We start from the raw sequence: 67,580 nt of genomic DNA on the forward strand, positions 1-67,580 counted from the left end.
CTCATCTCTAAAAGTCTTCATCTGTAAAACAGGGCAGTGATACCACTTACTCCAAAGGGTTGTTGGGAAGATTAACAGTAAATGTAAGTAAAACATGTAGCCCCATACCTGGCACACAGAAGGCAACAAATGGTAGCAATTATTGACTAAGGTGTTTTATAGTTTTCAGCCTTAGACAGGTTTCTTCTTGACTGTGAGCCTCTGACCTCCCTTTTCATAGAGCATTTTCTTTAGAAAAGTTGTAATTATGGAGCAGTGAGTAATGTATGTTGAATCATTATATTTCCACCTGAAACTAATATAACACTGTATATTAACACTTCAATTAAAAAATGATAAAAAATAAAGTTCATATTTGGAAAGCACAAAATAGGAAGAAGAGAAAGAAAGGAAAAGAAAGAAAGATTAAGAAAGAAAGCTTGCAATTCCAAATTCTTTCTCTGTCCCTTTGAGATGTACATCTTTTACAGCCCAAGAATATCTTTCTCGAGGATCTGTGACTCACCTCTTTGAAATGTAATCATCAAGAAAGTTCTTTCAGTTGATGGAGGATTTAGTCTCTTTCCATAACTTAATCTCTGTGGGAAGAGAGGAGCCTAACTTCAATAAGTACAAGCAGCAAACACAGATGACCTACCGATAGTAACCAACCTCTCCACTGATGCCCTCCAGTGCTTTTCCACTAGCTCACCTCAGTGTTTAAGAACTCTCCTGCCTTTTGTTTCAGCAGAGTTGAGTTCAATCTGTCTTACCTATTGCAATAGTCTTGAATAAAGTCCTCCTTGCCTGCTTAACCGGGCCAGTGCAATTTTTCTTACCTTATGATGGTTATTATAAGAAAGGAGCATGGGTTCTCCCTCTGATGGCTTCTGCTGTGGCACTGAAGTCAATACCCCTGAAGGGAGTCATAGTCACAGGAAACAATGTCTTCACAGGTTAAGAGGAAGCAGTCTAGTGGACAGGTGATAGAACGTTGATAGAAACGAAGAAGAATTGTGGCTCCATTATAGTGCTCTCATTCCTTTTGAGATCTTCCAGCTGCATATTGTAATTTAAGTGGAGACAACTTAGCTTTACCCCCTTAAAATATTGCTGTTGAAAGGCTATTTGTCCTCTCCCTGTTAAATGTTTTCCCAACAGCCCTCGATAGATTTAAAGGAATTACAAGGGCAAAGAAGGTGAAAGTCTGAGACAATATAATTGATGACCCCAAATAAAGTACCACATGCTCAACAGTGATTTAAATGCTATTTAACAGATAAAATTGTGCCACTGTAGTATGTTTGCCTGTGTGTGTCTCTCTTTGTGTATTTGTTTCTCTTCAATAATTAGTTAGGTTCTTTTCTTTTCTTTTCTTTTCTTTTCTTTTCTTTTCTTTTCTTTTCTTTTCCTTCTCTTTTCCTTTATTATTTTGAGAGAGAGAGAGAGCAGGGGAGGGGCAGAGAGAGGGAAAGAGAGAGAATCTTAAGCTGGCTCCGCACTCTCAGTGTAGATCCCAACAAGGGGCTGGAACCCACAAACCATGAGATCATGACCCGAGCAGAAATCAAGAATCGAGGCTTAACCAACTGAGCCACTCAGGTGCCCCCAGTTAGGACTATTCCAATAAGAAATAATAGTGTCTTCTAAGTAGTATTGTCATTTCGGAAAAGACAATAACACCATCAAATTGATATAATTTGGAAACAGTCAAGCAGAGAAATAAAAATTAAATAAAAATATTGAAAGAAAAGGTGAGGCAGTAAATATTAGGTAAGTATTGAAAGAGTTCTTATTTCCTTCAGTAAGGGTAATATTTACTTTTGCCTTAAGCTCTTGATATGACAAATATTTTCCAGTTAATGATTCACCCAAAAAAAAAAGGAGAGTCAATTTCTCTTTGCTCTGTTCCAGAGCTTAAGGAGGTTCTTAGATAAAAAAAAACAAAAACAAAAACAAAAACAAAAAAAAAAAACAAAACCAAACCAAAACAAAACAAAAAAAAAAACAAATGTCATATTGGAACCATTAAGTGGGAATGTTGGCTTTTTAATTTGCTCTTAATACAATGATTAAGACAAAGGGTTAAACCATCCTACTTTACAAATCATCAGTAGCTTTGGAAATTAGGAAAGAGTAGAACTTTAAGCATCCTTCATTATTCAGTCAAAAATGAATGGCTAGACTTTATAGGTGTCGGAGGCACATTACTACCCAGTCTTAGAAAAGCAAGTCAGAAAACGCCTGACCCATGAATCTCAGTGACCCATATACATGTAACTGTCTCTCCCAATCATGTTTAATACAAGCCAAACATTGTGTGCTACCAAGCTAAGATCTGCTTTGTTTTTCTGAAACCCACGTTACCTTGTCATTATGTAATATATAGTTGGGATTAAATGTTCCTTATTAGAACTATTCACGAAGAAAGTATGTCTGAAGGATCCATATCAAAGAATACCCTTTGCTGTGAATGACCAAATCCCTCTCTGATATAACATTCCTCCCTTCCATCTATATTTTAGAAACAACAGAAAGATTAATAGAGTTGTAATGTAATCAATGCTGAATTATTACCCAACAGGTTAAGGTAAGTGCTTAGGATACGAGCAAAGCAGACAGGTCAGAAATGTGTAAGAAAAGCCTAACTGTGATGAATTTATACAGCCCTTCAAAGTAAGAAAATCTAGGAGAAAATAACTTTAATTTCAGTATTTCTATGAGGTTTATGACCTTATGAAAAAATTAATTTTCTTTCCAATTACCTATGGGGTGGTCGTCACAAATTTTTCAGTGTTTGGACTTCTAAAATTCTCTATCCAGCTCTGGATACAAAAACTCTAAACACAGAGGGTTAAGGCATCAAAGATGAAAGCTAGCACACTTACAACTATTTATATTGCAAAAGCTTTGCCCTTCTTCAAGAACATGCAGTTTCCCAAACACTAACCTCTCTTTACAAGGTTATGCTTATTAGCTGGGATTTGTAGCTCAATGGCAACACTGTTCATCCTTGGTTCAATTCAGATTGTAATTTCTTTTTAAACTACCTGACCCTTATAATCATATGGTGAGTAGGTCTGATCATTCATCTTCCCGAGGCCAAGTTTTTGGTCTGAACACAGAGTCACTTGTGTTTCTGAAGCCTCGCAGCATTATGATGATTGGGGTAAAAACTGTCAATTGAGAAAAGTATGAAAGAAACCTTTCATACAATGTTTTCATTGTCTTGTTCTTTTTCTGGAACTAAAATTCCCGATCAAAAAAACAAAAGTCTTCCTAGATACAAGGATGAAGTTTTAAGAGATGATCTTTGTTTCTAATTAAGTGTGGAAGTTATCAACTATTTCATCATCCCCAGTGTTAGAATGTGCTGAATAAGATTTTGCTTTTTCTCAGGGCCCAGCATTTATTAAGCACTCAGCAAATTGTTATTGAATGAATGAATGTACCAAACGCATGTCTTTATCCTGACATCCTTCATAGTATTAAAGCTGAATCATCCCTCAAAGTATTAAAATATTGCATGAGTGTCTGGCTTCCCATCCAGAGTACCACATTCCTGGTGTTGCTTAAATTGGATTATAGGCTGAAGGAGATTTAGTCCTGAGCTAAGTGCTTAGACTGGGTTTTTGCCCATCCCTGAACCATTCACTGAAAACAAAAGGAATGGAATCAAGCTGACTGATTTATGTGAAGTAGAGCCCACCATCTCCTGAGTCAGGATGGAGTCAATTCCACCCAAAGCACATGGCTGTTACCCAACAGAGGAGGAGAGAATATTCCAGAGTATGGGGTCATTAAGAACTGACAAGGGAAGCATGGATGCTGGAATGGCGACCAAGAAATACTGAACATGTAATTTCTATTTTTAATGTGACTCAATGAAAAACTGATGAGAATAACTTATGTGTTAGAAATAATTGCTTATCTTTCAAGATTTAAAGAAAGTCTCCTTTAAATTGGTTTAAAAAATGAAAAGATTTTTAGTTACTCTGCACACCATGCTCTTGTTGTTAGGAAGAGACCGCTTAGATAGGATGCCACCTATTGTGCCGTGGAGTTTGAGTCTGACTAGACATTGATTAGCTGATTGGCTTTGAGTGTTTCTTAAGTAGTTAATAATGCTATTTCCAGAGAGGTTTTAAATTAAAAGTGCTTGACTTTATGTAGATTATGGCTAATACCTCTTGCATATTTTCCAAGAAATATTTCACTAGAGGTCATACAAACATTCTTTTAACATTTTTCCTCTAAATCTTGTATGCATGCTTGAGGAAAGTGTGCATTCTCTAGTTTTGGGGTGCATGATCTTTTATGTATTAATTAAATCAATTTTGTTTAATGTGTTGCTCTAAATATTTACTTTTTTGCTGCTCAAGCTAAAAAATTGAAAGAGGTATATTAAATGCAATAGGTTTCTCTATTTTTTCTCTACAGTTCCATTAATTTTGGATTTTCCTACTTTGTTTAGAACTACCCCATTAATTAAAGCTTTTATTATTTTTAGAGACTTTTTATCCCTATTAGGGCTTTTCACCTTAGTATTTATAAGGGCTGATATTGATACAGCTACTCTAATGTGGTATATTTGCTTGTTATGTAATTTTTCTTAATCCTACTTTTTGTCTTTATCTTGTGTTTTCTGTCTTTTGTAAACTGCATATATTGGGCAATGTAGCCTACTTTTATCTGACGGAGTAGGCCATTAATATTTATTGCGACTATTGAACTACTATGCTTTCCATTTCTTTGCTGTTTTGAATATTTATCCTTTTTTTAAAGTTTATTATTTATTTTGAGAGAGAGAGAAAGAGAGAAGGGGAGGCTCAGAGAGAGAGAGGGAGAGAGATAATCCCAAGTAGGGTCTGCACCATCCAAGCAGAGCCTGACACAGGCATCGAACCCACAAACCATGAGATTATGACCTAAGCTGAAATCAAGAGTCAGATGTTTAACGGGCTGAGTCACCCAGGTGCCCTGTATATGTCATCCTATTCTCTCCTGGCCTCAAAAGTTTCTGTGGAGAAATCCACCAACAGTCTTATGGGAGTTCCCTTGTATGTGACTTCTTTCTTTTCTCTTGGTGCCCTTAAAATTATTTTTCTTTGAACTTTGACAATTTACTTATAAGGTGTGTCAGTGTAGCCGTACTCAGGCTCAAGCTGTTGGGGTTCTTTGGGCCTTATGGATCTAGATGTCCATTACTTTCCATAGGTTTGGGAAGTTTTCAGCCATATTGCTTTAAATATGTTTTTTGTCCCTTTCTTTTTTTTTTCCTTCTGGAATTCCCATAATGAGAATATTTCTTTTTTTTTTTTAATATTTATTTATTTTTGAGAAAGAGAGAGACAGAGAGAGAGAGAGAGAGACCATGAGCAGGGGAGGGGCAGAGAGAGAGGGAGACACAGAGTCTGAAGCAGGCTCCAGGATCTGGGCTGTCAGCACAGAGCCCGACGCGGGGCCCAAACTCAGGAACCGTGAGATCATGACCTGAGCCAAAGTCAGCTGCTTAACCTGAGCCACCCAAGTACCCCGAGAATATTATTTCTATTCATTATATTCCCTAATTCCCATAGGCTTTCTTCATGCTTTTTCATTGTTATTCTTTTTGCTCCTCTGGGTAAGTTCCAATATCCTATCCTCCAGGTTGTTGATTCCTTCTCCCGCCTAGTCGAGTCCACTTTGGAAACTCTTTATTGAATTCCTCAGTTCAGTTATTGTATTCTCAACTCTAGGATTTGTTTGGGTTTTTTTGCTCTTTGAGACTCCAGTTAGACATATGTCAGATATCTCAGTCTTTCAGTTTTCATAATCTATTGTTTTTATTTTCTCTCTCCTCATCTGTCTTTGGTATGATATGTGTTATTTCCTCAGTTAATTAGTGATTCCTTTAGCTATAACTAATATGTTACTAAACTATTCATTGAGTTATGTATTTCAATAATGATATTTCATTATCTGTTTGGCTCTTTTCATTGTCTGCCTTTTCTTTTTACATATTTCTTATTACATATCACTTTAATTCACAGTTATTTAAGTATTTCATGGCATCCCATTCCTGCTAATTCTCATATCTAAATTGCTTTAGTATATAAATCTGTTTCTCAATCAAAATGGCTTATTTCCCTGTGTGCTTGATTAATTAATCCAGAAGCATTAATTAGAAAGGCTTTTCTTCAGAGATGATTTTCATTCACTTCTTAGAGTAACCATCAGAATTTACTGACCTGGAACTACTTTCATACATTAAAAGATTTCTGGTTTTATGTAGGAGTCTTCAGCTTCTTTACTTTATTTACCTGTAATCCATAACTTAGTCTCAGAATCATAGTCTTTTCCTGTTTCCCAACTACTCTGGGTTTAACTCACTTTCATTTGTATTATGATTACCTTCCTAATGAACCAAAAAATGAACTACCTAGTATGTGTTTTATTTTATCCAATAACCTATTTCAACAGAGGGATCATTGAGCGTATCTCACCAACCATACTGCCAGAAGCAGAAATCATCTACTTCTGTTAGAAGTAGTCAATTTTGGTAATTTGCATTTTTCATATAAATTATTCATTTTACCTTTTTTGTAGCGTATTGGTATAAAGTTGTTTATGGTTCCCTCTTATTTTTTAAATCTCTCCTGTGTTTATTTCTTCATCTCTATTTTCATTCCTAACACATATATAAAGTTTATTTATTTTGAGAGAGTGCATGAGCAGAAGGACAGAGAGAGCGAGGGAGAGAGAATCCCAAGCAGGCTCCACACTGTCAGTGCAGAGCCTGATGTGAGGCTCAAACTCAGGAACTGTGAGATCATAACTTGAGCTAGAGTCGGACGCTTAACCAAGTAAGCCACCCAAGTGGCCCTCATTCCTAATATTTTTATGTCTCTGTTTTTTCTTCATCAGTTTCACCAGTTAATATATGTGTGTGTGTATATATATATGCTGAAAACTACACAATACTGACTAAAGAAATCAAAGAAGATCTAAATAAATGAAGAGACATCTTGTGATCATGGATGGGCAGCCTCAGCATAGTAAAATGTCAAATTTCCCCAAATTGATATACAAATTTAACATAATTCTTATCAAAATCCCAGTAAGATATTGTGTGTGTATGTATTTTTAAGAAACTAACTTTTAGCTAAGTTTCACTGGACCCTCTCTATTATATCACAGTTTTATTTTCCAGAGATCAGCATGCGTTTTTTCTGGCAAAGGCCAAAAATTTTAGAACCATGACCAAGTGGGGTTTATTTCAGGGATGCAAGGTTAGTTCAACATTCAAAACTCAATGTATCTACCATATTTACAGGCTAAAGGGAAAAAATCACTTTATCATATTAACTGATGCAGAAAAAAAAATCTGACAAAATTTAACACTAATTCATGAAAAGAAAAACTCTCAGAAAAACAGGAATAAAAGGGCACTTCCTCAACTTGATTAAGAGCACCTACAAGAAACGTACAGCTAACGTTATATTTAATAGTGAAACATTAAATCCTTTCCTGAGATTGGGAATAGGGCAACGGTATCTCTCTTATTCAAAAATAGTGCTGGAAGTTCTAGGCACTGCATTAGGCAAAGAAAGGAAATAAAAGGCATACAGTTCAGAAAGAAGGAAATGAAACTATCGCTATTTGCAGATGGCATGACTGTCTATGTAAAATATCCCAAAGAATCTACAAAATCCTCCTCAAACTAATAAGCGAATTCAGCACGGTCTTGGGATACAAGATAAACATACAAAAATCAATTGTATATATACTTGCAATAAACATGTTAATATGGGGATCAAAAACACAGTATCACTTATAATCTCTCAAACAAATAAAATGCTTAGGTGTAAACCTAATAAAAGCATAGATAGAATTGAATATGCTGAAAACTACACAATACTGACTAAAGAAATCAAAGAAGATCTAAATAAATGGAGAGACATCTTGTGATCATGGACTGGAAAACACAGCATAGTGAAATGCCAAATTTCCTAAATTGATACACAGGTTTAACTTAGTTCTTATCAAAATCCCAGTAAGATATTGTGGAGACATAGATAAGGTTATCCTACATTTTTATGGAAAGACAATAAAGTTCTAGACCAATTTTGAAAAAGAAAACTAAAGTAGAAGCAAGCTGTCTATTTGGTTGCAAGCCTTTTTAAGTAGAATAATCAATCCTGTCTGGCATTGGAGGTATAGACACATAGATTGATAGAATATAATAGACAACCCACATATAGACCCACACAAAATATGCCCATCTGATTTCTGTCCAGTTTGGTTGTGATAGAGCAAAAGCCGTTCAGTGGAGGAAACACAGCCTTTACAACAAATATGGTGTTGGAATAACTGAATATCCAAAGGCAAAAAAAAAAAAAAAAAAAAGTCCTAAATGTTTCACATTTCATGCAAAATTAATTCTACATGGATCATGGACTTAAAAGTAAAATGTAAGACTACAGAACTTTTAGAGAAGAACACAAAAGAGAAAATCTTTGTGATCTAGGGCTAGAGTTTGTGATAACAAAAACATGATCCATAAAGAAAAAACTGATAAACTAGACTTCATCAAAATTAAAAACCTTTGCTCTGTGAAAGACCCCATTAAGAGGAAGACAAGCTACAGAGTGAGAGGAAATATTTGCAAACCAATTTAGGTATTGGACAAAGGACTAGTATCTAGAATATATCTAAAAAAATTGTTTTTAATGTTTCTTTATTTTTGAGACAGAGAGAGACAGAGCATGAACGGGGGAAGGTCAATGAGAGAGGGAGACACAGAATCTGAAACAGGCTCCAGGCTCTGAGCTGTCAGCACAGAGCCTGACGCGGGGCTCGAACTCACAGACCGCGCGATCATGACCTGAGCTGAAGTCGGACGTCCAACCGACTGAGCCACCCAGGCGCCCCTAGAATATATTTTTAAAGAAAAACAGGGGCCCAGGGTGGCTTAGCTGGTTGAGTGCCAAACTCTTGATTTCAGCTCAAGTCATGATCCCAGGGTTGTGGGATCCAGCCCTATGCCGGGCTCTGTGCTAAGCATGGAGCCTGCTTAAAATTCTCTCTCTCTCTCTCTCTCTCTCTCTCTCTCTCTCTCTCTCTCCCCCCGCCCCTCCTCGGTCACACTCTCTCAAAATAAATAAATAAACTTTAAAAAAAATTATTAAAAAAACACTCAAAACTCAACAGTAAAAACAAAAAAATAACCCAATTAGAAAAAGAGTGATGAAGAAACACATCACGGAAGAAGAATTACAGGCACCAAGAAGCACATGAAAAGATGTTCAATATGATCAGCCTTTGGTGAAGTATAAAATAAAACCACCAGATCACCACACACTTATCAGAATAGCTAAAATAAAAATCAATGACATCACCAAATGCCCATGAGGAAGTGAGGAAACTGGGTCATTCAAACATTGCTGGTGGGAATGTAAACTGGTTACAGCCACTCTGGCAAACAGTTTGATCATTTCTTAAATACTAAACATTCAATTACCATATATGACTCAGTGATTTCACTGCTGGGCATTTATCCTAGGAAAATGAAGACGATGTTTATACAAAAACCTGTATACAAATGAACATAGCAACTTTATTCGTAACAGCTCAAACTGACCAGAGATCCTTCAGCTGGTAAATGGCTAAACACACTGTGACACATCCATACCATGGAACACTACTCAATACCAAAATAGGAAGCAACTATCAGATGCACTTGACCCACAAAATAAGCAGTGTGAATCTCTAAGAGAATCATGCTGAGTGAAAAAAGCTAATCCCAAAGTGTTACCTACTGTAATATTCCAATTATATAATATTGAAATAACAGAATTATAAAGGTAGAGGACAGATTATGGTTGGAAGGAGCAGGTGGGGGCGGGAGCAAAGTAGGTGTGGCTTTAAAAGGGCAACAGGAGGCGTTTTTGTGTTTGAATGTTGTAAATGGAAATTTTCTACACATTGACTTTATGAATGCCATTATCCTGGATGTGATAGTATAGTTTTGCACAGTTACCACGGGGTAAACTGGGTGGAGGGTACATGAGAGGGATCTCTGTACTGTTTTTTTTTTCTTTTTTTTACAACTAGTTATCTCAAAACGAAAGCATGCTAATAAAATAGTAGCATTAAACATGTTTTACATTGTATAGAATGGCCTCTTCATTTTCAACGTCCATGCCATTCCAAAGCAACGTATTGGTCAGTTGCCGCCATTCCAGGCTTGAGGAGTTTAATGTAACATAGAAAATTTCTCAATTACTAAGAGCTATATTTGATCATAGATCAGGAAAAGACACAACTGGGAAGTCCAAATTTAGAATAAATGCTATCTTACTGCATCCAAGATAGAACGAATTTAAATGATATATGATGGTTACCTTATTGAATTGTGGCATCCTCCCCACCACAAAGTAGTAATTAAATCTTAAAAGGTTATGGTAACCTTTAGGGAGCTTATAACATTAAGTCTGGCACTGAAAATAGGTCAGATGTGGTCAGGTACACTGAGAACGCCTTTAAATGAATTTAAAATGACCACAGCACCTGGGTTTGGAGGAATGAAATAAAATACAATATTCTCCACTACATTATACTTTGGCTGTTTATTTCTAGTCTGCCTTGATTTGAAAGCTTTTCATGATCAGTGGTCTTCGGCTATGCAAGTTACTAAAAGCTTGTATCTTGGTCTTGGGTTAAATCTCTCATTTCTAGAGATGTAAACTTGGTTCTCTTTACCTGCTCTGGCTTCGGTGTATCAGACCTGCCATTACACAGTGGTATGCAACTTTCAGAAGGTGTCAGAAACTGAAACTCGTACCAGTAAATCCTCACTGAGGATAACCAGCTGCATTTCTAAGTTTTCCACTGATGCTAACAGGTTTTGGAGTTAGCAACTACTGTTTAGCAGTACTTACAGTAAACACTTAAAAATCTGTACTTTGGGTTTGCCAGAGTGGGAATTAGTGCCCTTTCAAGTTTATTTAAAGACTCAGTTCAGTTCTAGCAGACTCCCTCTCAAACAAGTAGGGGTGTTATGCACGTAACGACTGCACAGGAAATCTGGTTTTGCCTTCCACCACTTACATTTGAAGGAGAAATGCCATCGCTACACAAAACCTACAGGAATCCCACTCTGAGTAATTAAGTGACCAACCTCTTAAAAATCTGCCAGCAGCAGCGGTGTCTATAAAAATCTGTCTAGTGGGTCAGTTATTTAGTTCTATTTCTGCACTTAAAATGAGGATTATTTGGAGAAAAAGATATCATGTAATTTTCTGTTAACCAAGTAAGTGCCAAAACGTAGGATTAAAATGGCCATTTTGATGCATTTGAATTATGAGAAAATGGGTTAACAGGAGAAGATATCGTTGCATTCTGTCAAAGAAGTGGTATATAGTGTAGCTTTTTTCGGGCTCCTGCTGGTGAAAATTTTGCTAAGTGTTTGCTTGCTTGAGACATCAGGCTGTTCAAACCTTATGGTGGACGGAAGAGGTCTGGGATCCACAGGGCAGGGTTTCATTTTCTTAAGTGAATCATGAAAATACACAAACGATCTTTTTTTTTTTTTTTTTCTGGGAAAGGAGGCTGCCTGATGATGTTCTTTACCGGTAATGAGAATTTTTCATTATCTTTAAACGAACCAAAAATGTCACTTAACTCATAACTTGCCCAAACAACTAAATCCCATTTTAATTTATTTTTTATTTTTTTTGCAGCAACCTGGTAATGTATAAACAGGAGTCATTTCTGACTTAAAAAAAAAAAAAAGTAAATCCTGAATACATTGCCCTTGTAAATTGTTCTTTACTATTAAGGTGGACAAGGACTCTTTTCTTTATACAGGTTTTATCTTTTATTGTGTTCTTTTTTCTACATGAAGAAACAAAACATTACAGCAACTAGAAATGCTATTCCACACTTTTCTTGCTAAACCACAGACTGATTTTGTGGAACAAAAGGTCTTCAAAAATCACGTTTCATTATAAACTTGCCCAAAAAGGTTGATATTCAAAATGCTGCTTTTGTGTGTACAAAATTCTACATTAAAAAAAAAAAAAAAAAAAAAAAAAAAGCAGCAAAGACCGTGAAGGATCCAGGGGCAGCCTTCTTCCAAGTGCAGCGTTCTGTCGACGACGCAGATGCCGTTGCTGGGCCCGCGGGGTGCTCCGGGGGCCTGACTCCAGACGCTGCCTTCGTGGTTTGCAGTCTTCAGCCAAGCCCCATCTGTGCCCACATGTATACTTTTCTAGAGTTGATCCCATGCCCACTAAAGACAAGCTGCTTTACGCTGCGATGGCACGCGTTATTCCTTTGCCACCAACCACTGTGTAAAACCCAAACACGTTCCTACTTAATGGCCGGTACAACAAACACTTTATGCCACACTGTCGCTCAATGTAAGCACAGAGGCTGGTTAATCTCAATCTGCGTTGCTCGACAATGTCTTTGGAGGACGTTAAAACGAACAGGATGTGTCACCTGATGAGGAAGCTTCTTCAGTTTCAGACTCAGTTGGACTCAGATTCAAATATGTAGACAGTCGTACCAGCTACTCCCATTTTATCGTCCACAGTGTAAGCTTCACCTTCCAAAGCGATTCTAAAACTAACCTAAAGGAAACTTCAAGAACCTGAAAACCTTTGCTATTATTGTACTATGCTTTTTGTTTTATATTTTCAAATCGAGACTATTCTTTGTGTTACAAGCATTCCGGGGTAAAATTTTCCCTCAAAGTGAGTATGTCTCAAAAGAATGCAAGCCACTAAAGTTCCTGTTTTTAATCACTGATCTGTGTCCCAGTTAAAATAATTTATAAAATATTACTTTAAATGAAGGTGCTAAAACCATTCAAAAAATATTAAGTACTTTTGCTATCACTGGGAACTCACCATGAAGTGAACAGAATAAGTGAATGTGCTTATATGAGAATGAACATTTTATCAAGTACAACCCTGGCAAAAAATTGAGCTGACTTGTGGGAGCCATTGGGAGTCTTATGTAGCTGTAAGATACTGGCTTCTCACCCGAAACAGCACACTTCTTTCATGTTCAAGCAGGTCTGGCGGGCTTGCACTGACCTCAGATCAGGTAGTATTTGTACGAATTCCCCTGCATAGCCCATCTTGTTCACTAAAGCGAGCTGATTTGGGAAACAGAGTCTCAAAGCTTCTAATCACTCACTCACAAGAACGTTTTCTACAGTCTCCTGTAGGAAAACAATGGGAGTTTTGCTGACACGCAAGGCAGCTCCTACTAGTAGCAAAACTTTTAAGGGTTGCCAAAATAAAACACTTTGAGTAAACTGGTACTCCAGAAAGACAGAAGGGCTGCTGTGTGGTTATGTCAAGTGCTGGTCCCACCAAAGCAGAGTCCTCACACAGTAGAACTATCCAGACACTTTTAAAATCATCTTTATTCTGGTTGCAAAGACACGCTTTACTTAATATTTTATTTGTTCCCATTTGGAGTCTCATAGCTTGCCATGTAAAACACTGACTTCACTATCAAACTGCTATATAAGAACATTGTTATAAAATACAAACTATAAACTAAGACAAACTTCTTTACAGTATTCAGATTAGTGCATCAAAACAACATTGATTTAAAAAGGCAAGTGATTAATTGGCAAACATCCAAATTGTTTTCTAATGGAGGATGGTACAAAATGGTATGCAAAGTAAACACTAAATTTTAAGTGTTAGTGCTCAAAAACAATAATTCTGGGAAAGTTGCTCCCCAAAAGTAATTCTGACCCAAGGATATACATGTAGCCATAATTCTGAAGGATTTCAGGGAAGGTAATTAATTTTCCATCCTAATAGCTGTGGAAGTACACAGCAGAATAACAAGTTGTATCTCCAGATTTCTAACATAGTATGAACTGATTTTTCATACTCTTCCTCCAAATTACATTTAACATTTATAGTGACTACACATACCCCAGCAAACATCAGACTTAAACAGGTCCTATGCAAAAACAATTATCCTTAGTATTTTACTAGGCAATCTACAGCAAATGTTTAATATATACACATCAGGAGGATGAGATATTCTAGGAAATTACTCACTGATTTCATTTAGAGTAAACGAAGGTCTTAAGAGAAAACCAACAATAAAAGTTAAATAGATAATCTGTGCTGTTATGAACCAGAAAACGAAAGAAAACAAACCACCACAAACAGGTGGGTTAATTTTCCCTACGTTACTGAGAATATTTCCTCTGCTGGCCCATATCAAAATTAAATTTGAGATTTTTAATTGAAGTCACACAAATCTGGGTGCATGTCACTGTGTGACAGAGACAGATGCACACAGAACACGAACACACACACACACACACACACACACACACACACACACACACACCTTTAAATTTACTGATTCCAAAAGTTAAGTCAACAGGGCAAATAAATTATAAATGAAAGGCATATACATCGTGGACAAAACCTCAGAGTTACTAGATTGAAAAGCACAGAAGTTATGCCAGCAGTGATACCAAGAAAAACTTTCAGTATTAGAAAATATCAGATTGAATCTAAAAGAAACTTCCCCCTGCCAAATAAAAATAACAAAGTATGGGAGCCATCCTTTATGCAGTAGCTTTAGAATAATAATAATAATAAAAAAAATGATTACAGGAATCTTCGTACATAATTTAGAGAATGTAGTGCAACAGTGTGCTCCTTTATAATTCAGCCTTTCACTCTCCATATGATGAGACCGAGAATTACAAGTCCGATGACAATGATAAAAATGATGATGCACAGGGTTTTTCTGGATTTGCGCTACAGATGCAAAAACAAAAAAACATGTTTATATGTGTAGGGGAGCATCTCTATAGCAACTGAAAAATCATATGGTTCATTTCTAGAGTAAAACCAATAGTAATTAACTGCCCTCAGATTTTTGGCTATACTTTTTTGCTTCTCCAAACTCTCTTCAAATACAAATGGCACTATTCTTTCAAAAAATAGTCTCCTTAAATTAGTGGTTTAATTCAGGGGCTAATCATTCAACCTTTATCGGTCATTTTTCTGGGCTTAAAAAAGAGACGCAGACAAATAGGTTACTGACTTAATCAAAAGACTGAGGTTACCTATGTGTAAAAACTAAGAACAGCTTAAAAGCTTACACATTTTAAAATTTTTATCAAAGAGTTGCTCTTCAAAATGAGTTCTCTGAAAATATCAACACACATGAATGCTTGGCAATTTTTCCTGAAGTATTAGTTTCCAAAATTCCCATTCTTCAATATCAACAGAAACTGCATGAAAAATCTCAATATACAAATAAACACCAAACAGCTAAAAAGTTATAATACAGTCATTTAAAATACAAAGGTTAAAAGTTTTGTTCCGTTCTTCATTTCTGGCCCAGCTGTAGATTTCCAGATTTCTTTAATGGCTTGCGTATCTCACAGCAACATGCAGGAATCCTTTTTCTTACAAAGTAAAAAAATCTGTAAATTTTCTTTGTGTCGACTAGGAGTACCATAAAATTTCCAGAAAGATAGGTTTCTGTGAAATTCTCCTGAAAACTATAATGACTTTCCGTATACCACATAGTCAGCAACTTTTTCAACTGAATATTCCTCATAAATGAAGCACGATTTCTCTGAAGTTTCAGTAGCATCCTGCCTATGTATTTTCCCCAGACTCCACGTGAGCACCACAGACACAAGTATAATACACCTTTAAGAACAATCACAGGCTCCCCACTACAGGAGATCTGCGCCCAAGGCACCCTCGCTAGCGTGGGGTGGGGGGTAGGGTACTGCAGCGATAAGAGCCTCTATCAGCTGCCCTTCCACTCAGGGTTCACCCACACTATTGAGAAGTGCCGTATTTTGCAGAGACATGACTTTAATACCAAGGCCTCCAAAGAGAACCGGAGGGAAGCTGCTTTTCTCCCCAGTGCTTGTGCTGCATGGCTCTTTCCTTCTCCCTCCAGGGCCCGTGGGGTTAAGTATGGGGCAGCTCCAGATATGGAGGTGAGAAGACTGGGAAGATGTGCTCCTTTTCCCCAGGGTGGAGGTAGGCTGGCCCTTCCCCGAGCAAGGGGGAAGTAAAACTTGGGAGACATATCTACACCCCTCCAAAATCCAAAAGCAAAACAACATGGCAGGTAAGCCTAGTTATGGATACATCCTGCTAACCGCTATGTTTTGAGCAGTTGTAACCTAGCATCTGTGCTATGTGGGTGTGTTCGACTATTTATGAATGATACCTCCAGTCTGTGACATTAATTCTGCTGAGCCACACACCTGAATCACTGGCCCACAGAAGGTAAAGGTGAGTGACAGTTACTGCATCACTGAATACAACGGGCTGTAACTCAGCAATTTCTATAGAGCTTCATTGTTCTCAATGTATCACCAAGGATGCAGTGGTTTGTCTAGTGAAAAACGGCACTGCAACGAAAGGAAACTTCTGGGGTTAGTAACAAAAGTGAAAAGCAACTGAAAATACCTAAGATGGTGACGATATCTTAGATATTTTATAAGAAGGCAATAAGGTCTGAGAAAATAATTATAAACAACGACAAAAAGGGGAGTTTTAAAAGGGCCTTATCCTTATTGTCTTCATATCATAAGCTATATGAATAGCTCATGGTCCTAATGTTGGTGGAGTACTTTCACATACTTTCTGTTTGTCACATATAGAGGGGACTCCCTGTATTAACCTGATTCACATAAGAGATCAATTCATTCCTGAAGGGTCTGCTGAATGTAGACAGAATACCTAGTGATCAGGGGCACTCCAAGTGAATATACTGCCAGAGGAATTAAGAGAACTCTCTAGAACAAAGATCTTTGTCTCTTTGGTGCAGAAAGTCATGGACCAAAAAAAAAAAAAAAGCTGAAAGGAAAGAGTGAGAGAAACAAAGGGTGAGGGCTGGCATCAGAGATCACCAGCTGTGAGAAATGCCTAGAGGTATCTCCTGCTCCCCTCAGGACTCTAAACACTGAATTTTCTATCCCTGTGGGCCACAATTCTGGTTCAGCCCTGGGAACAGACAGGCTACTTTTTATACTGACCAGGTATCTGACCTGTCTTCCATGGGATTTTAAACTTGAACATCTCCAGCTACTTTACACCCGACTGATCTCTCGATCTCTCTCTCTCTCACACACACAGAGCTGAAACTCAAAGTTATGAGGTAATTTACTGCAGTAAATATTACCTGATATTCTGCTGCTCTTGACAGCTGCTGGTTTGCTTGCTGAACGTGCACCTCCGCGTTTTCCACGTTGGCTTCTATGCTATCTTTAAAAGAAAACAGACATACAGACATGCAAAACTGCTAGACGGGTGCTGATGCCCCACTAAGAGGGCTGCACACGTCACAAGATTTCATTCAACGTAAGATCAACCATGTTCACTATTCAAATGTTAACGTTAGTAGTATGCGGGTGAAGTCAACATTTTTGTTAAATTGGCTGTAACTCTTCCCTGCACTATGTCTCAAATGATCCAAATGACACACAAATATTTGAAAAGAAACTGGATCTTCTTCACTACAACACAGCCCCAGGTCTACCTGGTTACCCCCGAAGTGTACTATTTAGTCTGCGGGCTCCAATGGCCAATGCGGTACTAAACATCTAACAACTGTTCCTGAGGGTAAACAGAGTATCGAAAACCAGCACTTGCTCTGTGGTCATCATCAAGCTACTTCTGTGCTGAAACCCAGCCCCCCTGGGGGACCCATGAGCCTTCGTAAGTTCTCCTTCCCTAGCTGCTCTGGCCTACAGGTGGAAATGGGGTCACCCTGCAGCATGAGATCACTGCCTCTCCCTCCTCCCTACCAACTCTCAAAAGTAGAGCTCATGCTTGCAAATGCATCCAACCCCCTTGTAGCAAACATCTAGAGAGCTCATGGTCTTTCCTTCATTCTTGGAATATTTTAGCTCTAGATTCACTTTGACGCTTCTCCTATTATACAACTGGAGATTTCACTAGCCAATTGTTGACCTGCTAATACTCGGCCTTCTCAGTGCCCTGACCACACTTTTTCTTTTTTTTTTTTTTTTTTTTTTTTAATTTTTTTTTTTTTCAACGTTTATTTATTTTTGGGACAGAGAGAGACAGAGCATGAACGGGGGAGGGGCAGAGAGAGAGGGAGACACAGAACCGGAAACAGGCTCCAGGTTCTGAGCCATCAGCCCAGAGCCTGACGCGGGGCTCGAACTCACGGACCGCGAGATCGTGACCTGGCTGAAGTCGGACGCTTAACCGACTGCGCCACCCAGGCACCCCCTGACCACACTTTTTCAATGACTTTGCCTATTCTCCTTTTCCGGGCACCGACCTCCATGATTGTATCCCAAACCTTATCACGACCAATAACTGCAGTTTCTCTATAAACTCAGTTCCACACCTCAGTCTCTGAGCATCACGTGACCTTTACTGCACACTCTTTTGAACACCATGACTTCACTGACCCTAGCACTATGTCACTGTCCCTCAGCACACTGCCTGTCCTCACTTTCCTCCTTACCCAGCTGAGATCCCCACGGCTACCACTTGCCCACACTTTCTTACATTCACCATTGGCTCCCTTGCCACCTACTTTAGTCAGATTTATGTGACAAAACCCCAACCTGAACCCTTGCAGCTGACCATGGGTGCAAAAAACCCAACTGACATTAATTTATTTCACCTCAAATTCCTGCCTGCCAAGCAAACCTACCTCATTTCAACATATCCAAAAATTGTTGATTCCTAGCCCTCTATACTAGCTGGAGTTACAGATTCCTACATCTTAGAAAATGGCAACATCATTGTTTTCCTGGGCTTGGCTAAAACCTTAAAGAAAGAGTTGTCCTTGAATTAATTCTGTCTCATATCCACATCCAGCCAGTCAGTAAATCCTTTTGGTTTTACATTTTAAAACTATCCAGAATTCCACTACCTCTCACCACTTTGCTACTTCCATCTTTTTATTTTATTTTAATTTAATTTAATTTAATTTAATTTTATTTTTATTTTATGAGGAGAACATTAGCAGGGGAGAGGGACAGAAGGAGAGAGAAAGAGGGAGAATGAGAGGGAGGGAGGGAGGGGGAAGGGGGGTGGAGAACCTTCAGACTCCATGCTCAGTGCGTGCATCATGCTCAATTTGTATCAAGTTGCTTGATTTGCGAATATTGAACCACCCTTGCAAACCGGGAATAAATCCCACTTAATCATGGTGAATGGCTTTTTTTTTTTTTAATTTACATCCAAATCAGTTAGCATATAGTGCAACGATTTCAGCAGTAGATTCCTTAGTGCCTCTTACCCATTTAGCCCATCCCCCTCCCACAACCCCTCCAGTAACTGTCAGTTTGTTCTCCATATTTATGAATCTCTTCTGTTTCGTCCCCCTTCCTGTTTTTATATTGTTTTTGTTTCCCTTCCCTTGTGTTCATCTGTTTCGTCTCTTAAAGTCCTCATATGAGTGAAGTCATTTGATTTTTGTCTTTCTCTGACTAATTTCACTTAGCATAATACCCTCCAGTTCCATCCACGTAGTTGCAAATGGCAAGATTTCATTCTTTTTGATTGCTGAGTAATACTCCAATGTATATATAAACCACATCTTCTTTATCCGTCCATCCATTGATGGACATTTGGGCTCTTTCCATACTTTGGCTATTGTCGATGGTGCTGCTATAAACATGGGGGTGCATGTGTCCCTTCGAAACAGCACACCTGAATCCCTTGGATAAATGCCTAGTAGTGCAACTGCTGGGTCGTAGGGTAGTTCTATTTTTAGTTTTTGAGGAACCTCCATACTGTTTTCCAGACTGGCCGCACCAGCTTGCATTCCCATGCTGCTTCCATCTTGATCCAAGGCAACACACTGCCCACCCAGATTGCAGCGATCACCTTTTTTTTTTTTTTTAATTTTTTTTTTTTTTTCAACGTTTATTTATTTTTGGGACAGAGAGAGACAGAGCATGAACGGGCGAGGGGCAGAGAGAGAGGGAGACACAGAATCGGAAACAGGCTCCAGGCTCTGAGCCATCAGCCCAGAGCCCGACGCGGGGCTTGAACTCACGGACCGCGAGATCGTGACCTGGCTGAAGTCGGACGCTCAACCGACTGCGCCACCCAGGCGCCCCCGCGATCACCTTTTAAGTGGTCTCTTTGCTTTTAGTCTTGCCCTTTGATAGTCTGCTCTCAAACTAGTAGCCAGTGTGAGTGTTTTAAAACCTAAGTCAGGGCAGGTGCCTGGGTGGCTTGGTTGGTTGAGCATCCAATTCTTGATTTCAGCTCAGGTCATGATCCTAGGATTGTGGGATCGAGCCCCACATCGGGCTCCACACTGAGTTCTGATCTGCTTACGATTCTGCTTCCCCTTCTCTCTCCTTCTGCCCCTCTCCTCCATGTGCACTCACTCTTTCTCAAAATACAATACAATACAATTAAAAAAAAAAAACAAAAAACTAAGTCAGCTGATAACACTTTGCTCAAATCCTCCTGTGGCTTTCCATCCATTAGTAATAATAAAAGTCCTCATAATGGCTCAGGATCTTATATGATGCTGAACTTTATGATTCCTGACATCATCTCCCACTCCCTCTTACTCATTTCACTCACCAAAAGCATCAGACATGCTTCTACCTGAAGGCCTTTGCACCTGTCCTTTGCTCTGCCTAGAAGATTTTCTTTCACTTGCTCCCTTATTTTCATGAAGTCTTCACTAAAATGTCACTTACCGGTAAGGTCTTACCCGACTACCCTAGAAAAGCCGTTAACATTCTCTACTGCAAGCAGCCCCATCCTCCTACTTTTGCTATTTTCCCCGATAGCACTAATCAGCATTTACCTACTTTTCTTTCCTTTTATAAAAATTCTCTCTCTCCTCCAATTAGATTATAAGATTCATGAAAGCAGGGTCTTTTACCATTTGTCTAATTTCAGCTAAATCCCCAATGCCTAGATTTGTGTTTGTATATACTAGGCACTCAATAAATATTGACTGGATGAATGAAAGAACTGGTTTTTGAAATTTTATCCTGTGACCTACTGCAACTACAGAGAAGGGTAAGAATGGACACAAAATACTTATTTGTAGCAAAGTATAGGTCCAAGTATTTAAACTGAACCAAATTCAGAAAATATACTGAATGTACCTTTAGATACATCCACTGGTATCTTCATATTTCCAAATGATAAAAATGGTCAGGATTTTGATCAGTCCAGATAGTTATACCTTAACTGAAAAGCTATCACATTTAAAACTTATAGGGAGTCTTAGTCACTGATTATTTTTTAAAAGAATCTATAAAAGAATGCTTACCATCTAATACAACTAAATTAATCTACCAAAAAGATATTAGAATAAATGATTAGGCAAATAGCTACCTATTCCTTCTAATCTAAAAGATAAGATAGCATGCACAATTATAAATAGCACAAGTTTCGCAGAAAGTGCTTGGTGGGATGAGAATTAACAGGGGTTGAGATGGAAACCAGGGGTCCTGCAAATAAGTGGCAATGAGGCTATGTGGTGCCTTCCATGGTCTCTGCAGCAGAAGGTTCTGATTAGATTTAGAGACTCAAATAAATGAAGCTGGTTGATTTGATCAGTAGGAGCCAAAAAGAAGATCTGTTTTAGATAATGCCAAGGGTAATGCTTTGTTGCAGAGGCTGTGCTTTTAATACTAGGGGGTCTGAAAGAGAGAGGGGTTACTCTCGGTTGAGAAGTAACCACAGGTAAAGGCACCTGGGTGGCTCAGTCCGTTAAGCATCTGACTTTGGCTCAGCTCATGATTTTGGGGTTCACTGAGTTTGAGCCTGGTGGGACTCTGTGCTGACAGCTCAGAGCCTGGAGCTTGCTTCAGATTCCGTGCCTCCCTTTCCCTCTTGCCCCCCCAGCTCATGCTCTGTCTCTTTCGTTCAAAAATAAACAAAATTTTTTTTAAAAAGGTGGGGGGGGCACTTGGGTGGCTCTGTCGGTTAAGCATCCGACTTCGGCTCAGGTCATGATCTTGTGGTTTGTGAGTTCGAGCCCTGCATTGGGCTCTGTGCTGACAGCTCAGAACCTGGAGCCTGCTTTGGATTCTTTGTCTCCCTCTCTCTCGGGCCCTCCCCCACCCACACACTCTCTCTCTCTCTCAAAAATAAAAACAAAACAAAACAAAAAAGAAGTTATCACAGGTAAATTGCTATAGACTGTTCCTACTTCAGCAGGGCTTACCTATTACATCTCCTTGCTCGTGAATCATCATTCCCAAATCTTTAAATATTTCATTAATATCCATAATATCAGCCTGAGAGAAAAAAGCACATATTATCACAATCAGAAATTCAGCCCCCAACCCACAAAAGGCAAAAATTAAGTGAGAATGCATGTAGACTTAAACCATAAATTTTGGAAATATCAGGAAACTACTTTACTATAATTAATCCTAAGTAACATGACCTTGAACAACTGTAACCAGTTCTTTAAAAGTAAGTTTGTGACGTTAAAAATACCAAACGAGGCAGCATAGAAACCAGGAATCTATGAGAGAAGGGCCCTGGGTTACTGAGTTTATGTTCATGTAATCTGATAGTTTTGTTATCACTAGCAGTATTTCCTCACAAGAGTAAAACAAATTATTGTTAGGCTATATTTCTAGTAAAAACTTACACATCAATTTGACACTGTAAAAGTACAAACCATTAGGTATAAATTTAAAGTCTCACATTAATAAATTTGATTATGCAATGGAACAGTGATGAAGAAGTTATAAATTTACTTTTCTTTAATATACAATAACTTTTATTTTGCCCTATTAAAGAATAAAGTTTAAATATTTTATGGGGGGGGGCAATTTACATATTCATCCTGTGCCTTATTTCCCCGCCTATAAAATGGTGATGATGACAACATAGTTAACTACTTCACAGTTTTTAGGGGAACTAAAATGAGATCATGCAAAAAATTGATCACATGGGGCTTGAACACCCTTAATAAACTGTAGCTACTGTTAGCTATTATCAGCCCACCTTCTAGAGAATAGGTGGGTTCCACAAGAACTGAGGCTTACTAATCCCTTTAGAGCTCTTTGAGGTCAAGAACATGTTACAGGGAAATAAGATACGTGTCAAGCCCCTGTCCAGTCTCACTCATGCGGGTCTGAGGTGTACCATGTGCTACAGAAGCCATCCAGGCTCCCTGAACACACATCTCTGAACTGAGATTTCCTCCGTGTGAAGGACCTGTGGTGGTGACCTGACAGGATAAAAAACAAATCTGGAGACGAGGGAGGTCGGGTCTCTCATTTTAGCACAAATTCTAAAGAGATTTATTTTTTAAAAGGGAATTATTCTCATTGGTAAGAAATACCCCCACACTGATACATTTAGTTTTCTTTCCCAGCCCCTCCCCCAGAATTGTCACAAACACACTGAGAACACAGCTGCCACCCAATGGCCACACAAAGCTTACCTCAAGTTGCCTAATAGAAGATTCTCTCTCATGAATAAGGCGGAGGTCATCTTCTGTAATTTCTTCATCCTGCACCTGCACCTGAGGTTGAGCTTGGCTAACAGGCAGAATATGGAAAAAAAAGCAAAAAAAAAAAAAGACTGGTATTAAAATAGTAGGAATTCTTTTCCTATTTCAGAAATACAAAATAGAGTATCTTTTCTTCAAAGTCAGAGAAATGCTTAAATTTCTTAATTAAATTTTAAGACTATAACAGAAGTATTAATCACATTTTCTCATGTTTCATTTCATTTACATTACTTTTTAGAGTTAATATTTAATTACTGGAAGCTATATTTAGCAACTGGGTATTTCTTCTTAGTTGACTTCAACCTCACATGAGGAAATAATCTACATCAAATAATAAGTCAGTAACATTTATTTGGATATATCATTATTTACAAATTATTACTGCTATATTGAAATATTATATACATTATATATATATATATATTTAATATTTATTTTATTTATTTTGAGAGAGACAGAGCAAGTGAGCAGGGGAGGGGCAGAGAGAAAGGAGGAGGGAGAGAATCTGAAGCAGGCTCTTGCACTGTCAGTGCAGAGCCTGAGGTGGGGCTTGAACTCACGAACCATGAGATCATGACCTGAGTTGAAATCAAAAGTCGGACACTTAACCGACTGAGCCACCAGGCACCCCAGCATATTTTATATATTTATATATTTTATAAATAACTATTTTGAAAAAAAGTTCAAACTTATTGCTATTTATAAATAACTGAGGATATTTAAGATATAAGAAACTGAAAGCTTTCATTCTGTTCTAGAGACCATAATATATAGAATTTGGAAAATTATCTTTTGATCAGTATGTTTTGTATTTCTTACCTTTCCCAGGATACAAGATTCCTTTCCTTTGAGGTGTCCTCAGGAAAACCACCCTGAATAATTCAGTAATAGGATAGATTGAGAAAGGGCAAAGAAAAAACACACAACACTCACATTTTCTCTTATAATAATCTAAACTGATTTATGTACGCATGTGCACACGTGGGTAGAGAAAAGAGAAATGTTCTTGTTCTAATTTTTTAGGTCAAGTGCTTCAAGTAATATTAAAATTGTATCCTAAGCTGACAAGAAAGGAATTTATTAAATATTCCAAATGGCCAAATAATAAGTATTATTTGATTAAAATATAATATAGTCCTGGAACCTCTACATTAAGGAACAAGGGAACATCTTGCAATAGTTTCTAAGGGAATATAAAATTTGATTAACTAAAAATTCCACTTTAACTTATCCTTACATTTATTTTCTCTTATATTTATTTTCAATATTCACACACTAATTCACTCTGTTCATTTTCACCATTTCATATAACCCGGGAGTAAAGTGTTCCCTGCATTAGTCCAGACAGAAAGTGACAACTTCTAGTACAAATCAATGTGGGACTATCACTCAGGATCTGACCTGTCATCTTTTCTGACAAAATGTTCCCATATTCTTATACAGTCATCTGTAATTTTGGTTCTATATCATGGACAAAATAACCACAACATTACAGAACTACCATCCTTCTTAAAACTGAAAAACCTGAAAATAAATATTCAAATATTAATGTCCAGAATAGTCACAGATTGTTCTGACTTAAAAAAATGCCAGTGTAGTCTTTCAAGGGAACGACATGTTCACTTTATAACGCCCCATTAAATACTTACAGATACTCTGGAACTGGCTCTTACTCGAGCAACAAACTCTTTCTCTTTCTCAGCAGCTTCCCTCTGGACCTTTTGAAAGTTTGTCAGTGATGTTGTGAATTGAGCCACTAAGCGATCCTTCTGTATTTTCCTCTGACGCTAGACGAAAGGGGAGAAACGTACTAGAATCAAGCTGTGAAGTTCTAGAGAATTCGCAGAAGTTGTTTCACCACTACTTGGCTCTTTATTTTATTCTGAAATTTTCACTCACTCCCCAATTATGGGGCCTCACTGATTAACTCTCAATTACATTTCGACAGTGTGTCCAAATACTATGTATATTTACCACCTTGAGACAAAAGGTCCAAAATGCTGGATTTCTCACCTCATATTTCCATCCTAAAGACTGGGCCATGATTTTGAGATTATTTTGAAGTAGCTCCTTTTGTTTTCTTTTTAGGAAAATAAAACCTTGTACTCTTACCTAAGTAGTCACTTCCACTAAGTAATAAGCAAGGAAACAAATATGTGCCCCTAGGAAACCTCACATCTTGAATGAGTGTGCACGTCTCAAGGAGTCAGCCCTGGAAAGCCAGGAAACAATTACTCAGGAAGCATTTTCTGAGCACTTGCTTAATTATGGGTCAGGGCAACTTCATGGAAATAATTCTTGCTTTATTGAACCACAGGATACTACCTGGGCAATTAAATATAGTTTTGTGTTCTGTGAACTAATCTCAAATACAATTTTTCCCCCTTGATTTCCTTTCTAGCATAACAGTTCAAAGACCCTACAATGCATGTGATTTCTTTCACATTCAATACATCAACAATGTGTCTTAAGGCTTGATACCTGTTCGCTGGGGGTGGTGGGCAGGGATCCAAACTCTTTAATGTACTTATCTGTCTCTTTGGCAAGCTGGTTAGTATACTGCTGCTTCTGTTGCCTACAGTGAGAAAACACACATTATTGCCAAAGAGCGAAGAGATTTCTTTAAGTTACAATGCTGCCAGTTGAATCAATCCTGATGAATACTTTGATAAAAATCCCCCCCCCCTTTTCTTATAGGCTGGCTCTAAATCTTCTCTATGAAAACAAAAATGTCCAGGTTCTATTTTTTGATAGATATTGAGCAAATATTACATGGAAAGTTCTTTACTCACACATGGCAACCAAGCTTTCAGAAATCAGTAGTCACTTAGAAAGGAAGATGACCGGAGCCAAAGGCAGACTGTGGGATGTGTGATGTTGCAGATAATTTGGGGGGTGGGGGGGAGCCTTTTGTCTGCATCCTGCAACTGGGAGGTTAGCTGAATAAATGACGAAGGTCTGTCGCCTGAGACTCTGTCCAGTTCTCAGGGCTGGAGGTACATGTATCCTCTCCTCTTTCTCTATCTGGACATTTGTATCCTTCTACATACTTTTAAAAAAAGAGGGGAGGAGGTAATAAATAATAATATACATTTACTATTTTTTAAGTTTGCTGTGGAAAAAATAATAGCATTTCTCTGTAAAGAGAAAGCACCGTAAGAAATAAGTTATATCAGTATCTGTATCTATCTTGCTAGCTAATCAAGTAAAAAAGTCAGATTTTTTAACTAAAGAACTTGACTAAAAACAAAATAAGCTCATACTAATGTGATGCTTTACAAATTACAACGTTAGTACTTCTCATTTATATTATCTCTCATTTTAAACACCTATATGAGTCATACTTAGGATCCCGTAAAATAATGAGATACTGTGTAAGAGTATTTTAAAGCACAGATAACTGTATTTGATTGATAAGGAAGAATTACAAACTATTGTTATCTATTTACCAAGTCCACTGCCTTTAACAAACCTTTCAATATCTTTAGGAAATGAAATACAGCTACATTTCTGAAAAGAAGACCTTACTGATATCTACTTATTCACAATCTCCACTACCAACCTTAGCAAATATTATAACTATTAAGAATTATGTGTTCCTGTTCCATTTTAGTTTAACAAATGATGGGTTATTATTTAAACTTGGGGCATTTTTACCACCCCAACATCTCTCCACTGTAGAAAACATCAGTATAAATTAGACCTAACTATAAATTCTTCAAATTGTACTTCATAAAAAACATGATTTCCTACCATCTATCTTTGAATTTCTTGCTCTTTGCAATTTTTCTTTTCTTTTTTTTTTTTTAAGTTTATTTATTTTGAGAGAGAGAAGAAGCACAAGAGGGGGAGGGCAGAGAGAGAGTGGTGACAGCGAGAATCCCAAGCAGGCTCCACACCACCAGTGCCGAGTCCGACGTGGGGCCCGAACTCCCATGAGCCACCCAGGTGTCCCTGCAATTTTTTCCTTCTATAGCTAATGTTGTTTGGGATCTCATTTACTGCATATTTATCACTTGCAATTGGGATGTAACAACACTGAATTAAGATTTAAGATTCAGGTTCAGAATAATGTTAGGCAAATCATCAAACCCCCGAGACACATTTTCCTTACAAGAGAAACAAAAATAATTATTTTGATCTATGTATTTCACTCTAATTTTGTAAGATTCAGGTGAGAAACTGTGTAAAAATGCTGTAAAATCTGTAACACCACAAAATATCATTGCTGTTCTTCTAGCAGCATATTAATTTACTGAAACATGTATTGCATAACTTCATCAGAACTTTTTATTTTATTTTTTTTAAACAGAGGCTAATGCTTTCTGAAATTCAAAGATGTAGGTATAAGTGTTTAGAGGGCTAACAATTCATATTGAGTAAGTACTGGATCTAAACCAAATAAAAATCTAGTCACTGAAGGAACTGTCAGCTATGGGAAGAAAATCACATAGAGAAGCTTAGAGTATCATTTTCCAAAATCCATCAGAACAACCTATTCAAGAAGTGTAAGAAAGGCAACTAAGGAAGTTCTGCTTTGCTGGAGTAAGCTAGCTCTTCAAAGAAAAACATCTGCTTACCCTGAACAAGGAAAAACCAACACAAAAGCTTGGTTCAAATAAGGTAGCTGAAAAATTTTATTAATTTTCCATTATTTCTCTGGTGAACATAACATGACATACCATCAAAGCAACCTAACAGTGGTTTTTTTTTTTTTTTTCCTTTCTTTCTTTTTTGTATTAAATACTTACAGTTGTTGCCTAAGTTCAGGTGAATCTTGAGGCGTTCCAAGTTGATTCAGGGTCCTCTGTATTTCCACAGCTATTATGATGGAAAATAAATGTATAATTGTTACAAAGGTTAGGGCAATAGAAATTACGTTAGAAATTAATACAGGCAATTGGGCACTTAGAAAAAGAAAAATAAAGACATGAATATAGAAAACGTTGAGAAAAAATTAAAAATGAGTGGTTTAAATCTAATTAGAATAATGCATTAATTTTCAAGAGGAAATTGTGTGGGGGCGTTAACATGTAAAACTGCACTTATGATCCAGAAGTATTTTCTTCCCTGCCCCTCAGAACATTTAGAACAATGGCACACTTAGCTCTAACAGGCATAAAAACTGTAAGGAAAATAATTGTAACAGTTACACAAGTTAGTAGAATATAAAATGAATGAATTATTGTTAATAAACAAGGGAGGAAAAATAGAATTGAAATAATTAATTTGGAATTTTCTATGTAATAATAGAGGCAGGCAAGCATCATAAAGAATGTTGAAATCACAAAATAGTCGCAGAATCTCAAATTATCCTCAGATGACATTAGTTATAAAAGAGTTAACTTCATCTTAGATAAATTTGTTGCTTAAAACAAAATGATCAAATTTAGCAGCACCAATGAGACAACCCGGCAGGATAAGCTTCCTGATGGGATGCAATGAGAAGGTCATAACATGATCCATGCAATGTTTAACCTGAAACTAATCATGAGGAGAAAAAAATCGGACCAATCTAGATTGCAAGATAATCTACAAAAAAACTGGTCTAGGCTTTTAAAAATGTCATTTTCACGAAAGGGGAAAAAAAAAGACAAGGCAGATGGGCTTTCCAAATTAAAGAACTAAAGCACCCATAAGGCAATGTTGGATTTTGGAGTGGAATCTAAATCGGAATGAAAAACATGCTATAAAAAAAAAAAAAATGTGGGGCAACTGAAGAATCTTGGGTTTCGATTTTGAAATTTGAATTTGGAGAGAGAGATACTAAACAAAAGTGTAAAAACGTCAACAACTCGTGAACCCAGGTAAAAGGTATAGTTCGCTGCCCTATACTTTTCTGTAGGTTTCAAACATTCAAAATTAGAAGTCAAGAGTTAAAATTCATGCTAAGCTCACAAAGTCTATAAATGCGCCAACTTTTTTTTTTAAAAGGTTATTTCTCACAAAAGGGGAGGTCCTATAGCTTTACGCATGTGTACAGGCAAATAAAATGTCAAGTACAAGCTGAAAATCCATCTGAAAGTAAAGAATTTACACATTTCCAAAAACAGAAAAGAAAAGAAAAGAAAAGAAAAGAAAAGAAAAGAAAAGAAAAGAAAAGAAAAGAAAAGAAAAGAAAGTATGTTCACCATAGCAAACAAAAGAGATGAGCTATAATGCGTATTTATTTTTGGTCACCTAATACCTAGAATTCTTTTTTTTTTTTTTTTTTTTCAACGTTTATTTATTTTTGGGACAGAGAGAGACAGAGCATGAACGGGGGAGGGGCAGAGAGAGAGGGAGACACAGAATCGGAAACAGTCTCCAGGCTCTGAGCCATCAGCCCAGAGCCTGACGCGGGGCTCGAACTCACGGACCGCGAGATCGTGACCTGGCTGAAGTCGGACGCTTAACCGACTGCGCCACCCAGGCGCCCCAATACCTAGAATTCTTAATTATATCCAGATCTTCTTCGTTATAATATCATGATCACTGAGAAATATATCATCGCAGATCCAGTCTTAGGGAGAAAAAAACCCTGATTGTTAAAGCAGTAAAACTGTTCTCAGAGTCTCTGCATTTTGCTTACCTCCACCAAGACTAATATGGGTAATTAATAATAAGAGACCTCGTAGCAGTCATAAAAAGAAAGGCAGACTCTTAAACGAGGTATTTGTAAACAAAAGCCAGATTTAGTCAGTGCTATTTAGATTTTATAGATACTGAAATTCCTTACAAGTCAAATGTTCTAGATGATGACCTTCCTCTCACTCAGAAACAATTCTTTTAATAACACAGTATCTTATAAAATGAAGTTAATTAGGAATGCTACCATGATGTTACTGCCTAACAGAATGCATTGAATTGAGTGCTAAATGCTTTTCATGAATACTTTTTCATGAAGATATAAGGAAAATAAGGCCTCCTACTCTCTCGTCCAAAAAAGGGAAAGAAAGCACATCACGTAAACCCTGAGGGGAAGCAGGAGAGTAAATGCTTCAAATAAAGAGCTACAAAATTGGTCTGCTATGGGAGGGTAATCAAAAAAGCCTAAATGGAGGTGGTACTGGTAACAGTTTCAAAGTGTAAGAAATGGGACACTTCAGTCCTGGAGACTGAAACCTCCGATGCCATACCTGCATATAAATTGAAATAATTACATTACTCACTGTCTCCCTGACTTGAAAGTAAACTAGTCTTATTAGTTTTTGTATATCTAACACTCACCACATTGTTGACACTCAAGGAATATTTTATTTATTCATTCATTTTTTAAAAAGTTTACTTATTTATTTTTGAAAGAGAAAAAGATCATGAGCAGGGGAGGGGCAGAGAGAGAGGGAGACAGAGAACCCCAAGCAGACTCCATGCTGTCAGTGCAGAGCCTGAAGTGGGGCTTGAACTCACAAACCATGAGATGGTGGCCTGAGCCAAAATCGAGAGATGGACACTTAACCAACTGAGCCACAGAGGCACCCCAACACTCAATGAATATTTTAAAGGCTGACCACAAAAGGGCATTAGGAAGAACAAATCTTATGTAAGAAAGGGTATGTATTTCTAACATAAAGCATCTGTAAGAAGGGAGTTAAGAAAAGGAAGGGTGCTCAACTAGTCATTTATTCAACATTTACTGAGTATTCACTATGTATCAGGCACAGTGGGAGGGGTTTAGAATGTCAACACTGATTCAAGGTGATCCTTTAATTTGTAGAGCTCTACACTTAAGGCTCAAAGGTATCATGTGATCTGACAAAAGGCCGATGGAAACATAGCTGAAATTACTGAATCAAGCTTAGGAGAAGTATTATGTGGCATTAGTTTAATCCTATTTTATAAACAAAAATGCTGAGAATCGGACGGAATAACTGACTTGTCCAAGAAATCAGTTATTTAGAAGAGCTAAGATTAAAAATGTAGATTTGGGGGTTTTCAAAACAATATTTTCAGTGTGCTACAAGGGCTAGAAGTAAAAGACTTTTTAAAAAAGATTACTGCATAATCTAGGTGTATGTATGCCAAAGCAAACAAGCAAGCAAACACAAAAATAAGTATATGCTAACTTGGAATAAAGAATTGAGCTGTAAGTTTCATGGCCCTTCTGTGGATCACAAAGGCTGGTCAGCCTGGCTACAACTGATCAGGAAATAAATGCCTGTCCTTTCTTCAGATCTTATGAACTGGCAAGATTCCAGAGACCTCATTTTCAATGACTGGTGTTACCCTTTTACATCAGTGTCAGCAAATTATGGCCTGTTTTGTACTGCCTTCCAGCTCGGACTAGTTGTTACATTTTTAAAGAATTTAAAAAAAAATACCAAAAACAAACAACAACAAAAAAGAAGAATATGCAGGAGACCAGACGTGGCCACAAAGCTGAAAATATTTACTCTTTGGCCCTTTAGAGAAAAGTTGGCCAATCCCTGTCCTAAATCAGTAAAAATTGCTAAAACTTTGTATTCACAAACTCTGAGTCAGTGTGTTACTTGAATGTACTAAGTACTCACTATGTTACTAAGCCTATGTGGTATAATATTTAACAATGTTGCAAATTTTTCACCAAGCAGGCATGTAAAGGCGGAGTTGAATTTCTGCAATTTTCAGAAAGAATAAGTAATCAGTACATCACAGGTGCTGGTTTGACAGATTATTTCAAGGGCTGCTCTTTTCTCATTAATTTAGAAAGAATTACAGTTACTTTGTTGCACACTGGAGGAAAATTTTTGCAGAGTACCCTCCAGAGTTTCATGAAACATGAAAATTAAGGAACAAATTCTTTACATAACCATAAACAGGGTCTCAAAGAAAAATTCACCTAATACACAGAGGTACGATTAAATCAAGATGCACCTCTATAAGAATGCAATGAACACATTATTTTTGCATTACCTGCACCATTACACTTCTAGAGAGGTGACTTTAAAGAATACATCCCACTTTTCTATAACATAAAGAGAATACTACTACCTATACATCCAGAAAAGGTACATTAGTATTTCCTCAAAAACAAAGCAGTCCCCCTTTCTGGCTCTTACTTCAGTACAGAAGACCTATTCTATTCCACACGGGTCTGCTGCCATCTAGTGGAGTACTTAAGAAAAATGCTCCATTGCAAAGAATAAAAATCTTTTGCCATCGTAGGCAGCAGTTGGTATGAGGGGCTATGTAATGTCCCAACCTGTCAGAGGTCACTGGGGTGCGGGAGGATGCTGTCTGACCAGTGAGAGTGGCCGGCGTGAGGGAGCACCTAGGCCAGCCCTAACAGGCACATAGTGCATTCAAAGAACTATCTCCAAAAAACAGAATACGGCTATCTTCTCTTCTAAGAGTAAATATTCCCATTGCTCAACCCAAAAAACAACTCAGAATTGTAACAGCCAATCACAGAAAAAAAACAAAACACAAAACCGTGGCTAGGAAAACCCTTGAGCAGGTGATGTTGAGACTGACTCAGTGTCAGCCACACCACACTCAGAAGTATAATGCTGACCAGCCAGCAGCCTCGGAGCCAGACAGCCTGATTTGGAAACCTGACCTCACTTCTTCCTAGCTGCTGACCTTCAGCCGTTTACCTAATCTCTCTAGGCTATCATTGCCTCAACAGTCAAACGGAGAGAAAATTACCTCTTTCTCAATTGCCATGAACTTCAACAGAAAACGATGCGTGTAAGCACTTTGTACTGGATATTGTAAGAATGAACTCAATACATGGACAACTAATGGTACGAAGGGGTTTATGTCTTTCTCCTGAAAGTCAGAAGTGAATAAGAAAATTCTCTTTTTTTAATGTTTATTTATTTATTCTGAGAGAGAGAGAGAGAGAGAGAGAGAGAGAGAGAGAGAATACAAGTGGGAGGGGGTGTGGGGCAGGGGGGAGAGAAAATCCCAAGCAGGCTCCATGCTGATCAACTGACTCCATGATCAACGCAGGGCTTGATCTCACAACTGTGTGACCTTAGCCAAAATCAAGAGTCAGACACTCAGACACCCGAGCCACGCAGGCGCCCCAACAATAAGAATATTAACATATGTTAGCTAACTCATGTGAACCATGCCTTAGGAGGGTACTGAGACTTCATCATTTCTGATATAGTTACGAGAACTGCAGAGACGATGTATCAATGGACACAGAATAGTTATATCCTATAATTACAAGGGAAGAGTTGCCTGACAGTGATAAGTACCTAGCAGTTATGTACAAATGATGTAATTGAAACTGAACTAGAAAACAACTAAATGTTGAAAGAAATAAACTGTTTTCCTCCTCCACTCTTTTCTCATCTATCAATCAATCCCTCTACCTGTTTCAAAGGGTACTTTCGAGTACTAAAGAAGATGACACATATGAAAACATTTTGGAACGGCACAGACCTCTGTAAGAACGAAAGATGCTATCACTGGTAAATTTACTATAATTCGAGTTAGAACCATTAGGTTAGGTTCATTACAGAGTACAAGGTGCACAGGGTAATATATCATAAAAAATCTTATCAGCTAGTTGGAAAAAGTATCAACACAAAAAGGCTTTAAGAAACAAAAATGGAGTGAAATGGGACTATTTCATATATCAAGGAAAACTAAGAAACGTGTGCAGTATTATACTTCTAAAAAGTGTATCACAAGTGGGAAATCCCCCCAGAGAATCTGAAAGACAGCTACTAAAATAATTATGGGCTTTTTTCCAATATCCTCTCTATCTCATGCTCTGTCTTGTGACCTGGATAGGCAGCTTATCTTCTTTGTCGGTGAAAGAACTGAAGCAAACTGTGGAGACAAAAAGGGGTAAGAGGAAGATAAGGATGAGTCTTGAGCTGAGAAGCCCGCTATGGAGTCTGCGCCTCCAGAGGCCAAGCCCACTGGTTTGCTGTGCTCTCCTTCCTGAAACTAACTAGCACACCTGCAAGCTAACTCAAATTCAGAACACTCCAAATACATTTAATTTTAAATCTCTCATTGGTTTTCTTCCCAGATATTTCAAACATAGAAAGTCATGTAGATTAACAAAATGGAAATGTAGGGTATTTTAAAGCTACTATAGATTGAGAAAGAGTTAAATCTGAGGGCACAGTTCCTGGTTTTTTTTTTTTTATGTTTATTTTTTGAGAGAGAGTGAGCGCATGAGTGGGGGACGGAAGAGAGGGAGAGAGGGAGAGAAGAGAATCCTACGCATGTGGGGCTCTCTAACTCACCAACTGTGAGATCATGACCTGAGCGGAAATCAAGAGTCGAAAGCTCAACCAACTGAGCCACTCAGGTGCCCCTGAGGCATGGTTCTTAAAAACAAATTACAAAATCAAGCCGCTTGAGAACTGTATGTAAACAAGACTCTGGATTTCTAAGATGGCTGGAACATTACACACTCTTCTTAGCAAAGATATTCAGTGCTAACATTTTATCACATGGATCTGCTCAGCTTACCTACTCTGAGGGAGCCTAGAATCAGAAGGAAGGAAAGCCCAGAGGCGGGTATGGTCCCTTGAGAAGGTGATTTGTGTAAGCAGCAAACCCAGGCAAGGACTCGCCAGTGGCCAAGCCCTACTCCTCCAGCTCTCCAGCCTTCCTGACCCTCCCTGGCCCACCTTCTTGACAAGCTGCCTTTCTGTCATCCACCAAATGGCCCATTAATTCTCCTGCTGCTCCAAAAGCAGCCGAGTGTTGTTAGCCATGTCATGAATTCACCTCCAGTTTGTATGGCAGTGATTTCTGAACTGTTACCTCACTCCTAATTTCTGATCCACTTGCCAAGACATTGCTACTCAGATGTTGCTAACATGGATTGAAAATGGGACATGGTGTGAGTCTGTTCCTGAATCTTCCCTCTTCTTCCCTTCGGAAGCTACAGAGAACAAAAAGACAGGGGGGGAGGAAACCCACAAAAGTTTTGTTTTCAGAGAAATGAGGACAACAAAAACTTCTCAAAAATATATCCATGTGGCCCAAAGCAACAGAAAAGAGCAGATCCTGAGTGGGAAGCCACATGAGTGGGATCCCTAAGGAATAAAGGAGGCAGAGCTCCAAGACGTCACCAGCAAGTACCCACTTCCAGAAAAGTACGCTCACATTCTGAGTGGGACCGGAAACAGGGCTGAGAAGGAACCAGACACCCCCCTGGCGGAGAAGGAAGGAGGATCCTGGGCCCTGCTAGAGGCCGCAGGCTGCTGACCTCTGAAAGTTCTTTCCCGAAGAGCAGGCAGATGCTTTACAAAAAGGCAGCTGTGTGTTGTGGGGCCACCATGGTGATGGGGGGGGGCATCAGAACTGGAGGGGGAGGACCTGTCACACAAGAGGAGGTTTCAAGAGGCAGGAGGGAAAGAAACGGTGCCTCAGGGCATGGCAGACAGTAATGAGCCCTTGGGCAGAGGGTCTCGGCTCCCGTCTCCCTTCACAGGACTCCCCCTTGGAAAACCAAATTCATTCTGTTGAGTAAGAGGAAAAGAACAGATACAGCAATCACACAAAAAGACCATAACAATTCAGAAAAGAACAGCAAAACTCCTTTTGAAGAAAACACAGCAGGAAAAAAGGCTGCCACAACCTAGCTGGGGTGAAAATTATAGCCCAAAATAACTCATTGAGGCCACTGCAATTTTTTTTTTTTTTAATTTTTTTTTTCAACGTTTATTTATTTTTGGGACAGAGAGAGACAGAGCATGAACGGGGGAGGGGCAGAGAGAGAGGGAGACACAGAATCAGAAACAGGCTCCAGGCTCTGAGCCATCAGCCCAGAGCCCGATGCGGGGCTCGAACTCACGGACCGCGAGATCGCGACCTGGCTGAAGTCGGACGCTTAACCGACTGCGCCACCCAGGCGCCCCGAGGCCACTGCAATTTTAAAGTTAGATCCCAACTAGATGAAGTAGATGAAATGGCTAGGTACCAGGCACTGGTAAAACAGAAACTTGAGGAACTCAAAGAGAAAGGCAAGTTCAGAAGGCAAGACTAAATGAGGAGCCTGAGACAGAATGGACATACAGACCCTGTCCCCACTCCCCATTACAGCTGTAATAACTGTTCTTCGGCCGTGCTACCTCACTGGCCCATGGTTTTAGCTCCTGGCTCATGGTCACTCTAGACTCCTGCCTCAGTTCTCCATGATTTCAGCATACACGTTGATGACCCTTCCGCCACCCTGGCTCAGTGCTTTGCATGCCCCACCCCAAGACCTTGTCCCCCATTCTACCTTAGGCACACACTCCAAGATCACACGGAATGCTGGCTCACTACCAGTAACTGTAACGCTTCTGTAATCTTACTGTCATGCACACTATTTACAAACCACCACCTCCTGTATGTCTTGCTCACTCCCACTGGTACCCTGGCTCTAACAACAAGCCTCTGCCCCACCAGGACCTTCCATCCTTTGGTCCTACCACTTTGCCAGTGTCCTCCCCATCCTCCCACGTCTTCACTCACCTCCTGGACCAACTTCAACCCCATGGTCAGTCATCTTATTCACTCTCTTGCATATACCCTCCTCCAGCCCCTCTCTCCATTTATCTTAACCGCTTGACAAATCCAGAACTCTAGTAGAGCCTGAAACCGTGTCTCCCCTATTATACAAATGTGTCGTGCAGCATTAAAGCAAACCTCTGTTAACAGACATTTTATCCTAAGACTGTGTGTTTAAATGTTGGGGAACTTGGGGTGCCTGGGTGGCTCAGCTGGTTAAGCACCAGACTTTGGCTCAGGTCGTGACCTTATGGTTCGTGGGTCTGAGCCCCACATCAGTCTCTGCGCTGGTGCTGTGGAGCCTGCTAGGGATTCTCTCTCTCCCTCTCTCTGCTAATTCCCCACTTGAGTTCTCTCTCAAAATAAATAAACTTAAAAAAAAAAAAAAAGTTGGGGAACTTAAAATTTAGGCTGCATGAATCCTTTTGAGTTTTATCTAGATCAAATAAAGTGTGATGCTGACTATATGATAAAATTCTCCTATCTATGTTTCCGCATTCCATTCATTCAAATGCTCAAAATGCTGTTCTACCTGAAATAAAAGCCTGAGTCTTTACAATGGCCTGCAAGCCTCACCTAACCCCACCCCAGCTCCTATTCTTCCCTCTGAGCTCTGTGCACACTGGCCTCCTTTCTACTCCCCTAACACTCCAGTTCTGCTCCCACCTCAGGGCCCTTGTACTTGTTATCCCCTACTACAACATCCTTTCTCCAGATCCAGATCTACCTAAGATAGTTAATGAAGGTGGCTAAACTAAACAACAGATTTTTCATGTAAGATGAAACAGTCTTATATTGGAAGAAGATGCCATCTAGGACTTTCAGAGCTAGAGAGAAGTCCCTGCCTGGCTTCAAAGCTCCAAAGGACAGGCTGCCTCTCTTGTTAGAGGCTAAGGTAGCTGGTGACTTTCAGTTGAAGCCAGTGCTCATTCACCATTCCAAGAATCCTAGTGCCCTTAAGAATGATGCTAAATCTACTCTTCCTGTGTTCTATAGATGAACAACAAAACCTAGATGACAGCACATTTGTTTACAACAAGGTTTACTGAATATTTTAAGCCCACTGTTGAGACCTACTGTTCAGAAAAAAGATTCCTTCCAAAATATTACTGCTCATTGACAAATGTGCCTGGTCACCCAAGAGCTCTGATGGAGATTACAATGAGATTACTGTTGTTTTCGTTGCTGCTAACACAACATCCATTCTGTAGCCCATGGATCAAGGAGTCATGTCAACTTTCAAGTCTTATTATTTAAGAAACACATTTCATAAGGCTATGGCTGCCACAGATAGCGATTTCTCTGATGGATATGGGCAAAGTAAATTGAAAACCTCTGGAAAGGATTCACCATTCTAGATGCCATGAAGAATATTTGTGATTCATGGCAAGAGGTCAAAACATCAGTATTCACAGGGGTTTGGAAGAAGTCAATTCCAACCCTTGTGGATGACTGTGAAAGATTCAAGACCAGTGGAGGAAGTAACTGAAGGTGTGGTGGAAACAGCAAGAGAACTAGAATTAGAAGTGGAGCCTGAAGATGGGACCGAGTTGCTGCAATCTTATGGTCAAACTTGAATATAAAAGGAGTTGCTTCTTATGGGTGAGCAAAGAAGGTGGTTTCTTGAGATGGAATCTACTCCTGGTGAAGATGCTGTGAAGATTGCTGAAATGGCAGCAGAGGATCTAGAATATTACATACACTTAGTTGATAAAGTAGCAGCAGGGTTGGAGAGTGCTGACTCCCAATTTTAAAGAAGGTCTACTATAGGTAAAATGCTACGAAACAGCATTGCACGCTACAGACAAACCGTTCGTGAAGGGGAGGGTCGAGTGACGCACTAAACTTCACTGTCATCTTATTTTAAGAAATTGCCACTGGCACCCCAACCTCCAGCAACCACCACTGCTCAGTCAGCAGCCATCAACTTTGAGGCAAGTCCCTCTTCCAGCAAAAAGATTCTGACTCCCTGAAAGCTCAGGTGATGGTCAGTATGGTTAACAATAAAGCATTTTTTAGTCAAAGCATGTACATAGTTTCTTTAGATATTGTACATTTAATAGGCTATAGGATAGTATAAATATAACTTGATATGCACTGGGATATGGAAATTTAACTTACTTTATTGGTCTGCAACCAAATCCCCAGTATCTCCACAGGTATGCCCGTAGTTAAAAGATACCAACTTACATACCTTCTAGAGATTTTTGAACAAAGCAGGGTGTACAGGCAATAGCATACAACTAAAATCACTTGGGCCATCCTGCCCAGCTCTCCTCCCAAGCTCCAACAGCACAACAGCTCTGTGTATTCACAAATAAGCAGGGCTGAGTTGGATTTTTTAGCTAAAAGCTTTCACAGTCCTCAATAAGAAAATAATAGTCCACAGGCTAGGAGGGAATCTTATTGTCTGTGGGCATTCTCTTGGACTTTAAATGGGATAAAGACCAAACTACCCCAGAGAAGTAGATGGCCATACTCAGTATCAGTAACATGCTCCTGCAACAATGGTTTCTTCAAATAATGACTAAGATAATGAATGACACTCCAACAAGAAGAAAGACTGGGAAAAATAAATGTACCAAGACTTACAGAACACTGTTTCGTAAGACTTTTAGGTTCTTGCAAATAAATGAATAGGCAAATCAATTAATAACAGCTTTGGGAAAAAGTCTAGAAGAGTATAAAAGGCAATTACTCTTTAATGGAAAACACTGCTCAGTAATTGGTAGAGAAATGACAAAAAAGAGTCCAAGAGATGAGGACAAGAAGTGTCAAAGCTACTGCAGGAAACCAAAACTAAACCACCTGGCCTACATCTGCTATTCAGCTCCCACACCAACACTGAGCTCACTAAATGCACAGACAGGCTGTACCACAAGGCAGTTGAGAGGCTGCTACACAACCCATCACAAACTTTAATAAAACAGAGGCTACTCTGTAATAAACAACTACTAGGCATATTGACTATATTTATAGTCTAAAAAAAAAGAATATTATAATGTTTTTAATAAGATGGGTGCAGAAAGATACATGAGAATTTAATCAGCATCACACTTTATCTATATAGACCTCAGAAGGATTCACGTGTGGAAGAAGCATATATGGTAAGTTCTCCAACATTTAAATATGTAATCTTAGGATAAAATGTCCATTAACACAGGTCTGGTTAAATGATGCGTGGCACACTCATATAATGGAAAATTATTTGGCCATAATAGATAAAAACGTAAGCAGCAAATAAAATAAGCATACAGTGACCTCGTTTTCATTAAAAAAAAAAAAAAAGAATCTATGTATAAATACTTCTGTAGCCATTAGATTCACATTCAGTCATAAACAGCACTCATGTTCAGTCATGTAGGAAAAGCCACCAGAGAAAAGAAAAGTTGTCACTCTCTGAAAATTCTCTTGGATAAGACATTAATTTCCACACCTAGTTCTCTATTCTGTGTCAACACCTTAGGCATGAAGAAAATTACAACAATGAAATCAAAGCTACTAAAGTTTTTCTCCTCAAGGGAAAAAAAAAAAAAATCCAACCAAAAATTTTCAGATGTATGATGTTAAAAGTAGATATGTCAAATAGCAAGTTAGGAGAGGGTTGGAGGGAGGGAAAAGGAAGGAGAGAAAGGGAGAGAGAATGAGGTTTCAACTCCTCCTCTATAAACTACCTTCCTATCCACCAATAGCCACCAACAGACCACCCCAGAAAAAAAAAAGAAAAAAAAAAGGAACATCCCCAATTCCTGGGTAAATCCACAGTTCCAGTAAATTTGTTAACTCCTCAGGACTGAGGTCTTTTGTAAAGAAAAGTGTGCCCAGGCACCAAAAAAGAGAAGTTGATGATACTAGTTTCCCCTCTGTGCAGTCATGTGTTAGATGCAAAAACAAGTGCCTCTTTCACTAGACTCGAATCAAAATAGCTGTGTTCACTCTCAAAAGTAACCAAAGGACTCACACATTTATACAGACTTTATGTCACCTCAAATCCTAAGAACCTTATGAGGACAAGAGCCAAGCACTGATTCTTTTTAATAAATAAGCAAAGTACCCACAGAGAATGAGAGCTAAGTACAACACAAAGAAAACCAATAATATTTTTGCAACTCTACACAGTCTGTGTAGAACTAATCAATAGGAGATAAATGATAAAAAATGAAACAATGAAGATTCAACATAAACATTTCCAGTCACCTTCCCTTAACCTTCACGACATGGGTTTAAGGTCACACATTTTATACCTCCCTAGAAGTTTCTGCTTTCCCAAATCTTCTGGAATGAACACACATGTACATATGACATATTATGCATATTTTAGCAGAAAACTCCTGTACTCATAAAATTCGACTCGGTATATTTTATGTTACCAATAGATCCAATTTGTTCATTTTCCACAGGCTTAACTTTTAGACTCTCTTTCAGATTATTCTTTTTTAAAAATACTCAAATGTCAGAATTCTCATTAGCGCTGGTGAAAATTTTACTTCAATGGCCATGTTTCATGGTCAGCTGCCGATACATTCTATTTATCAACTTCTTTGAGTTCATACCTTAATTAATATAGACACGATTCATACCAGAATCCCTTGTGACTACAACTCTCCCATCTTCTAATTCTTACAAGTAATATGTAAGTCTTAGTGGAACTCTAGCTAGTCTTGGCAAGGCTATTTCAATTATGGAATTTTATTTATTTTTTTAATTTTTTTAATGTTTATTAATTTTTGACAGAGAGAGAGAGAGAAAGAGAGAAAGAGAGAGAGAGAGAGAGAGAGAGAGAGCGAGCGAGCATGAGTGGGGGGGGGGGTTGGGGCAGAGAGAGAGGGAGACACAGAATCCGAAGCAGGCTCCAGGCTCTGAGCTGTCAGCACAGAGCCCGACGCGGGACTTGAACTCACAGACCGCGAGATCATGACCTGAGCCAAAGTCGGATGCTCAACCGACTGAGCCACCCAGGTGCCCCTATGGAATTTTAAAAGTATGTGTTATGGATCCAAATATGGCAATTTGTCTCTTAACAACAAAGAGAATAATCCTGCATATGTTAGAAGAGCTTTCAAGATTCTTTAAAGCATTGGTTAGAGTTGTAGCTTATTAAATGTCAAGAGAGGCCACAAGCCAGCCCACAGAAAATATATATAAGAAAATCATGTCCTGGAAAGTGAAAGAGCTTACTCAAGGTCACACTGGCATTGGGATCCAATTTCAGGAAATGTGCATGCACTCACATAGAGCTTAATTAGAAACCTTTCCTACTGTCTCATTCATTTTCCTAACTCAGTGACATTCTGAAAAGTCTGATTCTAATCAGGGAATTGCAATATAAATCACAATGAGACAGAACTATGGCTAGAATGGATAAAAGTTAAGACTGTAAATGTCAAATGTTGGCAAGGATTTGGAGCAAAATGTATTCTGATACACTAGCTGGTGGGAGTATTACCTGGTACAACTACTTTATGTAACTACCATAGGTAAACACATACATACCCTATAACTCAGCAACCCAACTCTTAGGTACACACATGAGACAAAAGAACACGTAAGAATGTTCAGCATTGTTCATAATAGCAAAAAATAAAGACAAATAAAAAACCCAGACACTCCAAATGTCCATGAACAGTAGAAAGAATAGACTATGGTCTGTTTGGATATGGAATACTATATAACAATGAAAACAAATGACCTATACCTACATGTAATACCATGGATGAACTGCTTAAACAGAAAGGGAGAAAGAAGTCCAACATAAAACATAACACTTGACTCTATTAAAGTGAAGAAACTGGCAATATTAATCAGTGATGTTAGAAGTTATCTTCTTAGAGGGGCGCCTGGGTGGCGCAGTCGGTTAAGCGTCCGACTTCAGCCAGGTCACGATCTTGCGGTCCGTGAGTTCGAGCCCCGCGTCGGGCTCTGGGCTGATGGCTCGGAGCCTGGAGCCTGTTTCCGATTCTGTGTCTCCCTCTCTCTGTGCCCCTCGCCCGTTCATGCTCTGTCTCTCTCTGTCCCAAAAATAAATAAACGTTGAAAAAAAAAATTTAAAAAAAAGAAGTTATCTTCTTAGAGTATGGAGTGGGTGACAAATGAGAAGGGCTTCAGGGGGCTGGTAATGTTGTACTTGCATGTGTGGTATTGTAACAGATGATTCATGGAGCTATACCCTAATAGTTGGTGCACTACTCTATGCATTATAGTTCTATTTTTTAAAGATAAAAAAAAGTCTTTAATTATGTGATGGTTTTCAATATATTTATTCTGCTTCTTTCAAAAACATGAGTTATTTCTGTGTGTTCTGAATACGCTTGTCTATATTGTTTGTTTGTGCAAGGATTAATGGCCCCAGGGAAAATATCCTACTCTGGTTTACCTTATATAACAGACTCAGCCATTGCAACCCACAAAGGCTTGCTTATCCTCGTACTATGCATCGCTGGTAGGAGTTTGCTTCAAAAAAAAAAAAAAAAAATACAGACAGGTGATGAAGAGTACATGGGTGTATACCTCATTTCCAGATACTACTAATAAAAATGTTACTTGTCAACGTCTCAATCCAAAGCTGAGAGTTAAATCTAAGCATTTCTTTGATGCACGATGATCTTCTAGACCTGGGATAACAAACTGTTTATTTACATGCCAACTCCAGTCTACTGGGAATGGTTGCCTGGAGCGCTGGGTTGAGAAAGACTGGATGTCATGGTAGGGCCATCGACGGAGTATTGTCTATGCCACAGGCAAAGGATGGAGCAGCTGGGGCACAAATACCTAGCTGACTCTGTGACAGAGTCAACAGAACACCTTCTCTCATAGGATAAAAATATTTTCTTAATCAAGATCACATTGGGATCCAAATAACTTTCCTCACTGCTTCTACCTCCCCCCCCCAACCCCGTTGCCCTACATATGATCTATCAATAAAATTCCATATTCAGGAAGATTTTCAAATAGTTTCATTAAGACAAAAAGAATTTTTTTTCTTATTTTAAACACTCCACAGACAAATCCCTAATAAAATTCTAGTTTGTTATATCTATTACTCACTCAAAAAATTGTTATTTTAATGTAATCTATTTCTAATATATTTTATATTTAAGTATTTACAATATTTATATATGTTGTTTAATATAAATTAAATTATGGTAATATGGTTTAAATACTTTACTAGCAAAGCAAATTGATAAGACTACAGATTATTTTGAACAAAAACTACCTTAAGGCAAAAAAAAAAAAAAAGCTTAAAAACATTGTATTTCATCTATTCTACTCTTTGCAAAAGAGACCTGTCAGAATACACTAGTTAAAAAAAATTCTAATCTTCATATATGTTACTCTTAGATCCCTCCAAGAATCAAAAATTTTCGATTGCTATTTTTTTGTTATAAACTCAACTATACAAGTTCATATTTTATAATTTTTCACTGATCTTAACCAAAATTAATATGAAAATAAACTTTCCCCACTGAAGTGTTTACGAAGACTTTAGCACTGGTTGAACAGATGCGCATATTCTAACGACAAGGGTATTACCCTTCTTACAGTATATTCTCCAGAGATTTCTTTTTTACAAGTAGATAATTTGTACTGACACAAATTTACAAGACACAGATGTAAAGAGAAACACCTAAATGTGGTGCAAAGTACCATCTTATTCAATCATGGTATTATTAGCATTGCCAGATGGGAAAAAAATGAACTGAAATTTCACACTTCTGCCTTTCACTTCCATAGTCCTTATCGGTGATGTGCACTGGCTGGTAGGTTAGATCTTTACCAATAACTAACTCTACCTAATCTAAATTTCCCTTCATTCATTCAGTGAATCTCAGAATTAGAAACAATACATAGTGATGATTGTTTTCACTAAATTCAAGACCCCAAGTCTCAAATGAGTACTCAACCTGCCCAACAACCCTTCGTTACCTCTGTGGTATGTCAATCCTCTCAACTGTCAAAACTACAACTCATCACTTTCTCTTCTTTCCATAAACGTCCAACAGCCTTCCATCCCACTCCCTGTCTGATACCTCTGCCTCCTAGTTCATTTAAGAACAGCTCACTCAGACAGGAACTCTCCCTTCTTTGCCCACCACACTTACCGTCCACCCCACATTCTGCCTGGACTTGTACAGTGGACGACAGGCAAACTGAACACTGGTGATCTGTTTCCCTCTCCCTCTCGCCTTCAGAGACCTTTCTTTTGCAATTATACTCTCACTGGATTCTCTCTTTTGTGGTGGAAAAATGCAACCACTTCTTTGGCCCTCTTTCTACTTCCATAGTGGAATCTGCCAGTTGCCCACTAAATACTGGTTTTTCCCTTCTTAAATGGAACAAGACCTAATTTTAGTGAACACACTGTAATCCAGCCTTCCTAGCAGCTAGGTGTAGCTATGTGACTGTATCTAAACTCTGATCAATAACACAAGCAGAGGTGAGTAGGATTCTAGGAAGTCTCTTTAATTGAAAAAGGGTCACTCCTTCTCCCTTTTTTTTTTTTTTTTCATTTACATTCAGAACACGAACAGAGGACCATTCTCTTCAAAGTCACCAGTTTGCCTCATCAAATTCAGTGCTAAAATTTTTAGTCTCTTGGCAGCATTAGACACAGATGATGCCTCTCTCAGTCTTGAAACTTTTTTTTTTTTTTTTTTTTTTTTTTTGATTTCTGGAAATCCACCATATCCTGATTTTCTTCTTACCTCACTGGTCACTCTGATTCTTCACACTTTCTCCCTGCCTTCCAGGCTTCTACATTTTTTAATGCTCCAGCTCTCTTCTCTTACTCCTCTGTGATTATTTTAGACCTACGGTTTCAAATACCATTTGTACTCTGATATCATTCTGATCTCCAAATTCATGTATCTAAACTAGATGTCTGGCATCTCCCCTTAGATCTTTAAAAGACATCTCGAACTTCACTTAGCCAAAACAAAATTCTCCCCATTTCCGAACTGTAGTCCTTCTCACCTCAGTATATACTCACCACTGTCGACTTGGTTGCTTAACACAAAAGCCATGCAGGCACCCTGGACTACCCTCTTTCACTCTTAATCCACCCACACTCAGCAGCAAATCTTGCTGGCTCTGCCTCCAAAGAATATCCATCAGTTCTCTGTCCCCACTGCCACCACCCTGGTACAAGCCAACACCTCCCTCATCAGACCCAGAGATGGCCATCGTGTCCCCACCCCAAATTCTCCAAAGTCTATTTTCTAAGCAGCAGCAGCCAAAGCAATATGACTGTGTGTCTTCCTTCTTAGAATGAAACCTAAACTCCCCAGACGGCCTCTGAGGCTCTGGGTGGCCTGCTCAGTCTCCTCTCTGATTTCCTCTCTAGCCACTCCTGCCTCAGGTGCTGTGTTCCAGCCACACTGGACTTCTCTTTCCTATTTTCTGAACACCCCAAGCTGTGGACTGCTTCAGGAGTTTACTGCCAGCTCCCTGGCTCCATCTAAATGCTCTTGTCCTGTATCTTCTCACTATCAGCGCCTTCTCATTCTCACTCCCTCAGAGGACAAGCTCAGCTATGGCAGCTTCCCCACAGTCACCTGTTCTTCTAGCATGCTCATTTTCATCACAGGAAACCATATTGTTCATTAATGTTTTTTTTAACCCTCTGCTTTTCCTTACACTACGACCCACATGAGAAAAGGGCCTTGTGGACTTTGCTTACTGCTGGATTCCCAAGGGTCTGGTACAATGGCCAGTAGTAGGTGCTCAATAAATTATTTGCTGAATGAAGGCAGAATATCATAATTACAAGTCACTCAGTTGGAACCATTACTCCAGTGTTTAAACCTCTCAACACCAGACCTGAGAAATAGTATCTGACCACCACGTGCTAGTCACTCCTCCTGAGGGTAGCCATTCCATTCCTGAATAACCAGGATTATTCAAAAGCCCTATTCCTCCTAGAGCTGACGTCTGGCTACTGTTGCTCTGTTCCTTTGCGAAGGCCTTCGTGATCACGCAGAATGCATTTCTTGTATTTTACACAAGACCGTGCTTCAGTAGCTGAAGGTGGGCACTGTGGTTTCTCACGGCCAAATGGTCCCAGGCTTCTTGGCCCCTCTCCACAAGGCAGAGTTGTGGGTCTTACCACCACCCTCCCCACACACCAAAGCTGCCCTGAATCACAGTGCAGTCACATACTTACCTATCAATTATGCCAGGAGTATGCAACTCTTGTTCAATTTATCACTTCCCATCTAGCAGATCAATCAATCTTTCTCGGGAACATGACTTGATTTAAGTGAACTCTTACCTCCTACCAGTTCAAGCTCACAAATAATCTCCAATCCGTGTATCTTTCATACACTAGGTGCTTACTGCTTCTATAATCTCAGAGCCCACAGTCACTCTTCCTCCTCTTCCTAGAATTCCTAATGCATTTATCTTTCCCAGCACAGAAGACCTGCACTGTCCTCTGGAGTAAGGCCTCCTGGCCTTTCTTGCATAAAGGTCCTGACTTTTCCACACATCTAATTTAAAATTACAGTCTCTCTTAATTTTCACACATTAGCCTGAGGCAAACCAGCAATATATATATTTTTTTAACGTCATTTATTTATTTTGAGCGAGAGAGAAAGAAAGGAGGGGAGGGGCACAGAGAGAGAGAGACAGAGACAGAGAGAGAATCCAAAGCAGGCTCCATGCTTAGCTTAGAGCCCGACATGGGGCTTGATCTCACAGCCACGAGATCATGACCTGAGCCAAAATCAAGAGTTGGATGCTTAACTGAATGAGCCACCCAGGTGCTGCAGACCAGCACTATTTCTAACAAAGAGAAAAATTCTTATTTTTTTTGGCTTTTATAGCATATCGCTGTGCACAACAGCACTTTTTTAGTGCCATAATCTAATCCTTTTAATCCTTTTGCCTCCAAAACATGCTGACATTTCACTGAAATCACTTGGGTAGAGTAGTAACTTCTGGGAAGTTAATGATTAGATAAGAACACATGGTTTGGTCATCTGGAAACATTCTGTATTTTCACAGTGTGTTAACACATTCTGGTAAAGAGAGCAGTAAACTTTAAGTAAGCTAAAGAATAACACTGTATTAACACACTCCAAAAGAGAGTTCAGTTAATGCCCAAAGGGCCAGAATACTGACTACTACAAAGTGACTAGAATAGTCCTCATGTGATTAGCTATGATTCAGAAACAAAATGTGAAACAACAACAAAAAAAAACTATAGGCTCAAATCTGCTACAGTGATCTTTTAAAAAATTTATATCTGTATCTGTCTCCCAAGGAGTAATAATTTCCAATAAAATGCTACATGGGCTTAGTCTAGTAGCACTGTGTTTGATAGGTATAGCACAGTTGTTTGTGGGAACCCTGAGTTATCTTCTAGATCTGCCTCAATGGATTGAAACGTCCCCTCATCAGTTAATCCCTGCTCCTTAAGGGCACAGTCCTTTAGACTATGTATGTTCCCTTTCCCTTTCCCTGTTTTAAGTAAACGTAAACTCTTTGTAGGGCTCCCCAGTTCCAAACCTAGGGAATTTAGTCAACAAGTCTCTTTAGTCTCATCTAGAACCAGATGGTTTAAAAGCAAATATAAGTCTCTATCCTTTTTTTTTTTTTAAGTTTATTTTTATTTATTTTGAGAGGGAGAGAGAGAGACAGAGAATTCCAAGCAGGCTCCGTACTGTCAGCACAGAGCCCAACAAGGGGCTTGATCCCACAAACCATGAGATTATGATCTAAGCTGCAATCAAGAGTAGGACGGGGGCACCTGGATGGCTCGATCAGTTGGGCATCCAACTTCAGCTCAGGTCACGATCTCATGGCTTGTGGGTTCGAGCCCTGTGTCAGGCTCTGTGCTGACAGCTCAGAGCCCGGAGCCTGCTTTGGATTCTGTCTTTGTTAGTCTCTGACCCTCTCCCACTCATTCTCTCTCTCTCTCTCTCTCTTTTCAAAAATAAACATAAAAAAAAAAAGGAGACTTAACCAACTGAGCCATCCAGGTCCCCCAAATATCTATCCTTTTAAAGTTTTATTTCATTAATGAAATAGTGTATTATGTGCCTGGCACTCTACAGGAAAATGCAATTAAGTGTTATCTCTTCTAATATTATTGTCTTTTGTATTCACTCTAAAGAGTTCTGGCCTTTTTCTCTTTTCTTTTCTTTTTTTTTTTTTTTCATTTTAAGAGTTCTAACCTTCTAAAATCTGTTCCTGCTCTCAGTCACTGGAGTTGTCCTGTTATGAACCCAATTTTAAGAATTAAACACAGTGATGTCAACTTAAATTTCTACTTACAACATTGTGTGATCTTCTGGATATTGGAAGAGATACGCTGGGCCAGTAGGGCAGGGTCACCACCAACACCCGGAGTGTAAGACATAGCTGATTTACTTATTCACTAATTTCATCAGATGTCACCTAAGCAGTCACCTAAAAAACAGAAGTCACATAATTGTATTTTTAAAGCATTGGTCTAAGTTTCAAAGTTATCAATCTGGGAGGTTGATTAACCTAACAGGGTTGAAATATAGCAAAGGGACACATCAAATAGAAAAATTCTCATGGCTTTCAAAAATACTGGCTTTCAAAGGACACAGTCATGTTAAACAATTAAAATAAGGTTCAAATTGTACATTCCCTTTGAAAACTTTTAAGCGGAAGTAACCAAATCCCTTTTACATGTATATTCTTAATTGCTTATATATTTTCTCCTTAACTGAACTGCAAGCAACTATAAAGCGGGGCCCACATGCTATTTATCTTTCTTTCTCCAACATTTAAAACAACTCCCGACACAGAACAGCTATTTACATATCTATTAAATGGTACACAAACTTCAGGGTGTCCCCAGAAATGTCACCATATCTAATTTAACACACAAAGGAAGAGCTTAGGAATATATGACTAGCGGGTGTCCAATTTTAATAGGAAAGGTCCACTTTGAGAGAGGCACGGCTGACAAGTGAGGGGGGAAAAAAAAAGGAACGTTCCATAAAATGCTCATCACACCTTCCAACAGAGCAAAGAGAACAGCTCTCCTCTTCCCGAGGCTGGCATCAGGACAGGAAGCAAAGCTGGGGCACCGCGACAGGAAGGAGGCAAGAAGGAATTTTCTTCTTCAGTCCACACACCACACACCTCTTGGGGTTTGGAAAAAAGGATGGAAAGGGTGTCCCTGCATACAGGACTGTGTCCAGCACAGACTCAACGCCACGCCCATCTTTCCACGGAGCACGCTGCAGGCTGCAAAGTTGCAGGCAGGCAATTTGTCCGGCAGCTCTCTGCTGAGAGTCAGCTACATGCCTGGCATCAAATGGGCACTAGGGAGTCGCAAGCGAACAAAACAACAAACATAAAGAACCTGCCTAATTCAAGTGTGTCATTTAGAAGAGTGGATAAAGTAAAACAGCAAAAGCAACGTAAATCAGCAAAAGGTCATGTGCAGGCAAAAGTGAGAGGCTGGGAAAAGGAAATTTCACTATGGCTCCTATCTAGAAAGAATTAACAAAACAAAAGCAGAAGATCTGGATACTGGGCATGACTGGTATGGAGAGTGACTAAGGCAAAGACATGAAGCCTGGGATGGGTAGACCCAGAACATACGCAAAGGGCAAACTCAGTGTGTCATTTCTCAAAGAAAGGGGTGGGTGCCAGTCAACCCTGGATCAGATGATTCATGGTGGGGACAAGTGGGAGACAGCATAGAAAGGGAGGAATGACCCAACGTGTATTGCGTATCTGTGAAATGAAAAGCATTTCACATAGATTGTCTAATTTAATTTTCAAAATCTCCTCTTTAAAGTAGATAGTAGCAAATAAACCTTGTTTTAACAATGAGCAAACTGAGGCTAACAAAGATTAAGTAACGATAAAGGTAATTGAACCCACCTACCAGCTGGACGTGGGGTTCAGCCCCAGGGTTTTGGTTCCAAAGCTACCCATGACAGCTACCACACAAAACTAAAGTCACGAAACAGCGCGCTGGAAACTAGGGTTAGATTGAATATATCGCAATAAGAAAGCACTGGAGATTTCTGGCAGGGGAGAAGAGGGCACAAGGAAATGTGTGTCTTGTTCTTAGGGTAGGTGCCGGCAGGAAGTGCAAGGGTAGAACTTTTGGGATAAGTAGATCAGTATTGGCTCCATGTCAGAAACTTGTGCATCGTGGAACGTGCCTGGCCACCCTGGAATTCCTGGAGCTTTTAGGTACTCTTCATTCTCCTTCATTGATCCACAGGTCCAATTTAACTATTCCGGCCCTTCGGATCTCACCAAGTCATCCAGAGAGACCCAAATCTCAACTCAGGTGGTAGAACTGCTTCGGCAGGTGGCAGATAGCTTTGCACTTAGGCCTGCAGCCACCTAAAGAGCTGGGGCCCAGAGAGGAGGAGACAGGACCTGGGGATTCAATGAAACCAATACTATCACAAGCATCCCACAAACCACCAATTAGATCTCTAAATTCTGCATGTTTTTTTTTTTTTTTTTTCCAGTAAGAGCTTGGGATAGAATTCAAAACCACAAGATTCACCCATTTAAAGTATACAATCCCATACACCTGAATCTAATATAACACTGTATGTTATTAACTACACTGGAATTAAAATTAAAAAAAAAATCAATTCTATTGGTATTTTATTTTTATTAAAAAAAATTTTTTAATGCTTATTTTTGATAGAGAGAGAGAGCACAAGCAGGGGAGGGCAGAGAGACAGGGAGACACAGAATCTGAAGTAGAATCCAGACTCTGTGCTGTCAGCACAGAGCCCAACGCCGGGCTCAAACTCACAAACTGTGAGATCATGACCTGAGCCAAAGTTGGATGCTCAACTGACTGAGCCACCCAGGCGTCCCAAGCCTACTGGTGTTTTTAGAACATGCATAAACTTGTGTAGCCATCACATCACTTTTAGAACATTTCATTACCCCCAAACAAAGCCCACACCTACTAGCAGTCACTTTTCATTTCTCTGCAACCTCTCCAGCTGTAGGCAACCACTAATCTACTTTATGTTTTCATAGGTTTGTCTATTCTGTACATTTCCTATGAATAGAATCATATAATGAGCTCTCTCGTGACTGGCTTCATTCTCTTAGCATGTTGCCAAGGTCCATCCATATTTTGGCATGGATCAGTACATCATTCCTTTTCACTGCCAAATAATACTTCACTGCATAGATAGGAGCAATTCTCTCCTGGCTCAATGACATCTTTCTTTTTCCTTTTCCTCTATCAACTAGATCTCTAGAAAAACTGTCTCACAGCCAACACAGACATAATGAATGAGGAAATGTTTCTCATTGACTCTCTTCGGGAGGCTCCTTCCTAAACATACATAGATTTATAGCATCCCCCTTAAGCCTCAAAACTCATGCAAGCCTAACCTAAGCCTTCTGTGTTTTTTTCAAGGCCCCTTTTTTTCCTCTTCAGAGAATTAACCAATTATTTACAAACACTACCAGTTTTCCTCATCTCTTTACTCAAGCAACTAAATTAGTGAAAGTTCCTACAGGTGAGATAACTGGGCTCCATTCATCCAAAAAGCTGTTGCTGCTGCTGCTGGATTGGCTGGAATTTCTTTAGAGAAAGGGCACAGCGACTGTTAACTCAGCTCTGTGTTGAGTGAACAATGAAAAGAAATCTGCAGATGATGGAAGAGAAAGATACACAAAAACTCAACAAGATTAACCATGGCTAACTGGTATTTCCAAAGCATTGTTTTACATTTATTTTCTCAGTTGATTCTTACAACAAATCTCTGACATAGGTTCACTTGTAATTCTGATATTTCACATGAAAAAATTGAGGCCTAACAAGAATAAGTAACCTGCTTAATCTAAGAGCTAAAATTTGAAACTACATCTTACAGCCCATATTTTTAAAACACTAAACCATATTGCTTCATTGTGTAACAAAAACTCAGGGCAGGTGAGCCCAATCCATTAACCTTTTTGCAGACTCTACTCTTAGGATGAGGAAACAGACCTGGGATGACTATATGAGTAGATCAAGGTAACACAGATGAATAGCTCAGTCCTTTTCTCTCTTATTCTGCCAATAGTGATATCTAAGAGACAACAATGGTTGGTCTTTCTGATGACAAAACACGAGAAATAAAGGAGCCAAATGACTTTACTGCAAAAACATATATACAGATAGATGGACTATAATTATAGCTAACTATAAATTGACATCAAAAGCTTATGATCATTGCATTTTGGCCTGGAATCAACCACGTTATTCTGATAACTGCTGTCTACTTCAGTCTCCAGCACCTGGCTGGAGTTAACAAGCACTAAAGCACTGTTGATGAATATTTTTGAAAGAACAATCAGAATTCCCAGTTTTATTGCTCAGAATAACAATAACTCATTATCTATACCTGCTCTATCAAGTCCTCAAGTATAACATGTGAGGCTAGTAGCTTATAACAACAACTGTAGAAATATAGAACATTCTACCACAGCATAAAGTTCTATTGAATAGTGATCATGCAGACATCTCAGCAATTACTTTTCTATGAAAACATATAAACACTATAAAGGGAAAGAAGGAAAGAGAGGATCAAAGTGCAATACTCATAATGAGGATATTCTCAAGACTTTTTGGAGAGCACAAATAAAAGAACAAAGGGAATTGTGAAATTGTAATTGTCAAACACTTCCCCCAGGTAATACCGGACACATTGCAGAATCCTAGATTCCTATTAAGCATACATCTCATGCTCTATAAATCGAACACAAACGGAGCTGTGGAAATAGTTGCACTTTTTGAAGTGGAAGTACGAGCATAAAACACTGGACTTCCCTCCACCCCTTGCGCCCAAAATATACGTTCCCAGAGGGGCAAGGCTGTGTATTTTTTGTGAGCTACTCTAGTCTCGCTACCTGGTTATGTAAGAGGTGCTTAATAAATATCTGTAGACTGAATGAATAAATGTACCTATTTCCTAAAAGAACACATACCTAGTCTGAGGATAAATAATACCAATTCTAAGATATTAAATGCCAGTGTCTTCTTTTAGATCCTAAATGTACAGGCTTACTACTGCCTTAGGGCCTTTGAGGAGTGCCGTTTTCTATCCCTAGAAGGCTCTTCCCGTGATCTCCACATGACTGGCTCCTTTACTCCAGCAAGGTCTCATCTCATGCTAGAAAAGTCTTTGCTGACTATTCGGATCTAAAGTGAGAAGTCACCACTCTTGCCACTTTCTGTTTATCTAATTTCCTTTATCATGGTACTAATCGTCATTTAAAATGATCTAGTTAGGGGCGCCTGGGTGGCTCAGTCGGTTAAGCGTCCGACTTGGGCTCAGGTCATGATCTCACTGTCTGTGGGTTCGAGCCCCGCGTCGGGCTCTGTGCCGACAGCTCAGAGCCTGGAGCCTGCTTCAGATTCTGTGTCTCCCTCTCTCTCTGACCCTCCCCCATTCATGCTCTGTCTCTCTCTGTCTCAAAAATAAATAAACATTAAAAAAATTTTTAAAAAAACCTTTAAAAAAATAAAAAAAATAAAACGATCTAGTTAGTGTGTTGTTTATTATCTGTCCCCACCTTGGGGATATAAGCACAAGACAACCTTGTCACCTTGTGGAATTTGCAGTATCAGGTGCATAGATGTTCCACGAACATGAAGGTGATCACTCTATGGCCGTGAGCATTCTCTATCTAAACCAAATTAACCGAATACTTTAGCTCAGCATCTCTGTCCGTTGCACTATTATACTATTCGGCTTCATTCACAATACCAAGGATTACTTTTCACCCTTCTCATACACTAAACTTTCAAATTAAATGGAATCGTGGCAAACTTTACTCAGACTTCCTGCAGATGTTTCATATAATTTATTTTTCCACCCCCAGCACTGAACTAAAGTTTGGTATCCTAACCAAAACTATACATAACTGTTTTATCGGGAGCAGCACAAACCAAAAGTAGATACAACTGCGTTATCGGGAGAAGCACAAGTAAAAAGCTTAAGAAAAATGATGCAATCATTAATGGATTACAATGGTATTATATTAACTTCTACAGAAAGTTTGAAACTAGAGCATAATTCTTAATTAGTCACAGTCTGAGACGAACTTCTCAAGGCGGCCTGAAAAGCAGAGGGCGTCCACATCACAAGACACTGCTGAACACCTGCTAGAAGTCTCTGCCCGCGTGAGGCTGAGGCTGCCCCCAGAAGAAACGTCCACCTGCAACATTACTCAACAGCACAGCACTTCATCATCATTTTCTTCCAGATTCTGTTCGAGTTTTAAATTATATACAGTTACAGCTAAAATACAATTATCTGAATTAAACAAAATATGTATAGAAGGGCCAAACAAATACAAGAAACTTGAGAGGAAAAACAAATAAATAAAGCATTTGACCAGAAAGGTAATGTTATTTTTTCCTCTGTGTCTGAATTTTTACAAAGTAACGACCTAAAAAACAAGAAGCCGGGGTTCCGGGGAGGACCTTGAAATATTTTACGTGTTTTTAAAGGTCTTCACGTAAACCAATTAATGACGCGTACGGAGAAGATCAAAGAAAGGTCGTCTTCAGGCCAAACAAAACCAACTACAAGCTGCCCCCGAATAAATGCATATGGTTCCTTTACTGCAGCATCTATTTTCAGTTCCTCTGTATTCGGGAAGAGAACTTTAAACTGTGTCTTCTAACTCTGTTAAGTTGCAAAGAGGAAGAGGTCACTCGAAGTCCTGCTCGCTCCAGGCAGAAGCAGGATTCCGGAGCTCCGCCCCAGCGGGCCCCGGCGCCGGCCCCGCCCGAGGGTGCGCGGGAGCCAGCGCGGCCGGGGAGGCGGCGGGGATGCGGCGCTGCGGGCGCAGGGCTCGCGGAGCCGGCAAGGCCGGCGGGACCCGCTTGACCGGGGGCGTGAGCAGCGGTGGCGCTCCGGGGCTGGGGCAGCGCCCGCCTTCCGCCTCCCGACCACAGCTGCAAAGCGCAGGGCGGCGGCCACCTGACCACGCTCACAAACAAGGAGGCGCGGCAGCCGCCGGGAATTCGCGCTTCTGGGGCTGCGGGCCAGGGACCACCCCCCTCCCCAGGTTCCTCTTACCCCAGCCTCCTCGGCTTTCTCCTCCTCCTCCGCCGGCCCCAGGCACCCACCGGCCCCAGAGCCCCCAGCTAGATTCTCAGCTGATGGGCGGTGGCGCTGGGACGCCCAGTGCGCATGCCCGCAGTACAGCGCTGGGAAGGAGGCGGGCCTCGCTCCCTTCCCGTTGGCCAGCGGGATTGAGTGACAGCCGTTCTGCTACGCCCCCTGGGTCTCTAAGCTGGGAATGCGGGTACTAAGAAAATTGCAAGGGAGGTTGTTTTTTGTGTTTTTTTTGTGGGGTTTTTTTTTTTTTTTTTTGAGGCCTTGAATTATGGAAGGTTAACGCCTTAGCCAACCTGCAATAAACAAGGTGAGGGAATGAAGCAGCCGTCTTTATCGGGTGATGGCGGCCTCCCTACACTCGGGTCTTGAGCCCGCCCCATCAGGTCCTGCCCATCTTGTCCTTAGTCTGCAAGTAGAACGTTTTCACAGATCCATTAAAAAATGCTAACGCAAATATGCAATCCTAGCATGAACAATGACAGAATAAGTGAAGAGTCACCTCCGTGTGCCCACTTAGTAGACAAGTTTTCATAGCACGTACAGGCCATTCTAAGAATTTCTGAAGGATAGAGAGTAGTTTTAACGGGGTTTGAAAAGAGCAGAGAATGTTCTGATGATAAATATTCAAACGTAATGTAATTGTTAGATAAAAGCATCGATTGCTTTTGGTGAAAGACATATTCGGCAAATTAATTAGAAGATGAAAAGACTTGGCCTTTGCCTGTATTAAGGCCTCACTATTTTCTGAAAAGATCTTCAGAACATGAAAGGTCTAGATGCACTAATGTGCTAAAAACCACAACCAGAATATTTTGAATTGGTACCCCCTGAGAAAATTCTAGGTTGTTTAGCATTATACATACATATATACGTAAGGGAGTGAGGTCAGACAGCAATAAGAAACACAAGGGTCTCTCCGGTTATTTTTAATTGTTCTACTTTTAACAGAAAAATGGGAACAAGAAATATTTCCTATTTCACATCTTTCCTGAAGAAAACTACAGTGCAAGTATTTTAATAAACGACAACTTATATTCTGCCTCTGAAAAGGGGACAATAGAGTGAGACTACTGGCCAAACAGAAGGCTCTCATCCCATCTAAAGACAGCACGATTCAGCTAGCACCAAGTGCAGACTTCTAGGAAATTCAGATTTTTATGTGAGATGCCCTTTTTCAATATTTTTAAAATTTTATAAAACATTATGAGATCAGATAAAGTATTTCAACTTCTATAATAGGCAATAGTTTCAACCATAGAGTATTAAAAAAAAAAAGAAAACAAAACTGGAGGGGTCCTTATAGAAAATCTAGCTCTACTTCCTCATTTAGGAAGAACATTATAGAAACTGAAAGCCAAAGAAACTTCGTCAAAACACACAAATAATTATGAGCTGCACAGGTCCAGATGACTTCATTCAGAATCCCCAATTCTTCCCACCATTATCTTCCACTCAGCAAATATTCATTGAGAACCTGCCGTGTGCCAGGTACTGTTCCCAGAGCAGCACATATCCAGGTGAGTAAGGTGTATAGTATTTTCCCTCAAGGAACTTAAGGAGTGAGATTCTTCCCAGGATAGTGGAAGAAGTGCTGTGATAAAGATTTAGTAGGCAAGTGCAAACTTTTAGGGATCTCTGTATAATTTTATTTAGATGAAGCATAGGGGATGGGCTGGAGGGGCATAAGATTGGAAAGGCAAGTGGAGTTTATATAATGAAAAGCCTCTACATTGTGTTAGATGAGTATTTATGAGGAGTTAAACTATTAAAGGATTTTAAGCCAAAAGTGTGATGTGCTCATAATTCTATTTTATGAAGAAAACTCTGGAGAGATGGGGGAAATTTAAAGGAAATAATGTTGAGAATGGAGAGGAAGGGAGAGAGAGAGAAAGAGAGAGAGAGAGAGAGAGAGAGAGAGAGAGAGAGAGACTGCAGCCTTTTAGAAGGCTACTGGAATAGTAGCACATCCCCAATTTAGAATGTCCCCAATAGCAGAGATGTTGAAGGACTTCCTAAGGCAAATGCACTGGGAAAGAAACAGTAAGGCCTGCTTTGCGAAATATTTAGGGAGACTTGGAAATTAATTAGATATGAAAAATGGAAGAGAGGGCTACTATTTTCAGGACTTGCAAAACTGAGTTGAATATGATGTAGTTATCTGAGATCTAACATTGCTAATAAAGTAATTGCAGTTTGAGGACGAAGGTGGTGGAATGGGGGAGCAAAGCTACCTATGTTTAGCTTTGGACGGGTTGTAGTTAAGATCCTGGGGAAGTGATATCCAGTTTTGAGATGTGCCTCCCTTCAAGCACCCTCCGGGTACTTGAAAACGTGAACTGGAGTTCAAAGTAGAGTTCTGGTTGGAGCTGTGGGAGGAGATGAGGTCACTAACTTTAAGTATGGACTGTTATGGACTCCTGGGTTTAAGGGGAGCTGAGAAAGAAAAACTCTGAAAAGGAGTGATCAGAGAGTTAGGAAGTAAACCAGGAAAAGGTGAAGTAGAGAATGAAGGAAAACATTTCAAAAAGAGCAAATGCTCTATGATATCACATGTCACAGAAAGTTCAAATAAATTAAGAGCCAAAAGTTGTGCATTGGACTTGAGAATTAGGAAATGGTTGGTGAACAGGAAAAGGAATTTCAATCATTCAAGGAACTATCATGGAAAGAACTCATAAGGCCTGATGCATATTTCAAACTTCCTGTTTCCTTTGAGAGAACCCAGAGCTTTGGGAAGGAAGAAATGCAACGGAAAACCTGAGGCTAGGTGGCCTCCTTAGGTTATGCTTCTGCTTACCGATTGAACCAGGACAGAGGGTCAGCTGTCTGAATCCTCCTCCTGGGCTCTTTCAAAGTCCTCATGTTTTAAAATATGTTATGAATGGACTCCTTTCGGGTCTTTTGAAAACCTACCAGACGTCACCCCTTTGTATTCAAATGAAAAAAATACGTAGGGTGTGGGTAACCCTGCGAAATTTAGAGGCACAGAGGGAAAATGAATTCCCAAAGCATTCCTGACATTTGGAGTGTCCCATCTGAACATCTACCTGCTACTGAGACAAATTCAGCCAGCGTCCTTGAACCCAGTAGGGCTCAAAAATTCTGCCTATTTAATTGGCAGTCATTTCACTTCTCAAGCGAATCTTTTACGCTTGCAGGAGTTACTTACATGTGAAACCTTGTAATTGGATTTTTGAGAGCTAGTAATTTTGGGAATTTGGGTCTTATTGGAAAGATTTTAAAGGGCATTAGAGGTCCTTGAGTGGGAATTGTATCAGTGTATTTGTTGTGTCCTTATTAATATAAATAAACCCTCTGCTAGGTAGGATAGGGAACTCTCCCCTGTTCTATCTCTAGCCTTTGGAAGAAAAATTGTAGTGAATGGAAGGGAATAATTACCTGTTCATTCAATAGTCCATGAACTAAAAATAATTTTTAAAAAACCACCATGTGATCTTGGGGGAGAGCCAGAGAAGTAAAAGATACAAAAAGAAAAATCTAGCAAGACAAGGAATTTGTTGGCAAATGGGAGGTACAAGTTGAGTTGTAAAAGTGTGTTTTTGATTGATAATAAAATGGAAAAACCACAGCTGTTCTAAGAAATCTATGCTAGATTAAAAGGCAATTTAGGGCGCCTGAGTGGCTCAGTCAGTTAGAGTCTGACTCTTGATTTCAGCTCAGGTCATGATCTCACAGTTCATGAGATTGAGCCCCACATTGGGCTCTGAGCTGATAGCAAGGAGCCTGTTTGGGATTTTCTCTCTCTCCCTCTTTCTCTCCCCCCACCCCAAAATAAATAAATAAACGTAAAAAAAAGCAGCTTAAATTAATATCTAATAAATAAGAGTTTGTTTCATTATTCCTTATTTTTAAGCACCTCCATCCATATTCCTCTGCTGTTTGCTAAAACCATCCATGTTCCTCTGCTGTTTTCTAAAACCACACAAGTGCCTAGTGATATGCCAAGTACAGAACAGATTTTTCTGACTTTTAAACACAGATGTAATAGACATCCCATAGAAATCTTACATGAACAATTATAATATGATGATCTGTAAGTTCAATCCTAATTTTGCCTCTAAATTTTGTTGATATGTCCCTCTGTCTGTGTCTCAGTCTACTGCAGCAGCCTCCTCATTGGTGTCTCTATATACAGTTTTTACTCAACCTTATTATCCTCAAGGCCACCACTGACCATTGGAAGGAGGGATCTCCATCACTCAGGCTTCATGCTTTCCCCATGCCCCCAAATGTACCCTTAAAAATAAAAGTGGTTGAACTGAGCAGAGGTGGGATGTTGTATAGGTTGGAGGAAGGAATCAGAGAGGGGCATCTGTGGAGAACCATCTGGGAAGCCATATTGTGATACATTCTTTATTTTAAAAAAAAATTTTAATGTTTATTTATTTTTGAGAGAGAGAGAGACAGAGCCTGAGCAAGAGAGGGGCAGAGAGAGAAGGAGACACAGAATCTGAAGCAGGCTCCAGGCTCTGAGCTGTCAGCACAGAGCCCAATGCGGGGCTGGAACTCAAGAACTGGGAGATCATGACCTGAGCTGAATGAAGTCAGATACTTAAAAGACTGAGCCGAGCCACCCAGGCGCCCCATATTGTGATACATTCTTGAAGATTCACACAACACATTTGTAAATTAAAGGCTCTGAGATGTGGTTCAGCAAAGTAACAAGGATAGCTTTCTTTCTTTGTTTTTTAAGCTTATTTATTTATTTTTAGAGAGACAGAGCATGGGCAGAGATAGAGGGAGGGAGAGAGTCCCAGGCAGGCCCCATACCATCAGCGCAGAGTTGAATGTGGGGCTTCAATTCACAAACTGTGAGACCATGACTTGAGGTGAAATCAAGAGTCGGACGCTTAACTAACTGAGCTACCCACGCGCCCCAAGGATAACTTTCTTTAACTTAGTTTTTTCTGACTTTTATATTTATTGGCTGTAAGGACCTTCAAAATACATGTTACAGAAAACATTGCTCTCAAAATCAGGTCCAAACCCCTTCTCATGGTGCATTAATAGGGTGACTGGTCATATGTCCTAGTTTGCCTAGGACAGTCCCAGTTTAGGCTTGTTGTCCCAGTCTCTTGTCTGCGGAGCACCCCATTTCATTCTCAAAAGTGTCCCCGTTAGATAATACATTACATGGGTCACTTTATATATAAGGACCTACCTGATTTGCACCCTGCCCTTCCCTGCATTGAAATTTATGCTTTGGAATATGCCAGCTTAAAGAACTCCATATTTTTCTGCTCCCACTGCCCTCCTACATACCAGGGATTTTCTTATTTTTGTGCTTTGCTCAGGCAGTTCCCTTGTAAAAGAATTTTTTAAGTTTATTTTATTTACTTTGAGAGAGAAAGAGAGAACATAAGTGAGGGAGGCCCAGAGAGAGAGGGAGAGAGAATCTTGGGACTCTATCTCATGAACCTTGAGATCAGGACCTGAGCCAAAATGAACAGTTGGATGCTTCACCGACTGAACCATCTAGATGCTCTTTAGGCAGCTCCCTTTAACCAGAATATGTTCTGTCCTCCTCCTCATTTTTTAAGTAAATTCTTTAGAATAATTGCAGACTTGCAGAAGACTGGCAAAGACAGTAGAGTTCCCTCATATACCCCACCCAGATTCTCCTAATGTGAACTTAATGATGGTGCGTTTGTCAAAACTAAGAAATTTAACACTGGTATAGTAGTAGCAACTAAACTATTGATTTATCTCATTAATGTCCATTTTCTGTTCCAGGATCCAATCCAGGATACCACGTTTTACTTACACAGTATGTTTCCTTTGTCTTCTCCGATCTGTGACAGTTTTCTGTCTTTCCTTTTTTTGTTGTGACCTTGTCAAATTTTTTTAGAATGCGCCTCAGTTTAGGTTTGTCTGATGATTAGACTGGACTGTAGATTTTTGGAAGGAATACCATGGAGGTGGAGTGTTCTTTTCATATCTTGTCATGGGATACGTGGTATCAGCAGGATCTATTACTGGTGATGTTAATCTCGATCACTTGGTTAAGGTGATGTTTGTGAGGTTTCTCCAAAGTGAAGTTGGTATTTTTTCCATTTCCATATTATATACTCAGTAGAAGAGAATCACCAAGTCCAGTTCACAAGTAAGAGGAGGAGGATTGAATTTCACCTCCAGAGGGGAGAAATGTTAAAAATTTATGCGCATATGTTGAAACTATGACAGTACTTAATAAATATTTGGAGAGAGTTTCTTTGAGGCTGTGCATATATCTAGCTTTCCCTTAAAGTTTTGCCTACTGGTTTTCGCATTCATCAGTATATTTTGCTGACAACAGCTTTTACTGTTGTGTTCTAGAGGTGATTCTCTATTTCTTCTGTAAGGAATATTTGTCACTTCTCCCAAATTTATTTTTTTTCAAGAATTTATTTATATTGGGGAACCTGGGTGGCTCAGTTGGTTGAGCTTTGACTTTGGCTCGGCTCATGATCTTACAGTTCATGGGCTCGAGCCCTGTGTTAGGCTCTAAGCTGACAGCTTAGAGCCTGGAGCCTGCTTCAGATTCTGTGTCTCCCTCTCTCTGCCCCTCCCTTGCTCGTGCTCTCTGTCTCTGTCTCTCTCTCAAAAATAAACATGAAAAATAATTTTTGTATCAATATGGATTTATATATATTTATTTTACTTTTTATGTTATAATTAAGTTACTTTCACCATTGGGGATATTTTTAGGTTAGTTCCTATGTCATTTTTTTTTTTTTTTCCTAGCACTTCTTTACTTGTTACAACAAGTTGCTCCAAGCTCAGTCATTTTACTATGGAGCTATTGTTCCTTTCATCAGAAAATTATATTTAGAGACCAAGGTCTGGATGCTCGCCTTCTCATTGTACTGGGGTGTCATTACTTTTATGCCCTCTCAATGGACAGAGCTAGGAAATCTATGCATATTAACTCATGCATACACATGTATCCATAATTTTATCTGGTTCGTTCTATCTATCTATCTATCTATCTATCTATCTATCTATCTATCTATCAACATAAGTTCACATAGGTATTTCCAACTCTAATCTGACATCACAGCGTTATTTTTACCCTTCCCTGCTTCCCTATTGTTAGCATATTTCTCTAACAGTGAGGAACCTGGCTCTCCTTATCTATAACTCAAGTACTTACTTGTGCAATGTAGCTTCAGAATTCTTGTTGTTTTAATTTATTTTAATGTTTAGTTTTGAAGCAGAGAGAGAGAGACAGAGCGTGAGCGGGGGGACTGGCAGAGAGAGAGGGAGACACAGAATCTAAAGCAGGCTCCAGGCTCTGAGCTGTCAGCACAGAGCCTGAAGCAAGGCTCAAATTCACAAACTGTGAGATCATGACCTGAGCCGAAGTCAGATGTTTAACCAACAGAGCTACCCAGGTGCCCCAGTTCAGAATTCCTAATTCACAGTTCTGTGAATTAAAAACTGGAGGACAGTGTTTATGGGCAATTCTTTTTGTTGTTAGCCTTACAGTATGGAGTCAAAACAGTGTTTTCCAAAAATTACCAAGATCAGTTCTTTTTCCTCACTCCCTTCATTGAAGTTGTTATATTTGTGTTGCAGTTAGATTCATTTGTCACACATCTGCATTCCACCTGGGAGTCACCAAATTTTCTTTCTTTCTTTCTTTCTTTCTTTCTTTCTTTCTTTCTTTCTTTCTTTCTTTCTTTATATTTTTTAGAGAGAGAGTATGAGCGGGGAAGAAGAACAGAAGGAGGAGAAGGAGGGAAGGAGGGAGGGAGAGAGAGAGAGAGAGAGAGAGAGAGAGAGAGAGAATACTGATCCCATGAGCTTGATCCCATGACCCTGGGGTCATTACCTGAGCTGAAATCTAGTTGGACATTCAACCAACTGAGCCAACAAGGCACCCCAATTTTTTTATTTTAAATTTGAGTGAAGTGTACACTTTGTGGTACATAGTTCTATGGATTTTTGAAAAAAAAATTTAATGTTTATTTTTGAGAGACAGAGACAGAATGCGAGTGGGTTAGGGGCAGAGAGAGAGGGAGACACAGAATCCGAAGCAGGCTCCAGGCTCTGGACTCTCAGCACAGAGCCTGATGCGGGGCTCAAACTCACAAGCCATGAGATCGTGACCTGAGCCGAAGTCGGGAGCTCAACCGACTGAGCCACCCAGGTGCCCCAGTTCTATGGATTTTTGACAAATGCATGGAGTGACCCCAGGACCATGCAGAACAGTTTTATCTCCTTAAAAATTCCCTTTTGCTGTAACTTTTAGTGAGTTTCTCCCCAGCCTTTGTCAACCACTTATGTTTTCTGTCCCTATAGTTTTGCCTTTTCCAAAACAGAAATTGATACAATATGAGGTCTTTTGGACCTGACTTATTTCATTTAGCAGCTTTTTTTTTTTTCCCCAGAAAGGCAGACTGCCACAAGCAGCACTTCATTTGCATGTGTCTGGAGTCTTGGAACCTTGACTACCCTGCTTTCTCCCTACAAAAGGACCCTGAGAGCTTATTTGGAGACTCTAGCAGGGGAGCTCAGCTACCTGTACCTTGACCAAGACCAGCCTCCCTCTATGCAGGAGGATCTGACTCTTCAACTGAGTCCGCTGCTTCCAAAGGGACCCACATGCAGCGTGGTGAGGGAGGAAAGGAACATGCACCAATCCAGCCAGATCAGCCGAACCAATGCTGGCGATCAATGGGGTGACAGATGTCACACAACCTACCAGCATTCTTTCAAATACATCCACGTTGTTGTAAAAATCAATAGTTTGTTCTTTTCTAAGGCTGAGCGGTATTCCATTGTTTGCATGTAACGCTGTTTATTCATTCACTTCCTGGTCATTTCTAAGTTAGCAATTATTAATAAAGCTTCTATAAATATCGGCAGGCAGGTGTTGATAAAAATACAAGTTTTCAATTCACTTGGGTAAATATATGGAAGTAGGATTGTTGGGTTGTATATGTTTAATTTTGTAAGAAACTGCCGAATTGTTTTCCAAAGTTGTTTTGCCATTTCCAAATTGTTTTGTATTCCCACCAGCAATGAATGAGGATTTTTGTAGCTCTAAATCCTTGTCACCATTTGATATTGTTGCATTTTCCTTTTATTTCTTTTTAAGTTTCAAATTTAATTTTAATTTGCATTCTATTAGGTATGTAGTGGCATCTTGTGGTTTTATTTTTGTTACTTTTTTTTAATGTTTAATTATTTTTTGAGAGAGAATGAGAGACAGAATGCAAGTGGGGGAGGGGCAGAGAGAGAGGGAGACACAGTATCCGAAACAGGTTCCAGGCTCTGAGCTGTCATAACAGAGTCCGATGCAGGGATTAAACCCACGAACCACAAGATCACGACCTGAGCAGAAGTCAGATGCTTAACTGACTGAGCCACCCAGGCACCCCTTGTTTTAATTTCATTTCCATAATGGTATTGAATGTTCTTTTTATAAGCATATTTGAAATCCGTATTTATTTTTTAGTGAGGTGTCTGTTCAGATCTTTTGCCTATTATTTTTATTGTTGAGTTGTCTTCCTATCGTTGAGTTTGAAAAGTTCTTCATATATTTTGGTGCTTTATCAAATGTGTCATTTGAAAATATTTCCTCCCATTTTACAGATTGTCTTTTTGTTTTCCTTACAGTGTCGTTCACAGAGCAAAACTTTTTAATTTTGATAAAGTTGCCTAGTTTTTCTTTTATGGATCAGGCTTTTAGTGTTGAATCTTTCATCACCAAACCCAGAATTACATAGATTTTTCTCTTATATTTTTTTCTCTTTTTAAAAAAAATATTTATTTATTTTTGGGAGATTGCAAGCAGGGGAGGGGCAGAGAGAGGAGTACAGAGGATCCCAAGTGGGCTTTGCACTGACAGGCTCACAGCAGCGAGCTGGACATAAGATTGGAACTCGCCAACTGGGAGATCATGACCCGCATCGGACACTTAACTGAGCCACCCAGATGCCTCTCTTATATTTTCTTCTTAAAGTTGTATGGTTTTACATTTTACTATAACCCATATTGAATTAAGTTTTGCATAATATATGAGGGACATATCAAGGTTCTTTTTTGTTTACTTACTTTTTTTTTTTTTTTGCCTATGGATATGTAATTATTCTAGCACCATTTGTACAGAAGACTATCCTTTCTCCATTGAATTGCCTTTGCACTTTTGTCAAAAATCAGTTGCCTGCATTTATATGGATCTATTTCTGTTCCGTTCTGTTTCATTGATCAATGTGTCTACTTTCTCACCAACATCATGCCGTTTTAGTCACTGAAGCTCTGGAATAAGTTTTGAGATTGGGTAACATGGAGCTCTGGTTTATTTATTTATTTTTTACCCGGTGTTGTTTGGCCATTTCAGTTCCTTGGACTTTCTGCACAAATTTTAGAAGCACCCCATCAATATTTACAAAATCTTGCTGAAATTTTGGTGGGGATTGCTTTGAATTGACAGAATGCATTTAGAAGAATTGACAATATTGAGACTTTCAACTCATGAACATAGTATATCTCTTCATTTATTTGTATTTTATTTTATTTTTTATCAGTGTTTTATAATTTTCAGTATAAAGATCCTACACATGTTTTGCGAGTCAAACAGCTATAATGAACATATTTTTTAAAATTTCAAATTCCACCTGATCTTAACTGATATGTAGAGGTTATTCACATTTAAAGTTATTATTTGAGCTAAAATCTACCAGCTTTCCAATCATTGTCTGTTCCATTTGTTGTTTCTTCTCCTTTTTCTCTCTTCCCTTGGCTTAATTAAGAATTTTTAAATAATTCTATTTTATCTCCTCTATTGACATTTTTCTCTTTTTTTTTGACATTTTTCTAAAAGAAGTATACATACTTCTTTTAGAATTGATTTATACCTCTTTTAAAAATTAATCTGAATTTACCTTCAAGTAATGTATTTCTGAAGACATTGTAGCAGTGCATTACCAGGTCTTTTTCTTTCTTCTTTTTTTTCCATTTCTTTTGCTGTTGTTGCCAAGCATTTCACTTTTACGTAGTCTATAAAAACATAATATATTTTTCTACTTTTGATATAAAGTCATCCCTCTTTTAGAGCAATTTAACATGAGAGGAAAAAATGACTTCATTTTGGTGAATTATATTTCTGCATCTCTTTATTTCTTTGCGTAGATCCCACTTTATGGCCTATATTATATTCTTTTTACCTGAGTGATTTTTGTTTTCATCTTGGAGTGAAAAAGACAAGGAAAGCAGAAAACTTAAACAATGATTTATGTTTATGACACATGTAGAGGAGGGGGAAAAAGCTTTTCCTCTACTCTCTTAAATTCAATAACTGGGGCTTGCGGATTAAGCCAATAAAAGACAGATTCACAGGGCAAAAAGGTTGATTTTGCATGCATATAGGAGCCCACAAAGGAAGTGGCTAGCTTGTCAAATGGATAGAGCTGAAGGCTTATATACCTGACTTAGCAGGGGAAAGGTAGGGAAGAGAAAAGACTTATGAGGAAAAAAATAGGTTTAGTTAGGAAAAACAAATAGATTTTTAGGACAATAGACTGGAGATGAGAAAGCTTGTGGTGATGTTTATCTATACAGTTCTGAGCAGTT

General features: G+C 39.1%; 1 protein-coding gene and 2 long non-coding RNA genes across 4 annotated transcripts; 1 reads left to right on the forward strand and 2 right to left on the reverse strand.

Annotated features, from left to right (window-relative positions):
- Positions 1-13,381: 13,381 nt before the first annotated feature.
- On the reverse strand, positions 13,382-56,082 carry STX7 (syntaxin 7). Of its 2 annotated transcripts, none has more exons than XM_086707879.1 (10): positions 55,959-56,082; positions 49,186-49,320; positions 28,233-28,302; positions 25,963-26,056; positions 25,131-25,268; positions 24,301-24,353; positions 23,413-23,509; positions 22,177-22,249; positions 17,170-17,252; positions 13,382-14,771 (listed from the first exon to the last, which is right to left on the reverse strand). In XM_086707879.1, the coding sequence occupies exons 2-10, from the start codon at positions 49,268-49,270 to the stop codon at positions 14,679-14,681; spliced, it is 786 nt and encodes a 261-aa protein (XP_086564005.1). In that variant the 5' UTR covers positions 49,271-49,320; positions 55,959-56,082; the 3' UTR covers positions 13,382-14,678. The 2 variants fall into 2 exon arrangements, with proteins under 2 accessions (XP_086564005.1, XP_086564006.1); XM_086707880.1 differs by lacking the exon at positions 13,382-14,771 and adding an exon at positions 14,791-15,427.
- Positions 19,147-21,416, reverse strand: LOC147581211 (uncharacterized). The gene is made up of 2 exons (XR_015251549.1): positions 20,105-21,416; positions 19,147-19,859 (listed from the first exon to the last, which is right to left on the reverse strand). It is a non-coding gene; the product is annotated as an uncharacterized LOC147581211 (long non-coding RNA).
- Positions 56,083-57,306: 1,224 nt separating the features above from the next.
- Positions 57,307-60,686, forward strand: LOC147581212 (uncharacterized). Its single transcript, XR_015250870.1, has 2 exons — positions 57,307-57,517; positions 60,415-60,686. It is a non-coding gene; the product is annotated as an uncharacterized LOC147581212 (long non-coding RNA).
- Positions 60,687-67,580: the final 6,894 nt, after the last annotated feature.

Source organism: Puma concolor, chromosome B2 (genome assembly GCF_028749965.1).
Source record: "Puma concolor isolate L17-30 chromosome B2, mPumCon1.1.hap2, whole genome shotgun sequence".
Taxonomy (NCBI): Eukaryota; Metazoa; Chordata; class Mammalia; order Carnivora; family Felidae; genus Puma; species Puma concolor.

Bases quoted from the DNA above. Each gene is read 5' to 3' on its own strand.
- STX7 (XM_086707879.1), bottom strand. From the start codon at position 49,270: ATGTCTTACACTCCGGGTGTTGGTGGTGACCCTGCCCTACTGGCCCAG. The intron at 26,057-28,232 runs GTAAGTATTTAA...TTCTCACTGTAG, and splicing joins CCTGAACTTAGGCAACAACT to GCAACAGAAGCAGCAGTATA. The intron at 17,253-22,176 runs GTAAGCCCTGCT...TTTCTTTTAAAG, and splicing joins CGAGCAAGGAGATGTAATAG to ATAGCATAGAAGCCAACGTG.